Source organism: Dermacentor silvarum, chromosome 10 (assembly GCF_013339745.2).
Source record: "Dermacentor silvarum isolate Dsil-2018 chromosome 10, BIME_Dsil_1.4, whole genome shotgun sequence".
Lineage (NCBI taxonomy): Eukaryota > Metazoa > Arthropoda > Arachnida > Ixodida > Ixodidae > Dermacentor > Dermacentor silvarum.
Genome location: NC_051163.1, coordinates 105,821,435 through 105,893,523, shown reverse-complemented (window position 1 = coordinate 105,893,523; position 72,089 = coordinate 105,821,435). Strand labels below are relative to the sequence as shown.

General features: G+C 45.8%; 2 protein-coding genes across 2 annotated transcripts; one reads left to right on the top strand and one right to left on the bottom strand.

The window, feature by feature from the left end:
- Window positions 1–13,491: 13,491 nt before the first annotated feature.
- On the top strand, window positions 13,492–18,357 carry LOC125941088 (uncharacterized). Its single transcript, XM_049658020.1, has 3 exons — window positions 13,492–13,526; window positions 14,746–14,873; window positions 18,131–18,357. Exons 1-3 carry the CDS (start codon window positions 13,492–13,494, stop codon window positions 18,355–18,357), a joined length of 390 nt encoding a protein of 129 aa, XP_049513977.1.
- Window positions 18,358–49,048: 30,691 nt separating this feature from the next.
- LOC125941087 (uncharacterized) lies at window positions 49,049–64,903 on the bottom strand. The gene is made up of 5 exons (XM_049658019.1): window positions 64,682–64,903; window positions 63,910–63,967; window positions 62,815–63,116; window positions 52,276–52,609; window positions 49,049–49,198 (listed from the first exon to the last, which is right to left on the bottom strand). The coding sequence occupies exons 1-5, from the start codon at window positions 64,901–64,903 to the stop codon at window positions 49,095–49,097; spliced, it is 1,020 nt and encodes a 339-aa protein (XP_049513976.1). The 3' UTR covers window positions 49,049–49,094.
- Window positions 64,904–72,089: the final 7,186 nt, after the last annotated feature.

Below are 72,089 nucleotides of genomic sequence, written 5' to 3'. Positions count from 1 at the left end.
TGGAACAGCATAGGGCACAGCAGACATCGAGTCAAAAGTGTGGAATGCAATTTATGGAGTTACGGTTTATAGAGCGTACAGTTACGGTGCTCCCTATGCCATTCTGGAAAAAAAAATCTGTAATTCCATTTGCACTGGTGCTCCAAAGCGCAAGAAGTAACAAAGCTGTCCAAAGGGTCTATGTTTTTGTTCACTTCCTCTGGCACAGCTTGTTGCTGAGACACGAAGTCTCGCAACTTTCCAATGCATCCTACAGCCTCCGCTAGAGTTGCAGCATTTTAATCTGCCTCTGCCATTACAACATCCTCGTCGCACTGCTCTTCTTCGAAACAAACACTGGAAACAATTCCCCGATCTGATAGTTCAGTGCAGGTAACGAGCTCACTGTCATACTGCACATAGGATTTTGAGCTTGTCTGACAGAGACAACCGCTTCCGTTTCATCGAACTCATTACGAAAGTGGGCGCACGGCGCACGATACAAGACAAAGATGGCCGAACACAACCGATGAGAAATAAAGAACAGATACACCACGTGGCTCCTTTTCGTCTCCGGCGCGGCAGCTTTGCCTCGGCGGCGCTGTAAGCACAAGCGATATTGCGCCGTCGCCTCTGGTGGGGCGATTTGGGCGCGGCGGGCATTGGCTACGCCAGCGCTTCAGAGCGAAAAACTTCGTTGATCTCATTTCAAAAATGAGCCTGGGTCCACTGATAAAGCTCGTTCAACTGAAATATTCGCTATTCAGAAATTCGTGTAACTGAAACATTTTTGCATAGAGGGCATAGGAAAACCGCCGGTGATTTTATAAAAGTTCGTTATTCTGAAATATTCGTTAAACCGACGTTAGTACAACTGAGAGCTTACTGTATTGTCTATGTGCCGTCGAAAGGCGTGAGATGTTTCGCAAACACATTTCGAAAATCAGCTGAGGTTCGAGACCTGCGTACAGGATGAAGTACGGAAATGAAGACAAGAGCGAAAGACAGCAGGAATGCAGCACAAGCACCTGTAGCAATTAGCATCTTTTGGGGGCGGGAGTGTTACACGACTAGGACCTCATATTGTGATAGTTAGATTTACTTTTTTCTCGTTCCTCTTTCTAAATGATCAAGGAAAGCATTGAGAGATAACTTTTGAGCAAGTACTCTGACGTAAGGTACTCAAGGGAGCGAAAAATTCCGTCCATATAGCTGCTACTTGTGTTTAGTCGGCTCTTATACTGTAATTCGGGCGCAACTTTTTTTTGCAGAAACCCAGAGAACCAAGCAGAAGCCTACTTCCAAAGGCAACAATGCCTTATGAAACTTTGTCTCATACTGCCAACAAACAGATCATGGGAACGTTGTGGGCCATATTTATAAGGTAGATTAGATGACAATATATTCCATTAAAAGCACCAAACGAGTTGTTATTACGCTGTCAGTCATACATTTATGAAATGACCGGCTCTCGTTAGCATCCCCACGTGCTCTCAGACATTTCCAGTTTTTGACACCCCTACATGTCTTGAGGCAATGCTGGCCAGGTCAGTCCCTCTGTGTGTTTCAGGGAAGCACTTTGGCGTTTTTTGTAACGTGGCCCTAGAAATGCCTATGCATGTCATCGCCTCAGAGGCGTTCCAAGTGCCTGGTTAAGCTGGCTTTAAACGACCGATGAAATAGCTGAATTGGTCTGTGGAGGGAGCGTAACATGAATCAGTGACATAAAGTTATCATGATTTAGTTTATCGGATCCACGTTATGCTCCACGTGCGGAATGAGTCAGCAGTCTGTTGTGTAATAATATAGCCAAGAATTACAAAGGAGCGTTAGTCGAGCACTTTTAGCAAGTATTTATATCCCCTACGTGTAAGATCAAGTGACAGCCGTTCTGCGACAGTTGTCTGAGGTTCCTCCTGGGCGATTGTATCACACGCTGTGCGCATTCGCGAAGCCCGCACATGAAGGTGCGTGTGCCGAAAGCATATGCCAGCAGTGGTAACAAGGTCCACACAGACACTAGGCAACCTAATAAGCTGCTGTCAAATGAGCCATTACTCCATTCGTCCATGCTTCTCCCTGAAAATGAGGCTATCACGTGTTCAAATTTACTCTTCCACTTTTTCTTTTCATCCTATCTCGTTCCGTGACACCGCGGTTACCTGTCGACCTTCTTCTTAATTCTTTCTGGGGTTTTACGTGCCAAAACCAGTTATGATTATGAGGCACGCCGTAGTGGAGGGCTCCGGAATAATTTTGACTACCTGGAGTTCTTTAACGTGCACTACAACGCAAGCACACGGACGTTTTTGCATTTCGCCTCCATCGAAATGCGGCCGCTGCAGCCGGGATTCGATCTCGCGATCTCGTGCTCAGCAGCGCAACGGGTTACCTGTCGACCATAGAGTAAGACAGTTACTGCGACTTTCTTCTCTCATACTTTCTTCTTAGGGGCTGCGTATTGTAACACACAGATACCAAAGTGACTACGGAGGAAGTAAATGTTGATATTGAAGCCAAGGCAAAACAACTTAGCGCCTGTATCGTTTCGTTAGTATGCGCGTTGTGTAAACTTCGTACTTCCTTCATGGCTGAAGTGTGTTTTCGATGTAAGAGACAAATAATTTTGCGTGTGGGGTCTCAATAAATCGTTGCGCTCAGAGGTGACAATAGTTTGTTTTCGCGGCAGCATCGTATTCGGGGAGTACACGAAACCAAAGCAAACGCACAGGCAGAGCCCACTGGAAACCAGAAAAAGTATCTGTTATTTTTCGTATATAAGAATACAGCGCCATGAACGATGAGGTGGGAGTTCTTCGTATAGATAATAGGATTTGTGCAATCAAGGCTAGGAAAGCTGAAACTGAAGAATGACGAAACATTTGCTTTGTTATGAATTTGAATTCCTCCTAAAATTTTAGCTTGCAAATACTGCAGTTTATCTTGCATTGTTATTTTTATTACTTCATAAGTTAGGAACCGCGCTATACTTGTCTATACAGTTTGAAATGTTTGTTAGTGAATTTGTCATTAATAAACATTTTGAAAATTGTTGAAAGAGGGCTGTCACTGTAAGATACTGCGAAGCTTGGCTTTCTTCTGACATAAGCCTGCAGCGCCATGATATGGCCACCACAAAGTTTGATAACTCGGTCAAGAACGCACCACGTTCTCTCCTGCGCTGTTCAAGACGGTCGATGTGCTGGTTGCGTCTGAGAAGCAGTGTTTATGCTGGCACGCATGCATGACGCCAGGCCCACATCTACACAAACCACGTCTGAGCTAAGAAGGCGGAACTTTTTCGCTTGTACTGTGTGTGACTTCAAAAAGACCCTGACTTCAAAGACTTCAAAGATCACCTGAAAAGGAAAAATTGTCATCAATCCGAATGCAGAACGAAGCTATAGAGGAGCCTCATACGGGTTTCTCAGAAAATAGCGCTTCGCACTTGAGGAAACATTCGCCCTGGTCCGGGACATTTTTATCAACTACGAAGTGTTCTTTCTGAGAAGCCCGTATGGGTTTCCTTTCTACTTTCGTGCTACATTTGGGTGGAAGACAATTTTTACCTTTCATGATACTTCCGCCACCTTGCGGGATTACACAGAACTGAGTTGCCAAAAAGTCACCTGTGGCAGATAGCACAATTTTAATCTTTGAGCCAGATTGGTCGAACCGGCAGACATAATTTACAAGAGAGATCGTAATGCACCATCGATCAATTACCAAACATTCACTAGTTTGGTTTTTAACTGATTACCTTAGGTACATATTGCAATTTACAAATTTGACAAATTTACATTGTTCGCAAGGCAGATCGACTTCGAACGAATTCTCAGCATGACACTATTTTCGAAATATTAATTCCCGGGCATTTCGAAGAAAAATACATCGTCAGTCCACTTACACACATTTGTGCAAAGCTTCATTTTGTTACAATATGGCATTTTTGTAAACGCTATTTGCAACGTGCAATTCTACCAGAGTTAAATGGTGCATACCTCAAAAATACTGTCATCTGCCGAATTATTTTCAAGTGGATATGCCTTGCAGTCTCACTAGATAAAATTTGTACATTAGACTATGTGTCGGGAGGCAATTAGTTAAAAGCTTAAAGAGGAAATCCTTGTTAACTAGACGATTATGAATTTCGATTTATTGTGGAAATAATGTCTGGCTTTTCGAGTATACTAGCTCAAGGACCAAAATTGCGCTATTTGTCATAAGCGAGTTTTAGAAATTGCTAGTATAAATTGTTCGGTGCTTGTCCTCACAAATTGCTCTAAATCACAAAAATGAACTTTGAACTTTTACTGCAGCCATGTTTTATGTTTTGCGAACATGAGCGTGACAAATGAGCACGATTTTCCTATTAAACAAACCAAAACCTGTTTGCAGAAACCACGAGGGCCACCAAGACATCCAAGAAGCCTGGTGAGCAGAAATGTTCATAGGATTTCTGGCTTTAAAACGAAATAGAAATGCAGTATCGCACTTGGCAAGCCTCAAATTACGCTTGGAAGTCGCATTTCTATTGCTATGTTGAATGGAAGAGCGAGCGCCGTTGACGGCTAAAGACTGAGCCTAAGGGCGCTTAAAGAAGTCGTTGAGGGATGCAGGCCAGACAAAATGAACTCTCGCTTTGATGATTTAGATTACACTTAAAGCCAAGGAGTACCAAATTTGTGTATATTTGCCCAAATGACCAAGTACCAGCTTGAAAATATATTGGGATTTAGGATGTGCCACGAAATGTTCTATGGCGGTCAATGTGGCGCTTTTTCATGAATATTTTTGGGCAGAGATTAAAATAGCAGTATTGTATGTGACGTTATCATATAATTTGGGAGCGATAGTCTTGAAGGTTTACCTCTATATAATTAGAAAAATCTCAAGCTGGTAGTCTTGGAACCGACCATCCAAAGTTTATTTAAGTTTGTCCCAGAACTGTTGGAAAAGAGTGCTAAATATTGTACGCCAAGAACCTTCCTAAAGCCCGGCGCCCTAAATGTTGGCTTGCAAATTTTAATGCATCGTTGCTATACTATCTTAACGATGTTGTGTCATGTTTTCTGAAAAACTAGCGGTATTTGTAAATTGACCAGAAATGTTCAATTAGGCCAAAAGCGAGGCAGAGGCGACAGATATAATAAGGATAACAGGAGTATGGAATGAACAATCGTGTTCTGATTACGTGATTTGTTTCAGTGATTCCAAAGAAGACAAAGCGTAAGTATTAGTTTCTCGCCGAATTATCACTTACACATCCCAATATGCGTTCATAAGAGACAAGAAGAGGCTCAAAAGTCGAAGTTGAATCGTGAGCTGCGCATAACGGTTCACGTGAGCAGGAATCTTAACGCAATGTGAAAATAGCAGAGAAATAATGCGCAAACATGCGTTGCCTTTTATTTATTTATTTATTTATTTATTTATTTATTTATTTATTTATTTATTTATTTATTTATTTATTTATTTATTTATTTATTTATTTATAAGTACCTTACAGGCCTCGCAGAGGCATTGTGTAAGGGGGGGCGATACAAAGTAAGAACAAAGTAAGAACAAATTGGGTTCACATCAAAGCCAGTAAGAACAATGCAGAAAAATATGAACAACAACAGCAAAAAAAAATGTCCGAGTGCAAAACTAGTCATATGTATGTCACATGAATAGGCAAGTTTGAAACACATAAAAGAAATTCAACAGCGTGTTGGACAGATCAAAAGAAGCGTAGTCAAACAGACTACGCAGTTTACCGCTACTAGTTGGGATAACAAACAGAACTTAATGCAACTTAATGCATGAATCATGGGAGCAAATGGACCAGCTAAGCATTATCAGTGAAATGGTTGATGAGATGCTCGCGAAATTTATCGTGATTACGCTGAAGGGCTATCGATACTGTTTGGAAGATCATTCCACAGTCGAATGGCACGCGGAAGTGACGAGCAGTTAAAAGCATTAGTGGTGCCGTAGACACGGGCGTAGCTGAAGTCATTGCGTAATCTGTGCGATAAGTGAGAGGAACGTTGTAATTGTGCTAGCGGTGATCGAGTGGCAGTGAAATATTTATGAAAGAGAGACAAAAGCGCAATGTCACGACGTAATGCTAATGGATGGAGTGAAAGTTCGAGCTTTAGCTGGGTTACACTGGGCAAGTTGTTATAATTCCGCGTGATAAAACGACAAGCCCTGTTCTGAATAGCTTCTAACTTCTGTGTTAAATATTTTTGATGAGGTGACCAAATGGACGATGCGTACTCTAACCTGGGTCGGACAAATGTTTGGTAGGCCTGTTTACGTACGTGAGGAGTAGTGGATTGTAGGTTGCGACGAAGATACCCCGATGATCTATAAGCATTAGCAGAAATGGTAGTTATATATGGTCGACCCAGGAAAGATTTTGTGTGAGGTGAACGCCTAGATATTTATACCATGTGGTTCTAGCCAACGTGTTGTTATTGATGTTGTAAGGAAAGAGCGAACGAACTGATTTACGAGTAAATGAGATAATTTTACATTTTGAAATGTTAAGAGTCATTAGCCATGTTTTACACCAGTTGTTAAGTCGATCCCGGTCACTTTGGAGGGATTGGTGATCATCAGCGCTTTTTATGGAACGGTAAACAATGCAGTCGTCAGCAAATATACGTATACAGGATATGTTATTTGGCAGGTCATTAATGTAGATTAAGAATAGAGGACCAAGGACGCTACCTTGCGGCACCCTGGATGTAACATCGGAAGGAGGAGAGAAGTAATTATTGACAACGGTGAACTGCTGGCGGTTAGAAAGAAAGTTACGGACCCATGACAAGGTTAGCGAATCTAATCTAAGCCCAGAAAGTTTTGATATTAGTCGGAAATGTGCTACGCGATCGAATGCTTTAGAAAAGTCTAGGAAGATGCAATCTATTTGTAAGTTATCGTTCATGTTGTAATGAAGGTCAGTAGTGAATTCAAATAACTGTGACTCACAGGAGAAGCCTTTTCGAAATCCATGCTGATTTGGGAAGAAGAAATGATTTGATCGTAGGTGATCGTAGATATGCGATGCGATAATGTGTTCGAGCATCTTGCAGCAAATGCATATTAGTGAGATGGGGCGATAATTTTCGTGCGAATGTTTATTACCACTTTTGAAAACGGGTACTACCTTTCCTATTTTCCAATCAGTGGGCAGTTCGCTTGTTGATAATGACTGTTTGTAGACGTGAAGTAAGATGACGCTGGAAACTAAAGTGGTATTTTTTAGTATTTTTGAATTTATCTCGTCGACACCGGAGCACGAAGACACTTTAAGGTTATTGATCAGGTGCACAATGCCATTAAATGTACTTTCGACAGGTGCCATGTAGTGGTAATCAAAATCATTGACGTAAAGGATGCTAGAATTATCTTCTTTGGTAAAAACAGATGTAAAAAACGTGTTTATTGCAATGGGAATGTCAGCATCCGAATCGTCGAACTGATTACGAAAGCGAGCGCACGGCGCACGATCCAAGACAAAGACGGCCGAACAAAACCTATCATAAATAAAAGACAGATACCCCACGTGGCTCCTTTTCGTCTCCGGCACGGCCGCTTTGCCTCGGCGGCGCTATAAGCACAAGCGATATTGCGCCGCCGCCTCTGGAGGGGCGATTTGGGCTCGGCGGGCATTGGCTACGCCAGTGCTGCAAAGCGCAAAACTTTGTTGATCTGATTTCAAAAATCAGCCCGGGTCCACTGATCAAGTTCGTTCAACTGAAATATTCACTATTCAGAAATTCGTTCAACTGAAACATTTTTGCATAGAATGCATAGGAAAACCGCAGGGAAGCTTATAAAAGTTCGTTATTTTGAAATATTCGTTTAACCGACGTTCGTATAACTGAGAGTTTACTGTATTACCTCTGTGCCGTCAAAACGGCGTGTGTTGTTTCGCAAATACATTTGAAAATCAGCTGAGATTCGAGACCTGTGTACAGGATGAAGTACGTTAATGAAGACAAGAGCAAAAGACAGTAACAATGCAGCACAAGCACCTTTACCAATTGGCATCTTTTGGGGGCGGGAGTGTTACACGACTAGGACCTCATATTGTGATAGTTAGATTTATTTTTTTCTCGTTCCTCTTTCTAAATGATCAAGCAAAGCATTGAGAGATAACTTTTGAGCAAGTACTCTGACGTAAGGTACTCAAGGGAGCGAAAAATTCCGTCCATATAGCTGCTACTTGTGTTTAGTCGGCTCTTATACTGTAATTCGGGCGCAACTTTTTTTTTGCAGAAAACCAGAGAACCACGAAGAAGCCTAATTCAAAGGGCAACAATACCTAATGAAACTTTGTCTTATACTGCCGACAAACAGATCATGGGAACGTAGTGGGCCATATTTATAAGGTAGAGTAGATAACAATATATTCCATTAAAAGCCCCAACCGAGTTGTTATTGCACTGTAGGTCATAAATTTATGGAATGACCGGCTCGCGTTAGCTAATCCCCACGTGCTCTCAGACATTTCCAGTTTTTGACACCCCTACATGACTTTAGGATATGCTGGTCAGGTCAGTCCCTCTGTGTCTTTCAGGCAAGCACTTTATCGATTTTTGTAACGCGGCCCTAGAAATGCCCATGCATGCCATCGCCTCAGAGGCGTTCCAAGTGCCTGGTTAACCTGGCTTTAAACGATCGATGAAATAGCTTAATTGGTCTGTGGAGGGAGCGTAACATGAATCAGTGACATGGAGTTATCATGATTTAGTTTATCAGATGCACGTTATGCTCCACGTGCGGAATGAGTCAGCAGTCTGTTATGTAATAATATAGCTCAAGAATAACTGAGGAATGTTAGTCGAGCACTTTTAGCAAGCGTTCATATCCCCTACGTGCAAGATCAAGCGACTCAGCCGTTCAGCGGCAGTTCGTTGCTCCTGGGCGATTGTGTTACAGACTATGCGCATTAGCTAAGCCCGCACATGAAGGTGCGTGTGCCGAAAGCATATGCCAGCAGTGGTAACAAGGTCCACACAGACACTAGACAACCTAATAAGCCAATGAGCCATTACTTCATTCGTCCGTGCTATTCCTTACAAATGAGGCTATCACGTGCTGAAATCTACTCGTCCAATTTTTCTTTTCATCCCATCTCGTTTCGCGACACCGCGGTTACCTGTCGACCATAGAGTAAGACAGTTACTGCGACTTTCTTCTTTCATACTTTCTCCTTAGGGGCTGCGTATTGTCACACACAGATACCAAAGTGATTACGGAGGAAGTAAATGTTGATATAGAAGCCAAGGCAAAACAACTTAGTGCCTATATCGTTTTTTTAGTATGAGCGTTGTACAAACTTCGTACTTCCTTCACGGCTGAAGTGCGTTTGATGTAAGACCCAAATAATTTTGCCTGTGGGGTCTCAATAATTCGTTGCACTCACAGGTGACACTAGTTTGTTTTCGCGGCAGCATCGTATTCGGGGAGTACACGAAACCAAAGCAAACGCACAGGCAGAGCTCACTGCCGAACCAGAAAAAGTATGTCATATTTTATGTGTAAAAAATACAGCATCGTGAACGTTGAGGTGGGAGTTCTTCGTATAGATAGTATAATTTGTGCAATCAAGGCTAGGAAAGCTGAAACTGAAGAATGGCGAAGTATTTGATTTGCTATGAAATTGAATTCTTCCTAAAATTTAAGCTTGTAAATAATGCAATGTATCTTGAATTCCTATTTTTATTACTTCATAAGTTAGGAACCACACTATACTTGTCTATACTGTTTGAAATGTTTGTTAGTGAATTTGTCATTATAAACATTTTGAAAATTGTTGAAAGTGGGCTGTCACTGTCGGATACTGCGAAGGACATAGGCCGGCAGCGTAATGATATGGCCACCACCAAGTTTGATAACTAGGTCAAGAACGCACCACGTTCTCTCTTGCGCTGTTCATGACCGTCGATGTGCTGGTTGCGTCTGAGAAGCAGTTTTTATGCTGGCACGTATGCATAACGCCAGGCCCAGCTCTACACACACCACGTCTGGGGTAAGAAGGCGGAACCTTTTCGCTTGTACTGTGTGTTTCTGCAAAGACTTCAAAAAAATCACCTGAAAAGCAAAAATTGTCATCAATCCGAATGCAGGCCGAAGCTACAAAGGAGCCCAATACGGGTTTCTCAAAAAAGAACGCTTCGCACTTGAGGAAAAATTCGCCCTGGTCCAGGACATTTTTCTCAACTACGTAGCGTTCTTTCTGAGAAGCAGGTATGGGTTTCCTTGGAAGCTTCGTGCTAAATTCGCTGGATGACAATTTTTCCCTTTCACGATACTTCTGCCACCTTGCGGGATTACACAGAACTGAGTTGCCAAAAAGTCACCTGTGGCAGATAGCACAATTTTAATCTTTGAGCCGGATTGGTCGAACTGGCAGACATAATATACACGAGATCGTAATGCGCAATGGATCAATTACAAAACATTCACTAGTTTGGTTTTTAACTGATTACCTTAGCTACATATTGCAGTGTACAAATTTGACAAACTTAGAACGTTCGCAAGGCAGATCGACTTCGAACGAATTCTCAGCATGACACCAGTTTCGAAATATTAATTCCCGGGCATTTCGAAGAAATACTTCGTCAGTTCAGTTACACACATTTGTGCAAAGCTCCATTTTGTTAAAATATGGCATTTTTGTAAACGCTATTTGCAACGTGCAATTGTACCAGAGTTACATGGTGCATACCTCAAAAACACTGTCATCTGCAGAATTATTTTCAAGTGGATATGCCTTGCAGTCTCACTAGCTAAAATTCGCACATTAGACTATGTGTCGGGAGGTAATTAGTTAAAAGCTTAAAGAGGAAATCCTTGTTAACTAGACGATTATGAATTTCGATTTATCGTGGAAATAATGTCTGGCTTTTCGAGTATACTAGCTCAAGGACCAAAATTGCGCTATTTGTCATAAGCGAGTTTTAGAAATTGCTTGTATAAATTGTTCGGTGCTTGTCCTTAGGAATTGCTCTAAATCACAAGAATGAACTTTGAACTTTTACTGCAGCCACGTTTTGTGTTTTGCGAACATGAGCGTGACAAATGAGCACGATTTTCCCTTAAACAAACCAAAACCTGTTTGCAGAAACCACGAGGGCCACCAAGACATCCAAGAAGCCTGGTGAGCAGAAATGTTCATAGGATTTCTGGCTTTAAAAAGAAATAGAAATGCAGTAGCGCACTTGGCAAGCCTCAAATTACGCTTGGCAGTCGCATTTCTGTTACTATGTCGAATGGAAGAGCGAGCGCCGCTGACGGCTAAAGACTGAGCCTAAGGGCGCTAAAAGAAGTCGTTGAGGGATGCAGGCCAGACAAAATGAACTCTCGCTGTGATGATTTAGATTACACTGAAAGCCAACGAGCACCAAATTTGTGTATATGTACCCAAATGACCAAGTACCAGCTTGAAAATATATTGAGATTTAGGATGTGCCACGAAATATTCTATGGCGGTCAATGTGGCGCTTTTTCATGAATAATTTTGGGCAGAGATTAAAATAGCAGTATTGTATGTGACGATATCATATAATTTGGGAGCGATAGTCTTGAAGGTTGTAGCTCTATATAATTAGAAAAATCTCAAGCAGGTAGTCTTGGAACCGACCATCCAAAGTTGAGTTACATTTGTCCCTGAACTGTTGAAAAAAAGTGCTAAATATTGTACACCAAGAACCTTCCTAAGGCCCGGCGCCCTAAATATTGGCTTGCAAAATTTAATGCATCGTTGCTATACTATCTTAACGATGTTGTGTCATGTTTTCTGAAAAATAGTGGTATTTGTAAATCGACCAGAAATGTTTAATTTAGGCCAAAAGCGAGGCAGAGGCGAGAGACATAATACGGATAACAGGAGTATGGAATGAACAATCGTGTTCTGATTACGTGATTTTGTTTTCAGTGATTCCAAAGAAGACAAAGCGTGAGTATTAGTTTCTCACCGAATTATCACTCACACATACCAACATGCGTTCATGGGATACAAAAAAGAGGCTCAAAAGTTGAAGTTGAATCGTGAGCTGCGCCTAACGGTTCACGTGAACAGGAAGCTTAACGCTGTATGAAAATAGCAGAGAAATAATGCGCAATCATGATTTGCCTTTTATTGCGTCATTAACTGAGTTTAACGCCTTGTGTGTCGCATTAGCAACATTGTCATGCGTAGCCATCATGAATAGTTAAAATAATTAATACACTTGCTGCTGACATAGCAGAACCGATAGGAGGCTGCAAAATTTCACCCACGTTTTGTGCAACGAGGAGAGAATGAAGGAGCTTTCACAAATACCTTGCGATAATTGTACTGTTAAATATGATTAGCCTATGCTGCAGCTACCACAATCGCCTTGAGAGCGACCCTGTATATCCTAAAGGTATGTCTGAGATTTGTAATAGTTCCCTGCACATAGAACGAAGGTAATGGAGCAAGACATTCTATACTCTCAGTTCTAATCAAGATGCAAGAAAATTCGCTATATTAGATATGAGCATGGGAGCATTGTCACTGTTATTGGAATTGATGCGTGCATTTGATACTGTTGACCTGGATGTACGTTTCGTAGCATAAGCTAGAAAATCTTGAAATTTCTGTTGCGTTTGCTACCTAGTCGAAATACTATTTCACCACTCGACAAAAATTGTGAAAATTGATAATTATTTCAGCGAAGGAGCAGTGACTTGACGTGGTGCGCCGCAGAGTTTGTCAACAAGACCACTCAGATTTAGCTTGTACATGAATGACCCTTGGGAAAGTGAAGCCGACTATAACTCGAAATGAAGATGAAAACGTGCCGGTGTTGCCACATACAAGACAAAGGAAAAATTATGTGTAATCTGATACACGTAAAATATTATAGTGATACATGAATCTTTACGAGTATCAGAGCTGCTTTTTTGAGTAACGTGAAACTAGGGGCCACTATAACTCTCCAGTTGCAAAGTGGCAATTGCTCTAATTTGTCATGGAATGCACTTTTGCATTGTAAAGCTTTGAAGTATTTAGCCGTGGTATTTAACCGGGTGGCGTCTCCGCATGTTAATGTGCAGCAGGCATGCAAAATGTTATGAACAGTAATTGTGCGGTTGTATATGACACAAGTGCTATGCGTCTGCCCATGTAAAGTGTCTAATTAACATACATTTAGTGATTTTTCGTTAGCGGGCCTTACTCGTGCTTCCCGATTTTCATTACTACTGCGAACTCTGGCAAATGAAAATGACACTTATCTCCGAATCTACTGTCTTTAAACAATTGGTATTGTTGCGGAAATACTTGGTACACCTGTGGCCGGCCACATCCATATTACTACATCGTTTTGCTGGATTTAGCTAACTGTTACTATGTGTAAACTGAGACTCTCTTATCTGAGACTCTCTTTTTTTCATTTTTGCCCGAGTCTTATTTATTGATACAAGCTGCGGTTGCATTCCTGGCTAAAAGAGCTGCGTGTCGTTCATTGTAGCGTGATGTTGACGATGGCCCACGCCACAGAGACGACGTGCTCGCACGTGTGAGTGAGCCGATGCTGAAGAAAGCGTACGGTCACACTACCTCACACGCATAGTGTGTAGTGCATCGGCATAAGTTCAGATAGAGGCACGGCTCGCTCAGAGGAATGACCTTTATAACGCAAGGCGTCGCAGTGATGAAAACTACTCAATAATTGGTGATCTGCCCGTGTAGACTTGTGAAGTGTACGGATTCCTGCGAAGGCCTTGCGAGTGCTGAAATTTCAAACTCTACTTTGATCTGAAGAAGTGGCTCATTCTTTGCATGTAAATAATTCATTTGAAAGGGAAGCCTCAAAATAAAAAAAACACTGCAGGAGAGTCCATTATTAAAATTTTAGTAAAAATATTTTATTTCATTATATGTGCAGCTGAGGTCCAGGTCAATGTATACAAAAAGAAACGAACAAACGTGCAGTTGTTCAAAAATAATAATCAAGAAGTACGATTGCATGGGTCATGTTAGTCACATGTTTCCACGAACGGACAAAAAAAGAAAGTTTTCTAATTTGTGCTTTGCGTCAAAAGCTAAGCAGACTGAAACGAAGCAAGAAACTATTTTGTAGTAATAATGTAAAAGCTACTAAGGACGATATTTTGATATACATAGAAAAACGAAGGTTAACAGGAAGTGTTATTACTGTCACTGGCCCAAAATGTTGGCACAATAAATTATTTATTCTAGGGCTCTTGTATCAATAGTAAGTATTAATGGTGTGCAGAAAGGTGCCGGCGGGTCCCTGCGGTAAAATTGTTTAGAAAGAAGAAACGTGTTAAGATCTCAATAATCTTGCACAACGGGAGATGACTAATAATTTTGGCAGCAGGAAAAGAAGCTTGTATGTTGAGAAAAATGATGTTTTTTTTTACCTTAGGCGTTCATGTTTGAAGCCTAAATATTGCGATTCGGGTGGTAGTGGTGCGTGTTCTCCCCTGGTTTGCTAACCTGCGGATGAATGAACCTATAATAGTGAAATAATGAGAGAACGCAGCAAAAATTAAACGCGTCCCATATAAATCAGCTACATAAAACATGCCTAAGCATGCCGGGAGCAGAACGAAAAAGAAACTATACGTGAGAACGAAAAACTTCTAATTGAGTTTCGGATGCGATGGTGTTTGCGTACAGCGCGCCTAAGTATAGGAACCATTTCAAAACCTTAGTTCTTGTTACAGAAATGTTTTATAATGAAACAAATGCATACTGAAAACATTTTTAAGCAACGACGAAGGCGACGGCCAAGCCGAAAAAGACGACGACGACCAGAACAACAACAAAGGCAACACAAAGGCAACAACAAAGAAGACGACATCGACATCAACGACCTCGACTACAACGACAACAACGCGTAAGTCTAGAGTGCATCTGGTTTTCATTGATATTCGTGAAATTTATGACAGCCACAGCCAGGGGAAGAGAACTAAATCAGCGCGATATTTAAGTGCGAAACACTTTATGGGGCCGGCCTGTCGGCGTGTAACGTGATCTCTAGTCGTCGTGGCCACGCGCAAAACAAGATCAAAACAAGTGTAGAATTGATCAAAACCGGTTCAAAATAAACTAATACCATTCGGAATAATGCAAAAGACAGGAATAATCAAGCGTTAAGCACATTAATTAGCATAAAGTCGTGAAAAGTTTGTAATGTGATCTCATGTCGTCGTGGTCGCGCGCAGCAAAAGCTGTGGCTCCATTTGCGTGTCGGTTTGGCTCCATGTGCGTGGCGGTATCCCACCAGATGTGCCTTAGCACATGTGTCAAAACGGACGATGGATTGCCAAGCACAAGATAAACACAGGATAAAACAAGATAAACACAAGGAAAACACAAGAGAAACACCGGCGAATCACTGCTTCGCACTTCCACTGCTTTCACGTGTAGTGGAACTGCATTACCGCCGAGTTTACCAAGGCCACTCTCCCGGACTGCTACCCATTTTTATTCATCAGGATCAATATCTGACGCCCAATCATATGAAGACAATCCGAAAAATAGGGACACACACACACGTACAAAAAATTATTCGACGTTACCTAAAGGTAACACGAAACTTTTAGAGCTGAAAGTTGGGCTAGTTGGTTCGGCGTTAAGGGCATTACAAGAATTTCCTGCGAAAATAAAACACAAAGGAAGAAAGCAAGTGAAACAGAAGGACGCTGGGCTATCAACTGACGGTTCGAAGTTCAGCAAGAAGAGCAGAAAAAATTCAGAGCCCTTCCACTACTGTGAAGATGGAAGCCAGCGAAGCTGTGACTATGGTGGGTCTGCTATAGTGAATATTGCTATAGTGAATTTATGTATTATCATTATCGGCTATATTGAGCATCTTCGGCATGTTCGTCAAAGAGCAAGGTCGCTGGCGTCTTGCTTTCGCCCGGAGCGACGGCCAAGGGTGCGCTTGCTGCGCCAAGTCCGCCCCATCGTCATAGACTAGCGTATGAGCCACAGCGTTCATAGCCGCGGCACACTGCACGGCATCGTCAGGATCCTGAGTTCAGGACCCTGGCATACGTGGTTAAACGAGTGTCCGTTTCATAGCGAGTCGAAAGGGCAATTGCTGATAACAGCGCTAGCTCGATCTCTACGCCACGCGACAAAGGGACACAACGATTGGTGGGACGTGCCACCGCCGAGTATCGCGACACTTGTGAAAAAGGAATCGGCGGTGGCGAGGGGTATAACAATGGACTATCCTTCATCCGTTTTGACACCTGTGTGCTAAGGCACATCTGGCGGGAACCGGCCACGCACATGGAGCCGAACAATGCTGTTGATGATAGTTTTTTTCTACACGCGGACACGATCCTGGGGGAACTAGCCCTTAACAACTTCGCTGTAAAAATATTAAGATAATGTCTTTGAAAAAGCAAGACCATACTGCTGCGCATGCGTGTCGTCGCAAAGCCTGACGTAGGAACTCCACCTCCTTCTCTGTCATGGCGACTGCGGGGACGCTGATACAATTACTTCCCTCTTCTCTAATTATGCAGAAGGCTTCACATAATAGCCTACTTCTTCCTTTACTTTTGTGACCGAGAACACGTGTGGCTTCGAAAAGGGGCCGCCAATGATCTGCCAAGTGTCCCGAATCCGCAATCGTGTCGCCAGTTGACCGACGCAGCGTTTTCCACAAGAAAGAGGAATCTTCTAAACCACTGCAACGAAAGGAGCGTGCTTTAGGCACAGGAAATCCACTTATTCCAAGAAGCACGCTACGTGCTCATGTCCCTTCCAAGCTCTTCGGACCCATCTCTACCTCTCTACACACACACACACACACACACACACACACACACACACGCACACACACGCACACGCACACACGCACACACACACACACACACACACACATATATATATATATATATATATATATATATATATATATATATATATATATATACAAGACCGCATCGTTGACAGGTATCGCATCTTCCTATAAGTTTACACACGAGCTCGTTTCGGCCCGCTAAAAAGCACTCGGCGCTTGCGCTAGACTGGTTCCTATACCGGCACACCGAATGGTTTCTCAGCAATGCAGCCGCCTCTCGACATTCAAGCTGGAGAAAGCCTGCCTTAGCCGTACGTTCAACTGCTCCCTGACCAATTGGAGGGGCTACTTGGCCGGGAATTTGTGTCCATCGTGCTTGCAGCTAGACCAGGAGAGCGCATCCAAGGGCTTCGAAGTCGAGCGCGGCGCTCAGTAAAAAAAACCATGCGAATGTGTCATTGCCCTTTGGCCGGGAAACGTGCGAATGAATTATGAGTGCACGTAGCCAGTCAACAATTGATGACAATGCAGTTATCAACACCTGAACTAAAAAATAAAACCACCACGACAAGTATTCTCAAACATTTTCTTCAACCCTTTTGAACATGAGCCGCTGTTCACTCCTCTTATGACGGATTGGAGAAAAACAAAAACGCAGACATGATTTATTAGATGCTTTACCGATTATAGTTAACAAGCGGCCAGGGTCTGTGTTTACATTGAAGGCGCATAGCGAACAACGTATGAATTTGTACACTTCAGAAAACCACTATGGTATTAACTACATTTTCATCAATTAATAAGTATATTTTGTGTCATTGGAAAGTGCTGTCGGAAAACAGAATTTTACTACCGTACGTCCCCCTGCAAGTCAATATCTAGATTGGGCGCGTCCTGAAATGGGTTACGGACATGTTACTTTTATCAAGCCTTGCTTGCTGTCATCACCGATTGTTGACTTTCCTGAGGAAGTTTAGGCGTGCTTCACTAATCCGTCATTGCTCGTCAATAAATGTAACACTGGCTGGAAATAAAACAACTGTGTATCGGAGCATCCCTTTTAGCTGCAAAAATCGAGGCTTTCATCGGTACATTGCGAGCATCGCCTCATGTCAGCAGAGCATTGACAAAAAAGAGCGGAAGTCTGTGTAGAGCGTGCATCCAATATCATATCATTACCGATGACTCCAATCAAAAGCACATTACCTGCAATGATTGCCGAAGGCAAAAAGTTTTTTATAAATCGTTGTAGGGCTCCTTAAAGCGTTCCTGTTGATAGTGCGTGCTGTGTCCTCTATCTTTGTGCTTGCTCTACGTATACCTTGCTCGCACAGAGCGGCCCATCCCACCCAACACGTTGGTGTGCACGTACGGGCCGGCGATCACGGCGAGTTCACCGTTCCCCAAGGACGGCGTTTGCGACTACACCATCCTGGAGCAGATGCCCGCCTCACGTGCTGAGGACTTTGGCGAGCCGTACCCGCCCGAAGTGAAGCACTTCATTGACACTGCGGCGCGGCACACGAAGACTGAGTTCGGCGTCGCCTTCGATTACGAGTGAGCCTGCTCTTGGTGGCTGGGCATATGCCAATTTTTTTCGTTAAAGGCCAATTACACAGCATCCACTGTGCGAATACCTCACGTTTTCTGGAGGGAGAGTATAAGCAGACCAAAAATGACGAACAAACACTGTGGAGAAATGGATGGTAGGTTAACGCGCAACTGGACAATTCTAAGCTAGGCAAGACGGAGTAGGGACAAGTAGCGGGATCTGGACGAGGGGTAATATGCTCATGACCCGCCAGCGCAACTAGACAAAGACGAAAAAAAAGACGATACATCCAAGTGATAAGGTTTGCATCTAGGCTCTGTAACTCGGGCATGGCTCAGCTCAGTCTGGATAGGTACGAATACTAAGGTGGACTGAAGGCACACATTTTTTTTTTCAAATGGTGCCCGATTTCTTCGATTTCAACGATTGGCGTCCTGAGCTCAGAACACCTGACCAGTCAGACAGCAGACACAAACGAAATTGTTACGCTCTTATTTAGTAGTGCAATAAAAGTAATACCGTAAGTGTGCATGCATGGTGGTCTTGTTCGAGGCAAGTGAGCATGGTAATAGGTTCAATGAAAACGACACTTCAGGGCGGAAAAAGAAGGCGTGAGGAGCAAGTTAATACCCTCTAAAACAGACAGTTTCCGTGCTGGAAATCAAAGTGCATAAATTGTAGGGGTGGAGCTACTTGCTGCGATAACTATAATGAAGACACAGATGGAAACGCAAAAGGTGTCAGTGCAAGCCCGCGTAAGCAACCGGAAATACAAATGCGGTATGTTGCAAGGTTGGAAAAAGGAAATTGAACGTTTTTGACTTACTTGCCGTCTATCCGCAGCTCAGACATTATAAACTGTAGAAGAGTTTAGATATGTTAGAACTGCACTATGATACCGCGATATACGGGAGAACGGAAAGGGAACAATAAATAAACTAGGCCATCTGAGCAGTGTCAACTAACCTCTAAAATACAAACGCCTCCCTTATCAATCGGTAGTTCTGGGAGAATTGGCCAGATGTCCTTAAACCACTTCAGGTGGTTCTATTAGGCGAGGACTAAAAGACAGCCTCCACGCTCTGAGCATTCATATATCCCGTTAGGCCTTCACTTCACCAGTAATCTACAGCGAAGAAACTTGGCTACGCACTAGTTTGCCATGATGTCAGAGATCAGACAGTTCTGTTTACCATGCAATTATGTCGAATGCATAGGAAGCACCATGTGCCCAGTCGTATTTATTTGGGTAGGTTTTTCTGTGCTCTTGGTTTAAATAACGTGTCATATTTCTCACTGCACTCAATTATTACCGCTGCCTAATTACTCGCCCTCTCCGGTCATAACTTGATGAGGGTAATATGGCCGAGCATGTACATGCATGGTGTTTTTGTGCCAGCTGAAGCCCATGAAAGAATTGGTTTTCACTCACATTTTTTCACATTATGAGTCTACAGAAAACGGAGCCGTACGGCTACGGCATCGAAAGACCCTTCCATGAAAGAGCGTTTGCACACGTTGTTTAAGAAGAGGATTTTCCATTACGGCTACATTAACACCAACACCTTCGACTTCAACAAAGACGCAATGGTTTATCTGCTGCATATACTAAAGGTATGTTTATGATCGTTTCGTAAAACAAAAGTGTTAAAGTGAAGTTTGCTTATGTGTAAGTTGTAAGCGCGTGAATTAAGTTCACAGTAGCAACTAGGGGTGTGCAAATATTCGAAACTTCCGAATAACGAATCGAATAGTAACAATTAATAAATGCGAATACTTTTCAAAGACTTTCCGAATATTTCAAAACGGCAACGGCGGCCAAATAACCATAAAGCTGGAGAAAGCGTACGGTAAATCCCCCCCCCCCCCCCCCCGCGGACATAGCATAGACATAACACATCACAAGTTGTGCAGTGTTGCAGGCTACGTAATTTAGGTAATCATACTGTACAGGCTTTACCGCAATCATTCGCGCTCTGAAGGGCACTGTGCCTGCGATGAAAGTAATGGTTTGGCTCTAATGTTCCGTTTGTGCTTTTAATCAACAATGCTTCATAATGTACTATGTAATGACAGAAACTTGCTAACTTTAAGAATAATGGGATGGGAACATCGTTCGATAATTATTGTCATAACGGCTGTTCATTATTCGAAGACTATTTGAAACGTATTCGACCCGATTCACTTCGTTTCTGGCGCAATTCGATTCGGTCTCGAAAATCGCTATTCGCACACCCCTAGTAGCAAACTATATCTCTATATACGCCTTTGTGTTTGGAGCCATTTGCTGTTGGTGTGACTGACCGCGTGATTATGTATGTGTGTTGAGCTTGAGCGATCGAGAATTATTATGTCTTGGCACTTAAATAAAGTCTACTTGGCCGTGCGGCCAGAGCTTGGCACTTTATTGAAACAGCGTTAAAAACAGACGGCTTCGAGAGCGGTGGACAGCAAAATGACAAGCCTAACTTCACAATGAAAAGGCAATACCATGGATTAGAATTGACAGTAAAATGATACTCTGCGGATACGCTTTTACAGTTTTACATTTGCTAAATTCCCGCAGTCCCAATAATCGTCCAAGGAGCAGCGATAAGGAACTTGTTTCACAAGTAATGGTGCTGCGCCTACGCTGCGTTATGATGGAGTAAATCCAGCGCGAAATGATTAAACTGATAAGCTGCCTAGAATTTTCGCGTCGATGAGCAGTAGCTTCTGCCATGCATTCATATCAGTATAGCAACTTAGATGCATAGAAGCATCTAAGTTTTTCAGGCAGTCGCAAGGAGTAAATTGACTACTACGCAGGCCTGCGTGTGTTCTCTTTTTATGTGTTCTAATATGTACCTGATTTGTATAGCGCAGTTTCCTCCGTGTACAGTTTGTATGGGGCCCCGGACCCAGTCAGGTGCAAGTTCTGCTAGTTGCTTTGTGGTTGACAAAGCCAGACCTGAACCGATGCTGCTGAGGTCGTTTTGTTTGAGTTGAGGGGCAATGGCTTTGTAAATTACGTGCTCCAAAATTTTACAGCAAGGGCTTGTGAGTGACACGGGCCTGTAATTGTTCAGGTCTGATGTGGAACCGCATTTATGTATTGTCACCAGATTTGCACAGCGCCAATTGCCAGTTACAGCCAGCATCTGCAAAGATGCTGGCTGCAAAGACACGATGAAAACTTTGGGAAAGTATTTTGATACCCAACAAGCTTATCTGTGCAAAAAAAAGTGTTTGTAATATGGGCTGGGCCAGTACACTTTTTGAGATCGAGTTTGCGCAGTCGGCATAAAATACCGTCTTCGCTAACCCGCCGGGGTAGCTCAGTCAGCTAAGGCGTTGCGCTGCTGAGCACTAGGTCGCGGGATCGAATCCCGGCCCCGGCGGCCGCATTTCGATGGAGGCGAAATGCAAAAACGCCTGTGTGCTTGCGTTGTAGTGCACGTTAAAGAACCCCAGGTGGTCAAAATTAATCCGGAGCCCTCCACTACGGCGTGCCTCATAATCAGAAATGGTTTTGGCACGTAAAACCCCAGAAAGAAGAAGAACCGTCTTCGCTAACAATGATTTCCTGCATTGGGTCTATGAAATCGCGTGCTTGAAATCAAGAGAAAGGTGCAGTCCTCGTGATTACACACTGAAAAACAAGCGTTGAATTCGTTCGCTATTGACGTAGGCTCACTGATGGTTCGATTTGATACTTTTGTTCGGGACCCTTTGGTTTTTCGTATAAGGAAACTAGAACAAATAATCGTGTTCTAACGTTTAAAGTGTAAAGTGATCTGTTCCTACTAATATAATGTCGCTGGGGCCCTAGTCACAAAACAAGACTGTTATGGTGTAAATATTCTTATTACAAGAAGAGCTATTACACACAGGAGAAATTTTTGGCTAATGATGTCACCTGGGTAGCACAAAGATATAGCATCTGCAACAACCTCATGCTTAACGTGAAAGAAAAGAAAACATTGTGGCAGAATCTAACGAACAATGTTGGTATTAATGCGATTGATTAGCATTCAAATAATGTAGTGACACACCATCGCCATCACCGAAACGCATCGTGTAGGCAGCATGTATCACAGCCAGGCTCCTCTCTCGTGCTTTACTTTGGGCACGCGGCGTCATCTAGGGGCACCGTCGCAAACTTCAAGCGGTGCCTCTGAGATGCGTGGCTCACCGGTGCGTGTCAATGCTGAGAAGCATTTCCTCGCTGGCCTCTCATTCGTGGCGCAGCGCGCTAAACTGTCGGATTCCTGTACGAAAACACGGTTTCGATTCCGCTTAGCACCAAACAAGTATTCAAGGTTCTTATATTGCTTTTCATAGAAAACTGCGCGAAGAAGGTTTGATATGGACAGCAGACACGCATATATCGAAAACTGAGTTAAGTTCCCATAGAATGCTAATCGAATGAAACAAATTCAGATAGAATTGCTCAGTTACAACTGCTGACTTATAAGCAGCACTATAAACGTAGTCTAAGAGCGCTCAATGATTTGCGTGAAAATGAACAATTTGCAGCGGCTCACGAGTTATTTGGACGACCGGAAGACCCCTCAGCGCCCGATCTACACTATAATGGCTTCGACATGGACACCGTACTATGACGAAATCTCGGCTTCAAACGTGGCAGAGGCGTTCAGGTAAGCGAGCTTACTTCTTGCATAAAAAAGGTATTTAGGGCTAGGTATGCAGAAAATTTAAGACTGAAATCAAGGCAATGCTGAAAAAAAGAGTTTTAGACAAAGTAACGTTTTCATGACATATGTATGGTTCAAGTTGTGCCAGGATCTCAATCGTACTCTGCATCGTGGTCCTCTGTCAGGTGCAGGTCGGCGCATTTAGGCTTTAGCGCCTAGTTTTTTTTGTATTTTGTAAAGAAAACTACAAATATCAAGAAGTGAAAGTGCAAGTTGTTCGAGACATTGCTGTGAAATTTGCAGAATTTCACAATATAATCATGGAATTTTTCACTCTAGAAATTAAAAAGCCAGCATTGCAATTGTTCAACCCGCATAACAAAGATGAGAAATACAGCATCTTGAAATACATCCTAATAAATGGCGCTGCAAATTTATTCCCACAAACTAGAGTACATTTTAAATTCAATTTGCACAATTCAGGTCGCATTTTCTCGCTCTTTCACAGTTTTGTGCTTTTGCGCCTAGTTTTGCGGCCTCTTACATGTATTCTCTCTAGATATTGCACCTTCATTCACAATTTTATTTGTGTGATGCTATTGCTGCTCTTAACATATTTATGGAGCTTGTGGTGTAAAACTGATCATAGAAGAACACAAAAAAAAGAATAAGAAGTACCAATTGTGGTACTCTAAGTTTCAACGAGTATAAAACCGCGGAAGGCGCAAATTCGATTCTGATGGCAGAGTGAATATACTAAACGTGGGGCATTTGCTTCCAGGTTTTCCTGCGCGCCCCAAGTAACCACTATGCTTTATTGAGTGATAGAAGCTTATCATGCTGACGGAACAAAAATATTTTTAGTTTTTCTACAGAAAATGTATAGACAATGTGCCACCTGGTCGGCAAAAAACATGCGCAGTCTGCATACCTTATGCAGAGGCCTCTGTCACCTTTCTGCTACCAGTTGGTGCACATTTTCCTGCAGATAGTGAAAAAGCTTGTGTAGTCATAGGATGCAGAAAGTGTGCAGAAATTCTGTAGAACGTACACTGTAATCAGGAATAATAAAGGCTTGTGATGAGAGTAAATTGCTTGTGTATAAGCAATTTCCCGCCGCCGAGTTGAGCTTACTCGCATACATGGGAGTAAAAATTGGGAGGACCATTGCACATCCATGCGTCCGCATTGTAATACTTACATATAGGACTGGACGAAAGTATCAAATGTAGTGATCGGAGCAAGATAATCAAAGTATATATTTACAACATACGCTTGAGAAACGTAGATAGCAATGCCATGTGAACGCTAGAGAAGGGCCAAATTCGAAATTTTGAAAGATATCCAAATTGCACAAGACACCCAACAAGGAGTAACCATATGGCTGTATATAGCCACAATTCAGTGTGCCTCACAACGGTCTAGACAAAAGCTATGCTGTATTATTATGACTCACCTGCTCGCGCAGACGAAACCTGTCTTTTGAAAATTAACGCAAGGCGTAAATAAATACAGCGCATACCCTGCAGGCACAATTTTTCGTGCAGAGTTTTTTCATCTCGCTGCAGTTACGGTGAGCGAGAACTTCCTTTTTCCTAAACAGGTGTTCCATTCGGAGACTCTGCCTAAGCTGCGCAATTTATTATATTTTTTCGTGACGGAGCGGGAAGGCCTGCAGCTTATACTTCAGTGCAAAATTTGAGCGATTCCTACGATTTTTGACAACATAAACTAAGTTAGCAAGTCTGAATTAAATTGTTCTCGTCATGCCAGCTTCTCTGCATTATATTCATTCAATGCATTTAATTTTCCCACAGTGGTCAAAATTTCTAACCGAAAGGGACCAATTAGGTTGTTCCATCGGATATGTGTTGAGAATTGTGAGCTTCAAGTGTATTTACCAAGTAAATTGATTGAAAGCTTCATCGGAGGCTTCGCAACTCTTCACACTGCTTTATTTTTTAGAGTGCAGCTCTTAGGCGACCATTTCGGCGGTGAGCGTCGGCGTAACCGAGCGAACGAGCGCAGCGGATGAAAGAGCGAACGCGGAGTGCAGCGGGGGATGAAAGCTGTTACAGTGACGTTTCACTTTATGAAAGCGGGTGACGAGCAAGCGTATGGGTGCCTAGAACCTGAGCATAAAGCTATCAGCCCTCGGTGCTCCTCGACGTCTAGACTGCGTGCATTGCAGATCGCTTTGAAGATAGGGCGCTCGCGCAGCCGCGCCATGAGGAGCAGATGCTTCAGTAAAAGTATAGAGCTGCTTTCAAATTTCGCATTAAGGAGTATCGTAATCGTCGGTGAATTTTACTTAGGACCGTCCTGATGCCGGACCTGTTCATCTCGAAAGTGCACCTGTACGACATAGACAGCGAATTTCAGGACTGCAGGATTTTGCCAGCGAATCTACTGAGACAACCAGAGCATCTCAAGGGCAACAACACTTACTTCTTCCACCTGGTAAGAAAGCTTCAATACCACATTTCTCTGTCGTATGTCCAGAATAAAAGCTGAATCTGAATGACAGAATCCACGTAGTAATAACAAGTTAACAGTGTCTCGTAGTGCCTACAATACTCTTGTAGTAAAAATAGGACCCGTGTAGTCGGGAAGACGGTCACGAACTATTGAGAGAGGACGACGAGGTCAGGCAGCCCGGAGAGCGCGAGCTACTCTTGAAGGCAAGCAATCAAGCAAGCAAGCAAGCCAGACAGCGACCGACGCTCTTGGGTCAAGGCTGTTGTTACGTAGCCCCTGCTTGTAAATAAACCCCCTTACAGTTTGGTGGAAAGGTGCTGGGTAGTCTCCCAACCTGGAACTACGACGCCGTACCCTGCCTCCAGCGCCAGTGATGGTGGAAGGAACCACCACCCAAGGCCTCGCTCAGACTCAACCTACTGTCTGTCCCGGCGTGCTGCCTCAGCGTCACCCACCGATATTCAGCGGGATTGATGACCAAGACGTCGAGGACTGGTTGGAAACTTATCAGAGGGTGAACGCAGTCAACAAATGGGACGATGCGACTAGGCTGACAAATGTCATATTTTACTTGGCCGGCGTCGCCAGTCTCTGGTGCCGCAATAACGAAGCGGAGATTCATAATTGGGCTTCGTTCAAGACAACTTTATCAGAAAACTTCGGCCGCCCCGCGGTACGCAAGCTCCGCGCAGAACAGCGACTTCGTGAACGTGCTCAACAACCCGTTGAGAACTTCACCAGTTATATTGAAGACGTCGTCGACTTGTGTAAGCCTATCAATCCATCAATGCACGAGTCGGATAAGATCAAGCAAATCCTGAAAGTAATAGCCGATGACGCATTTCAAATGTTATTGGCCAAAGACCCACAAACCGTCGCAGAAGTTGTGAGCTTGTGCCAGAGTTTCTACGAATTGCGCAAGCAACGTGCCCAAACTCGACGCCCTCTGGAACAGAACGACTCGACAGCGGCCTTGACTCTGGGTGACCAGAATGCACTGTTGATTCAGATCAAGCCGTTTGTGAGTGAGGAGGTCGCCAGACAACTCTATTTTATCGAGCACGCCCGAGCCAGCACAGGCACAACATCTGGCCCCAGTCATACGCCAAGATATCCAGGAAGAGGTCACTGACGATTTGCCTTTCGCTCGACCGCCGCCTTCGGAGTCTGCGCCCTTGACGTACGCACAAGTCGTCGCTGCCGGGTCGCATCGTAAGCGAACCTATTCTTCCGCGCCGGCAGCCGTTCGACCACCACCTGTTCCGTTGAACCGACCAGTCCCCACGTTTTCAAATCTATGGCGCACTGCGAACAATCACCCTATATGCTATTCTTGCGGTTATGCAGGACATGTGGCACGTTTCTGTCGCCGTCGCCCTCCTGTTCAAATAGACGCCCTGCGACCGTCTGCGTACGATCCTAGACGCTTTGATGGCACAGCGCGGCTACAACAACCTTCTTCGCCCGAGTGCCTGCCCGAGCGCCTGCCGTCCGCTACCCACCGATCTCGATCCCCTCGACATCGCTCTCTGTCACCTATGCGCCGTCGGCCCTGCCCTTCTGACGCGGAAAACTAGATGCCGCAGTTCCCGAGGCACGAACTGCGTCGTCATCGATCAGTTCAAGTCCTCGCATTTCTCCGGCCAATCTCATCGACGTTTTTGCGGATGGCTTTCATACCCTTGCGCTTGTGGACACTGGTGCTGCAGTTTCAGTGATAGACATGAAACTTTGCCATTTACTTAGGAAGGTTACCACGACATCAAAGGGAGTATCCCTCCGTACCGCCAGCGCAGACCATATTCAGCCGTCAGCCGCCTGCACAGCCCGCGTCGTCATTCAAGATGTTGTGTATCCCATTGAGTTTCTTGTGTTACCGGCCTGTTTGCATGATGTCATCCTCGGTTGGGATTTTATCTCTCGCCATCATGCCGTTATTGACTGTGCTCGTGCCGAGGTGGTGTTCTCTGCGTTGTGTTCCCCGTCGTCTGCCCCTACATTGGAGAAGTTGTTTGTCGCCGATGACACGAACATCCCACCCAGTAGTGCAGCCCTTGTCCTCGTGTCCTGTGCCGCCTTTGGTGAATACACAGTTTCATTTACCCCCTCGGAGACGGTTCAACGCCGCAGGACTCTCACATCGCCATTTGCCGTTCTCGACATGCCCAACGGTACTACATCGTTGTTTGCTATGAATCCGTTGCCGGTTCCCTCAACCTTACTCCATGGAGAGTGTATAGGCACAATTTAGGCATTCGACGTATCCTCCATCTTCTGCCTTGACGACGCAGACAACTTTCAACTTAGTGCCCTGACACATTCTGCTGGTACGCCTCATCGCCCACCTTTAAGCATGATTGGCTGCGCCATCGACGACGAACTTAGAGGCAAACCGCGAGAAACTTCTTGCACTCCTCCACAAGTTTCGAGGCTCGTTTGTATACCAGAAGACGTCATTAGGCCGCACGCATACTGTTCTCCATTCAATTGACACCGGCTCACAAGCGCCTCTGCGACAGCGCCCTTACCGCGTATCCCCTGCTGAGCGTCATGTGATCGCCGAACAAGTCGACGACATGCTTCAGCGCGGCATCATTCAGCCTTCCTGTTGCACTCGTCAAGAAAAAGGACGGCTCGATATGCTTCAGCGTCGATTCCCGCCGATTAAACAAAGTTACGCTCGAAGATGTGTATCCTCCGCCACGAATCGATGATGCCATGGACTGCTTGCAAGGAGCCGAATTCTTTTCATCACTAGGCTTAAGATCCGGCTATTGGCAGGTCCCTGTGGCGCCATCCGATCGCGCGAAAACTGCCTTCGTAACTCCCGATGGACTCTACAAATTCAATGTCATGCCCTTCAGTCTATGTAATGCCCCAGCCACATTCGAAACTCACGCAAGATAGTGTCTTACGAGACAGTGTCTTGCGTGGGTTAAAGTGGAAGACATGCCTGTGCTGCCTGAATGACGCCGTTGTTTTCTCCCCGATTTCGATGGCCACCTCCATCGTCTTTGCGAAGTATTGAGCTGCTCGACGCGCGCAGGACTTCAGCTTAACATCAAGAAGTGCCAATTCGGAGTTCGCAAACTCACTATCCCGGGCCACGTAGTCTCGAAGGACGGCGTCCTTCCCGATCCGCAGAAACTTCGTGCTGTTGCTGAATTCCCGAAGCCTACCACCGTGAAAGCGCTTCGCAGCTTCCTTGGTCGGTGTTCATACTTTCGCCGCTTTGTGAAGAACTTCGCTTCTATAATTGCACCACTAACAAAGCTGCTCACCGGCGATAGCTCTCTGTCTGGTTGGTCGACGACATGTGATGAGACTTTCGCAACATTACGTCATCTCTTGACTTAACCGCCCATTTTACGTCACTTCGACCCTACCACTCCAACCGAAAGTACACATGGATGCTAGTGGGATCGGACTTGGCGCCGTACTTGCCTAAAGAAAGCCAGGCTTCTCTGAGTACGTAGTTGCATAATGCTAGTCGTGCCCTCACGAAGGCAGAGTGCAAGTACTCGGTTACCGAAAAGGAATGTTTGGCAATTGTTTAGGGCGTTTCAGAAATTTCGCCCTTACTTGTACGGCCATTCGTTTGATGTCATCACCGATCACCATTCGCTCTGCCGGTTCGCTTCATTGCAGGATCCGTCGGGTCGACTTGGACGCGGGGCACTACCTTTACAAGAATTTGATATTTACGTTCTTTACCGCTCCGGCCGCAAGCACGCCGACGCCGACGCCGACGCACTTTCCCGCTTGCCCATGTCTTCTGACGTTGCGCCTGTTTCCCTTTCCGCAACTTCCTGCGCCAGCATCAATATCACTGACATACCTTCCGAACAGCGCAAGGATCCCTGAATCACCTCGCTGATCGACGTCCGAGCTGCGCCTTCGACGACACCTGCCCCACGGCTCTCTCGTGCCCTTTGCCAGGTAGCTCATTATGCGCTCTGGGACGCAATGTTGTACCGCTGCAACTATCAGCCCGATGGTCGAAAATGGCTTCTTGTTATACCTGGCCCTTTACGCTCCGATCTGTGCACGCAATTTCTCGCCGACCCACAAAACGCGCACGCTGGCGTTTTGAAACCATATGATAGACTTCGCCAGCGATTCTACTGGCAGGGAATGCACACATACATCCGCAAGTACATTCATTCCTGCATTGAGTGCGAACGCCGGAAAACAACTTGTCACGCGCCTGGGCCATTACAACATTTGCCGTGTGCAGCTCACCCGTTTGATAGACTCGGCATAGACCTGTGTGGGCCCCTTCCATCCACCCCTGCGAGCAATCGGTGGATTATTGCAGCCGTCGACCATCCCACTCGTTATGCCGAAACCGCTGCTCTTCCTACAGCTTCAGCGCGTGATGTTGCCTTGTTCTTCTTGCGCAGCTTCGTTCTTTTCCACGGCGCGCCACGTGAGCTGCTGAGAGACCGAGGGCGTGTGTTTCTTTCGCAAGTCTTCCAAGAGCTTCTGAGTGCGTGCAATACTATCCATCGCACCACTACAAGCTATCATCCACAGACTAATGGCTTGACGGAGCGCTTTAACCGAACACTTGGTGATATGCTCTCCATGTACATAGCCTCCGACCATTCTAATTTGGACTTGGTGCTTCCTTTTGTGATATATGCCTACAACACAGCCACACAAGCCACCACTTGATTTTTCCCTTTCTTTCTCCTGTGCGGACGTGAGCCCTCTTCCACACTGGATACCATACTTCCGTACCGCCCGGATGCGTCCGAATACCGCCCAGCCTCAGAACTCGCTTAATGTGCCGAAGAGTGCCACCAACTAGCTCGCTCATTTACATCAGTGACACTGGGTTATCAAAAAGAACGCTGTGACCCGGCTAAACCTGCCCCTACCTTCCGTGTTGGCTCGTTCGTGTGGCTTTTAATTCCGTTCCAGACCACCGGCCTCTCCCGTAAGTTTGCAGCGAAATATCATGGTCCCTACATGATCGTACAATGCCAGTCGTCGGTGAACTACCTCGTCGAGCCTGTGACACCACCCACCGACAGACGCTGCCGCGGTCGTGAAACAGTCCACGTGAGCCGCTTAATGCCCTACTACGACCCTCTTGTGCTTGCAGCGCCTTGAGTCGCTAGGATGGCTCCTCTTCACCGCCGGAGCCTATGTAGTGGGGAAGAGGGTCACGAGCTATTGAGAGAGGACGACGAGGTCCGGCAGCCCGGAGAGCGCGAGACAGCGACCGACGCTCTTGGGCCAAGGCTGATGTTACGTAGCCCCTGATTGTAAATAAAATACCTTACAGTCGGAATGACGAATGCAACGCTGACACTCGATTCACTTCATACATTACTGCATATTTGTTCAACATGAACATCATGAAGTGTTTGTAGCTTCTGCAATGACTTACACAACATGCAGCACACTAAACCATAGCCCTCAAGATAAGGTTTCGTTATTGAGAAGAACGCAGTGCTCTCTTTCATTTTTTCAGGGGGGGGGGGGGGGCGAAGGGCGCGATTTGAGACTATCTATTGAAGAGATCCAAGGGGCGTCTGCTCTCTCAATTGAATAACTATACTTTATGTGAGCACCTTTCAGCACATTTTCAACATGTTTCAAAACATGTGAAAAAATCCAATGTTGCAATCCAATGCTTTAATCTCAAAAGTGCCATCTCCCCTGTTTTCAGCGTTGTCCGGTGCAGCTGTGGCTATGTCGAGCTGCTGGACCCATGTCGAAAATCGAAGCCTTTGAAGCGCATAGAAATGAAAAAGAAAGAAGCGTTTTAGGGGATGATAAAGAGGCGCGCCATTGTGGGGCACTGCGGATTATCTTTCACCAGATGGGATTCCTTAACGTGCACTCAATGCACTGTGCCCGATCGTTCTCCCATCCCATTGGGATGCGTCCGCCGAAGCCGGGATTGAACCTGTGAGCCGGAGCTCAGCAGTGCACCGCCATTTATCCACTGGGCTATACCGCGGCATGTCGTAGAAATGAACTTTGAAGCACGAGAACTGGGATGAGTCTACTGTAAATGCTCTTTCGATACCAAACACCATCGACTTTCGCGAAGGAATACGAGAGCGTAGATTAAGGCACCTAATCACGTGACGCCTGCATCAACTCTATTCCGCTGTGACGCATGCAGTTCACTGCACTCAAGCACGCCAGCGATCTGGACAAGCTGCGGAACCAGGGTGTGAAGACGGCGGCGCTGTCCGTTTCTGTGGGCCTGTACGGCCGCTGGTACTACGTCTACACAGACGCAAAGAATAGGGTGAAGAGCTACGCCCCTGGTGACGGCTGTTACCAGCGGAAGAACGACCAGCAGAAGGCTAGCATCGCCGAGGTACGTGTGTGCGCCCATAATTGCACCGAAATGCGACTCTTCGGCGCTTTGCAGCACGCAATAAGCGCGCGTCGTAAATGTATGGATGTCGATGAAAAGAATATACCCGTTGACTATAGTGTCTATATTGACTGTATTGTTAATGGATGGGTTGATAGATATCTATCTGTCTATCTATCTATCTATCTACGCACCCATGCTTGAATGAATTGATGAATAGATTTTGATATAAGCGGCGTACTTTAAGAGGTAACAATTTGAACGTGCCAGAATTTAGCAGTGATTTCACTCGGAAATATGAATTTTTTCACACGAAGGCGGCAAAAAATTGATTAGCCACGCATTCGCTCCAATGTGAATACAGCGGACGGAATGTGAATAATATGTGTTTCTTTTTACTTCGAACAGGTTCCTAAAAAAAGAAACTACGAAAGTAATTCGAATCTCGCCGCTACAGAATAATTTTCTGCACAGTTAGACACCATTTGCAAAACGAAAAGCATTGACTAAAAGAACACGCGCCATTCCACTGTTGTGAAGGCAGATTACCAGTGAAGCAGTTTAGCACATGACATAGAGGTCACACAGATCAAAGGTATGAACAAATTTTATTTCTCTTGAGCGGCGACGGCTGTCATACCGAAGAAAGACACACGCACACACAACTTTATTTGTGCGATAGCAGTAGCAGTTATATGGACACTCTAGGCGAATTTCTGCAGTGGGCGTCGCCGTGAGGTTCCCTATAAAATCCACAGGCGATAAAATCGTCGCCGCGTCCCGTACGCTGTATGTGCGAGTGAAAGCGCGCGGCGGTGAGTAGGCAATCGTAGCTAGTGCACACAAGGGCGGGAAGCGGGAAGGAAGCATGCATTCTTCCAGTCACCCACAACGCTCCGGAGGGAGGGTAGGGAGGTGGAGGGGCTGCGCTTCACTGCCGCTGCGCGGTCCCGCTGGTATGGAAGGCTCTGAGGGAAGTGGGGGGCGCGTTCTGCGCCGCGATCAGCCGCCCGCGCAGCCGTATCTTGAAAGTCATCAGCGGCGGGAGCAGAGTCCACCCTCCCCGTGTTTTCGGGGCTAAGATCGCGTTGATGCGAGCGCCAGCACGAAGCTGAATTCGCTCGCTGCTGCTGCTGTGCCGCCTCACTCCAGCGTTTCGACAGCTAGTTTCCGCGCGGTCATCGAGTGAGGTGCGTTCGGTTTGCTCGTGCGCGCGTGACACCATGCTTGATAATTTAGTTAGTGTGCCTATGTGAACAAGTTTATACGAAAGATAAAACTGCTATCCTTACTTTGTATAGTTATCCACTAATTTGCTATCGCAATGGATGCCCCGCCTTTCGGGCGAAACTTCGACTTCTTTTTGATCGGCGGTCTTGATCGGCGGAATACATTCTCGTGGAAGACTACCGCCGCTCCGGCGAGCCGGAGAAAACTAGACACGCGCGACGGGACCGCTACGCCGGGAGAGCGGAAGGAAACTAGGCATGCAAAATAACCGCTTGGTACGAAGACAAAGACAGGGCAGTGCGAGCGTACGCATGGCTTACGCGGGTCGACCAGCGGCAAACCTTCAACAAACCCTTATTATTTATACCTGAGAGTCTACTGATATTGAAAATGGGGCCTATTGATAACTAATTTACTGAAAATACATATCTAAGTGATGAGACGTATAAGCTTTTGCATAGAATGAAGGGAATTCGCATCAAATTCGGGAGCTAAGTTTTTGCACACGCAGATCTGTTGATGGACACGAAAAATGCATGTTTAACCCAAGCCATAGACAGCTTCGCTGTAATGAACTAATTACATTCTTAACTTCTTAGTTACAAACTTCAAGGCGCATTTTTGTCCTGGAAAGTTGAAGGGAATAGTCATTACCGTCTAGTTCCGTGTTCTTACATCGAAAGTCGCTATTTAGGCCAAAATAAGTGGCATCAAATAATTCCTTCAATTTAGTCGATTACGCACGCCGTCCCGAAAAGCCAGGCTGATGATCATGATGATTTCATGCCATCTTTTTGAAATGGGGTGGTAACAAATAGTCACCTAGCTTGCTTGATTTATTCAGGTTTGCTATTTTTACTTTTATCTAGCACTTTTGTATACTTCTCCTTAATCTTTTTTTCCTTCAAAACCTGCCCTTGTACCGATACCTCTAATTGTAGCAGATCGGCCCGCATCAATCCCTTCCCTGCTTTTCGCTCCCGTAGTCGGCTACCTTCAAGAGACCTTCAGCGAAGATCCAAAGCAGTTATCCGGGCATTTAAGACGACAATGGGCGCAAGAACGAAACGAGAATCTGTAAGAACATCCGGGTATCGTTGTGAGTGGAAAACGAGACCATCCGGGCAACCAGTCAAAACTTAGGAAAATGTGGTCTCTGGCCTCCAACTCCTTGTACAGGACCGCACTGCATAGGCTAGTTACTGCCCAAACAGAACGAGACCATCCGGGCAACCAGTCAAAACTTAGGAAAATGTGGTCTCTGGCCTCCAACCCCTTGTACAGGACCGCATTCCATAGGCTAGTTACTGCCCAAACAAGTTACAAAAAAATGTTGCTTCCGATTTCTTCATATTGTTTATTCACAATATCACTCGAGCTGTAACTTTTAGTAGGCTGAAGTTTTATTTGTCATTTCCAATAGCGACGTTGAAAAGGCAGATACAGTGGACCATACACTTCAGTGTCATCTTTTGGCGCTGAGACAGGGTTGCCTGTGCTCTTTTCAACACCAGCGGTCCGTGAGTTCTGCGGCGCGGGTTGTGCGCCGCCTCCTTCGAGAGATGGCGCCAGGCTATACGTGACCAGGCCGGCAGCGTCCGGCGCGCTGCGGATGGTTGTTTGGCCGGGATGAGACATGCAATGAGGTTCAGTTCATTTCGGCTGAGTAAGCTTTTAGGCCTGTTTCGCGGTACCAGTCTGCTTTGCCGGTAGCCATTTAATGCTCACATCTACTCGCGATTACAGAAGAGCCAGCATTTTTTTCCACCAATACTATAAACGTCTCTTGCTTACCTCGACTGCTGACCAGTTTGATGCGTCCGTCCATTTTAAATCCAAGCGCTTCTGGGAGGTGTACGTTCCTACGGTTCTCGCTGGGTGAATCCCTTCGCATACCATTGAGATGTGCTCAGTGATCTCCGGATTTGTGCTCACAGTGACATAGCACGACGCCCTGTAACGGCGTATAATGAAGTTTGGCCATACAGCGCGGCAAAGCAGTCCGCCTGAACACGGCTGCTGAAACGACTGTGCATGCAATCGGGAGTTGTGCACAGGACCAGTTGGAATAAGAACGTGGGATGTGTGGTGGCAGCTTCCTTTTAAACAACGTTCCTACGTCACGAAGGAGCCAACGGAGAGCCGCGTTACGCGGTACCGCGCGCCTAATCAGGTTAATTGAATGAATAATTTGACGTCAGCAATGCCAATTTACATAGCGGTTTGGAAATATGTAAGCACTAGACTAGACTAATATGATTCCTTTCAACTTTCCATTACAAACACGTGTCGTAAACTTGTAACCAAGAAGTTATTTAGTACAATTCATTTACTAGTAAACATATTGATCTTGCTTTGCTTGCAAATTATGTCCACCTAGGCGTTTACCTAAAGTGTAGTGGCGTGATGTGAACTACTTTCGTCGGCTTTAAAAAGAGCATTCGCCGTGAAAAATTATAAATAAAGAAGCAGACTATATACGTCAAACATCTTTTAAATAATAAATGAATACACGGTGATAGGCAATGAAAACACTAATAATGTAACAAAGAAATAGCACAAAAAACGCTGTCTGCGATATTGAACCACGGTGACACACACCACATCAATAAAAAAAGTATAGAACATAAAGTTGGATACATTTCCACTGTAAAATGTAAAGACAGTGAATTGAATTCGATACGAACACCTCTTCGGAAATGCAAGTTCCACTGAGAAATTGCCGGCGAAAGGAAAAAAAAAACATCATAATTAATTACTACCGTATTTATTCCATATAGTTGACATTTTTAGTGGACAGAATTCTACCGAAAATGACCTTTCGAGCTATATTCGTGACGAAAAAATGTCGACCTTATAGTCGTGAATAAAGCGAGCAAAAGTGCAGCGGTAACAAAGCCCCTGCGTCGCGCCCACCGTAAAGCCAGCCTGGAGATTATCCAGACTGGCTTTGAAAAATGCGGCATGTCGTTGCTGCAACTCGATGCATGTCGATGCTGCAACTCGATGCATGTCGATGGTGCAACTCGATGCATGTCGATGCTGCAACTCGATGCATGTCGATGCTGCAACTCGATGCATGTCGATAGTGCAACTCGATGACACCACGAATACGACGTCTTTCGGGGGCGTCGAGGACGCCTGGGGAGCATTCTACGATGATGTGACTTTTTTGGCACTTCCGATGAGGATGCAGGCTTGGGGCATCGACTAGTGGGACTTAGGAGCTGAGCTTACGCTGAATAAAGATCTGTCATGTTCAATTCTTGTCGTTTTGCTAGTAAGATAAAGTTTACTTACATTTTTATTTCTCGGTGGATTCAATATATAGAGGTTGACCTTTATTTGTATTGAACCTATTTTCGGGTACATACTGCAGTTTCAAGTAATATTTCCCGAGATTTCAAGCCACAGTCACGTCGTTTAGAGATGTATTGTGTGGTGTTAACATATATGTCGCTTTGTTAATGCCAGTGCTTTCCTAGTAATGTTGTGAAGAAACTTCCTACGAGGGATCACATGTGCTTCGGTGGCTCAGCAAACACAGCTGGAAATTTACCTGTATCGATGCGACACAAGATGCCGTTACTCACCGACGATAAATCTCGCAGCACATATTTCGTATGCCTTTCAGAGACTTGATCATGCATGATTAGAATCCAAATGCGCGCAGTCGCATACGAAAGTTCACGGGCCTTACATATGTTGTAAACAGAATCTTTTTTGGGGGGCTTTGGGGGCGTGTCTTATCACTGGATCAACAACGTGAGTTTTATTTCTTATTGAATGTTCTGATGATATGCTAGGCACATGAAATATGGAGTGTGGAAAACTTGTGGAATGTACACTGAGCTATTTTGCATCTGTCAGGCACAATAGTACGATGTCTCTTTTTTTTGCTTCTTTTTTTTCAATAAAATATTGACAAGGTCTAGGCCTACTTATGTGTTGCTTGTGCAACAAATGCAATCGCTTTTTTAATATTCATTTCGTACTATAGTTGTCAAGAAAATAGATATCGCTAATGGTATGAATGCGCTTAATTTAGGCTGTGTAGTCATAGAGCTATTTACTTCTTTTTCCTTCGTGACGAAAGATCGGTTGGCAAGAGTGAGCATCTGAGAACAAATATCTAGCCATGGCTTAGATGAAAAAAGGTACACTGCGTTCTCAGGAACGGCATCGTAACCGGAGTGCCGTGCCCGAATTCCCTCGTTTCTTTAATACCGGTGGTTAGCACTTAACAGCGCGTACAGATACTGAACAACTCGCTTAGGCTGGCGTAGCAGTCTTTGTTCCCATGACGAGCACGTTCACATGTGTTCAATGCTGTCAACCAAATCGAATAAAGCCATGGGCTTAATCTGCCGAGAAAGCATATGCGCCTTGATGCGCATTAGGAATTTAGACCATGTTGGATTGTTCATTGTGCATTCACAATAAGCACACGCACGTTTTGAAGCCAAAGTTTCATTACACTACCTCGGGCAGCCATCGGCAACTCAACAGTTTTCACCTTGAGAGCTAGAGGTCAAACCACAAGAGAGCATTAGGCGCGTTTATAGTCCGTCGGCCCTCGGGCGAGCGTCATCAGACGCCGGGCGCGTCGGAGCACATTGGCCGCACGTCCGATTACGTTGGCTTCGCCAGTATACGTCGAACCATCAGTCGAACTATATATAGCGGCTGCTGTTCTCGCCAACGTGACATAACGTGTGCACGCGTTCACGCTACGTCGGACTATATTAAGGCCTTTACGGAGACCTGAAAGGAGACATTGCCGTCCTTGCCCGAGTATAGAGTTGGGCCCGGCTGCGAGTTGCAACCAAGTCTCACTACTTTACTGATCACCGCAGTGTCTTCATAGGCATAAAAATTATGAATAAACACTGTATTCATTGAAAACATGTCTATACATCATTGCTAAACCACACCTCGGCCACAGCTCGACAATGGGCCTAGCCAGGGCAGTGAAGCTTTCGCTATCAACCAGGGTAAACCAAAGCTAAGCCACACCAATTGTTTTCACACCGTGGAAGTCTTTGGCGGTTCTATTTTTCTGCGTGCTGCAAAGGATCCCTTGATGAACATCGCATTGAAACTGTAGGGTCCCCAACGTTTGTGCAAAGAAAAAAAATTGAGGACGCTTAAACTTTGCCTTTGATTGTGGAACCCGATAGCATTCAAAAATTCCTGACTGCTTCTCAAGCTTCCCGGCAACCGCAGCTTATGCAACCGCAATGTATACCGGAAAACGCATGCGGTGAACGCTATGCCCGAAGGCGAAATTTCTGGTATAACCGGGACCTCGTGCGTGGGCCGATGTTCTGTTTGTGTTTAGCACTCTTAATATTTGAGTCTGAGAAGATAAAAAAGGCATGCGATGTCAGCGTTTTCTTTCATGACTTTTGTTTGTGGGCTGTCATTCTCGAATTTCCGAGGAATAACTTCGTCAGGAATGTGAGACACGGTATGAGCAACTGTGGTGAAAATATACTTAGAGGTGTGAAATTGAACAGTGATCAAGCAGAAGATCATGGAAGATGGATTATGGCCAACACATTTTATAAGTCACTATTGCAGTACCTCTATGAAACGGGCCTGCATGCTTATATTTAGCGTCATTTTGATGTTATGCAGTGTGGCAACCCAAGCGCAAAAAAAAGAACTGTAGTGCCGTATAGAGTATATAGGGCAATTTTCGCTCACGGGACGCCAACGCCGGCTACGCGCTGACGCCGACACCGGATTTTCTGCGGTACGGGGCCCTTAACTCTATCGCGTTATTATGATGCTGCAATAAGTGCTTGAATCGTTGCAGTATTTCTTAAATTCTTTAAAATATTTCAGATAAATGTTCTGTAACAATTGTGCAGCCAGCAAGTTGGTGTTGTACAATATGTAACGGCCGCAAGGCCAACAGCAATAATGTAATTAATAAAAATAATGTTTCCGTAGCGCTAGGTACAGTCTTTGTCAAAAGTAGACGTGCTAGCTTGCCTACCACCGCTATGCTGCCTACTGGCTAATTGAAAGAGTTTTGTGGCCTAGCAAAAGTTGCAACTCACTGAGAAATTAAAAGAACTCTTGTGTGAGGAGTGCCATAAAAACTTGAGCACACATCCGAAAGACATTTACGGCGAACGCGATCATCCCGTATATTTAGTAATGAGTAATGCCCTTCTGGGCCTTTAGGGTATCCAAATAAATAAAATAAATAAAAAATATTTCTGGCAAAGGCTGCACAGCAAACCGTATATGCGCAGTTTCAGTACAAAATGTTTGAAACGGCTTCAAAGAGTGCTTGTAACGCTAGTGTTTTAAAGTGGTTGCTTCTGCCTTGTGACTGAAGTTGCCTCATAGCATGATCTCGTTTCCTCAGCAATGTGCAGTTCAATAATCAGTGATGCGGCACTAACGAAGAAATGTGCATTTGTATGAAATTTTCGAGAAAACAATTGACAGTCGCTTATTTAGATTGTGGAGTAATAATAACGTTAATATGAATGAAGCCTTCAGTTTTTCAGTTGGTGCACTGTAGTGTATAGAATAATGTCTATGAATGTAGGTTTAGGTAAATTGCTCTTTAAATACCATACAGCACACATTCCCAGAATTACTTCGTCCACTGACACACTACCTTTCTTTAGTGTGCCGTGCTTAAATTAGTGCATAGGGGGGGAACTCAAGAATGGGCTCAAGGATGCACGATCAAGCTAGTCACGCCACACTTTTGTAACCAACCAAAAATTGACCGCAGGTGTGCAATGACCCGAAGTACGAGGATGTCTACGACAGCCAACTGATGAACTGCAGGTACGTCGTTGACAAGAAGGCGTTCAAGACCTTCGCCTACGACACACCGAAGACACTACAGTACAAGGTACTTAGTATATTCGGCGCAAATGAGTCGAGCATTTGAATTCGCTAGCTTTTACCAAGGTCGCTTTAAAAACCGAAGTCGCTAGAGTCTGTTGTAAATGGCCCATTGTTGAACTCATATACACACCATAAGCCAAATATACGGCAGCATAAATGACCTCTCGCTGAGACATCACTTACCCTTGGTCTGCATAAACGAAAGCAGTCATGCGCATACCAAAGTAATTCGCAGCCACTTCATGACTAATACGTCTTCTTTGAGCTCGCATGAATTCTCTAAAATTATAAAAGACAGATGGTATGTGCTCTACACATTGCAGTTGAACCCCGATTTTATGAAGCCCAATTTCACGAATTTCCCGCTTTAAAAATAATCATATTCCGCAAATGTTTTTTATTAATTTATATTGTATTGACCAATTCCATCTTACGATGGAATATTGGCCATCCCTCCCGATGTTATAAAGCCTGCTCGAAAAAAAAGAAAGAAAATCGGCAGAAAAACAACTAAAATGCGACAGAGCAAAAAAGATACTCTTTGGGTTTGAGCATGGGAATTCACTAATTTAAGGCTTGCGCTGGCTGACTGTCACGCTTTCCCGCCAGACGTGGACTTTGCCTTCTATGTGCAATGTTGCCAGCACAGACATGAACGCACCAGAAAAAATTGCATAACGAGGACCTTGTGACACTTGTTGCCAAAGCAGACCAAGTGTGAGATGATGACGACATGGACGCAAACGTAGATCACATGCCGACAGCTAGCGAAGGTCATGGAAGCCGTCGACCTCCTGAGACAATTTGCTGCGTCTGAACAAACAGGGGATTTAAGTTTTTAAGTTATGCGGTTTTACGTGCCAAAACCACGATCTGATTATGATGCACGCCGTAATGGGGGACTACAGAAATTTGGACCACCTGGGGTTCTTTAACGTGCACCTAAATCTAAGTACACGGGTGTTTTCGCATTTCGCCCCCATCGAAATGCGGCTGCTGTGGCCGTGATTCGATCCCCCGACCTCGTGCTCAGCAGCCCAACACCATAGCCACTGAGCAACCACGGCGGATCAAACAGGGAATCAGACTCCTCATCATTTTCACCACCTACGAGAGCTGCGTGACGCTTTCGCTGGAAAACCGTTGGCAAGCAAAGATAATCAGATTTTTCTTTCGCCAGAGAGAAATCGTCGTTTCACCACGGAGTTCTCAGATTTTAATATTTAACGAAATTTTCGATTTTACGAACGTTTGACCATTCTACATCGACATCGTAAAATCTGGGTTCCACAATATGTGACGTGTCCAGCTATTACTATTATCGGCAGGAATATCATTCGTTAGCGCTATATCTCTAATCTTGTTCCACTGTCGTTTCGTGCCTTTGAATCTTCATTGTTGCCTTAAGATAACACTTTATTTCCATCTACATGGGGCTATGCTAGGAAAAAACTCAGACGCTGCAAGGTCCTTGGACGCTGCTTGAATGGCTGTTCAATATATTGACATGACAGTGGGTCCTGAGCCTATAAAACCATACAGTGCGCTATCTCGCTATTTTTCTCCGGCACAAAAAAAATATTTCATGAGTTGGTACATATACATGAAAAACAGCGGGTTCCTTACTGTAAAAGCAAAATAAAAAAGTTAACCAAAAAAGAAATAAAATTTGATGGAAGTCAAAATTACTCTATCTCTCTAGACGTGAGCTTAGTTATATTAACGGCGAATGTGTTGCCTGTGTTAGGAAGTCTTGGTAAATTTTATTTACCATCAAAATAAGCTAGTCATTTCCCTTTTATTGATACGTTAGTTTAAGAAAAATACACTATCAACGGTCTATAAAGTTGTTCCCTTACTTGCCAAGTAAACTATTGGCAATATATGTCCAAACTTATATGTCCATATATCCCGGCCGCGGCGGCCGCATTTCGATGGAGGCGAAATGCAAAAATGCCCGTGTGCTTGCATTGTACTGCACGTTAAAGAACCCCAGGTGGTCAAAATTAATCCGGAGCCCTCCACTGCGGCGTACCTCATAATCAGAACTGGTTTTGGCACGTAAAACCCCAGAAAGAAGAAGGAGAATATGTCCATCTCTTATCAGAACTGTGAGCGAAAACAAAATGGTTCGTAATGTAATCATACACAATAATGTGTACATCTAAAGTTGTCGCGATGGAGAACTTCACTATGTGAAATCTAATTTAGAGGGCTCCAAGAGAGTGCAATGTCATAGGTGATATGACATTGCCATAGCGTATTCGTTGTTGCTTAATCACTACGCTTTGGCTTCTTTGGTTTAACTCCGTTATTATCATGCCCGAATTATCTTTTAATTAATACGTACTACCTGTCTATATTTTGTAAGCTTGCATTGCTGTGACAAATTTAATTTATACATTGCATCACGCTGGCTGCACTGTTGCTCTGTTCAAAGACATTTGCGCACGCCGCTAACGTCGTGGACCCATTTTCACAAATAAAGGCCTTGCGATAGAATGTTCGTACAAGCAAGCAGCAGCCAATCCTGGAGCTGCACGTACATAATATTCGCAAACGTGGCCGGCCAGTAGCAAAGGATACTTATGAACTAAATTGCTTCTCAATTTCTCCCTGGTTTCTTCTTGCCTTCATTGAAATTCTGGCTCATTTCAATTTCTTTACGTTAATTTTCAGTCAGACTCTGATTATCAGACAATTCATTCATAAGCACCTGTCAATATACCTATATACTTTGCAATTATTGTGTCATGTCAAAAGTGTTTTCTGCTTCATTCTGTTTTATTTTTAAAGCTCTGCCTTAGCAGGAAGAACGTAACAACGCTGAAGTACGGGCTCACGGCGGCGGGACTCGAGTTTGCGGATGCCGACAACCACTGCGGAATGGGAAAGTTTCCGATGCTGACCACAGTGAAGAAGACACTCAAGTTCTTCGCGGAAAAGTACACGTCTCCGGGCGCCTACGAGGACTGTCTGTCAGCATAGAACCCTGCTATTATTGGTTCCGGAATACAAGATGTGTTGCGAGTGTGTGACGCTTTTGATATTGAAAGAAAAAGAAAGTAATTTAACTTCTTTGTCGCTGCTATTGCTGGATTCTTAGCAAATGCGAATTTCTGGGTGGGAAGATAATTATGGGACTGCTTACACATGCTCGAGGTCAAGCAGAGTGATAAAGACAAAATATTTATGATGCATTGCACCAACACTTGTTACCAACCAAGTGTTATGCCAATTAGTTCACTAATTTGTGTTCTTATGCCAACTTTGCCAATACCGAATACACACAGTCTGCACAGCATGTACAGCGTACATGATTAAATGCAGCAGGCTAGGGACTATTTTTCACCACCCCGTTTCAAAGAAATGCCAATAAATCATCATCATCAATCATCTATTTTGGGAGTACTTTAGAACGCGCGGGAACCACCATCTAAAGATACCAACAAATTGAGCTGCTTGGAACGAGCGGCTCCCTCTCGAGTGGAGTTGACTGTTACCGACACCCGATGGAACAATTAAAAGGTGCTTATCAGCTGTGTTCATCAGCTGTGTCCAATTTCTCTACGGGTGTTTGATAAGCATCTTGCAATTGGCGTGATCAGTTGCACACTTGATCCTCCTTCGCATTTCGGTATTCCTAGACATTGTCGCTATACTTTAATCGCAGATCTACTTTTCACAGAAGATAGCGGTGACAACTTTCGAAGAGCCATACGTTGACACAACCAAAGTGCTTAAAAGCACTGCGCTGCTTTTAAAATAATACTGCGGTTAATCGTCTTGCCTGCTTGAACATCTGTTCTCGTTTACAATTGGCACCGTAATAAACCGTTGCCACCGTTTCTTACAAATGCATTGCGCCAACAAGGCGCCTCTCAACTCCATCTTGAACCCTATCTTCAGTGTCTACAAAACATGGACTAAACATTTTAGGTCATAAATATCGTTGCGCCGACAAGCAACGAATGTGCGTGTTACCTTGGAAGCGAAGTTGCATTGCATAGTCCTCAACAGGCCCACCTCAGGCATGTGTCACTACAGTAACACACGAATTGTTTCTATCTCCGCCCTTTGTTAAGGCTATGCAAGTTAACTTCGCTGGCACATTGAGGAACCGAGTAGCATTTAGAAAACGTGCAATTGCGGGCGATGCGTGTTTTGTTGACCAGCGGGTGCCTACACACTTACCAGATCTTTCCAATATATCAGCACAGTGGCATTCTTTATTTACGATTTCACTTTTGACAGCGCACACATTAAAGGACGCAGGCTATTTATACCATGGCTATATTTTCCCACTAAGTATAAAAATGAGTTTCCTAACAAGCCGTGACTTTCGTAGACTAGCCAAGTTTTCGATCTGGTCCCCATTTTTGTTCGTGTTTTTCGGAGAATTAAGATATCGTTTTGTTCGTAAGCCAACCACACTGCCAAGCGAGGTTTTTTTACATCACACACGGGTGAACTACCAATCCACCGTACGCAAAACACCGGCAGTTGAAATACGCAGGATGTAAAAAAAGTGTAGGTTAAAATATCCAATGCACCCAATGAGTTATTTTTGTAAACCGTTATAGCGTGAAGGAACTAGAGGCGACAGATAGCTCAGTCGCTCGTAACGAAGCAATGAAATGAATGCGCGTGTCCCTCTTCGGTAGCAAAGTTCCCATTGTGGAGTGACTGAATTAAGAGCACGGTTAAACATGCCCAGCACGCCTCAGCTTTCCTACAGTGCTGAACTCGCACGCTGAAATCGCAGCAGTCTTGTTGCAGTTGGCACCACCTTCTTCTCAAGAACTTTGCGATATACGCTATGTCGTGTTCGTCCACGTCAGTATTGGCTGATATGGCATCCAAAATACAAGCAACCTGCACCACCACTTTCAATGTCTGACTACTTTCAAAAGCCGCAAAGATAGCTCAATGCGGACGCCGCGCGACAGCTCAATGATCAGCGCGCAAGGATCTCACCAGCATATTCGAGAATCCGTGGTTTCTGTGCAAGACGATTTCCTTTTCCTCGCAGCACACTGACGATGAAACTTATTATGATGAGGTGGCAAGACGACGAGGGCGCCGTAATCATGACAAGACGACAGAACGATCACGACACCGTAACGGAAAGGACGCACGAATTAAGCGCGTCAAACGACGTGTTGTCCAGTCGCAGTGTTATATACGTGGGGTTTATATTCACAACGCTGACTGGGGTAGACGTGTGCGACAAATGCTTACAAAAAGATTTGTTTTAGCTGGCGCTGAAATTTCGAGCTTTTACAAAGTGGCAGCATAATCGTCTGCTAAACGACTCGGAAGAGTCTAACTGCAGTGCACGAAAGCAGTTAGCTCACAACTACGTAGCTCTGTATAGTGTTCATCCGCCCATCCGTGTCTGCGTCAGCTCTTTTCGTTACGCCGCCGTGCTCTTGTCGCCAAGTTGTCGTCGTGGTAGTGTTATTCTCCTCATCCTCTTATTCACTGTGGTCCCTAAGCGACAAAAAAGGTATTAAAAGAAGCTTGTTGAGCAGCCGGATTTTGAACAGCGCAGCACAAGACAAAGAAGGAAGGAAAGAAAACATTTACTTGGTCCTGCAAGTTGCGAGTTGCTTCACAAAGTGGACTGCTCCCACGTTGGGGCCGGCAGGCAGAGCCTTTTGGCCGCGTAGTGGGCTTGCTGGACGATCCATAGTTGCAAGTCCCGTCGCAAGTCTTCTTTCTTTCTTTTTCTTTGTTTATTCATTCATTTACTTTTCCTACTTCAAGTGCCCTGATAACGTGGCACTACATGACGGGTTGGTCGTTATATTTAATTATGTTTTCAATGGCTGAATCTAAAGAACGCCGGCGGGAAGGCCAAGGTTATCCACCATTGTTTATACCAAAAGTTTCTTTATCGTGAGGAATTCTAAAACAACTTCACCATATTGACACGTGCACTTGTTTATGTTTCTCGGGTGACATCTTTTCACCGGCTAAGAAATGTTACCGACCGGCTCCTACAATTTGGGCATTCATAATACCCTGGAAGAAATTGCAGAAGCACAATTAAGAAAGGGCACGGATTCTCAGACCCTCCGGCACCAGGGTGGGCAGACGTACGACTCCTAACAGAGGTGGGCGTCCCCCCGGCCAAGGTAGAAGACGCCTACCAGGTCCTTCCGAAAGAGCAGAAAGACATCATCATATCCCCCGCACCGCGCAATATGCATCCCCAGCGCATCGTGAAAAGGAAGGAAGGCCAGGGCGGTGGCGCTCCTACGCCGTGCGACAGAACTCCCTGGCGGCAGCTGCTTCGTTGACATGGCCCACTATGGCAACAGCAACAATTTCACAGTAGTGTCGATCAACCACAGTGGTTCGACCGTTATCATCGCTTCGGTACGAAGCACGTCGTCGCGTGCAGCCGAGCAAGTGGCCATAGCCTTGGCCCCCGTTGACGACAAACATGCCAATATCTTTAGCGACTCCAGGGCAGCCATCCGCGCCTTCAGCGTTGGCGCCGTGTGTAAGGAAGCCGGTCGCATCCTCGACGGCAGAAGCATCACCACCCCCACTCTCACGTGGTTCCCCGCTGACATGGGATCCATCATGGGAGGCCCCACAAACCTCAACGAGCTGGCCCACTACAAGGCGCGAGGTCTCGCTTTCCGCGACCATGGTGAACTCGCCCGCCGGCACGCAGTGGTGGAGAATAGAGATCAGCCGACCACATACAACGAAATTACGCAGCACTTTTATCTCAGCAGGAGAGACTTTCCCCTTCCTCACAAGAAGTTAAATAGAGCGCAGGCATTGACCCTCAGATTATTGCAAACAGGCTCGTATCCCAGCCCACGTTTATTACACAAGATTTATCCCGACACTTATGCCAGTAGTTCTTGCAGGCACTGCAATGACTTCGCTAGCCTAGACCATATGCTCTGGTGTTGCCCTGGGTGCGAGCCATGGAACAAATCAATGAGGACACGTGGCTCTCCGCTATCAAGAGCCTCGATGCTGGAGCGCAACTATGGGCTGTCCAGAGGGCCCACGATGCGGCGGTCGGGCATGGCCTGACTGTGCCAACGTGGGAGCAGCCCGCAGCGCGCCGGGTCACGTACCTCAGGACTTTCATTAAATTTTTGCATCCATCCATCCATCCATCGCTCAGCGCAGGACGCCTCATTCGCGCAAAGCCAGGTGCACATCTTTTTCCTCTCTTTCTTAATTATTTATTATAATATTACGATATAGCAACTATATGGACACTCCAAGCGCATTTCTTCCGTCGCGGTGGTCGTGTACGTCGCTGTGAGGTTCCGTATAAAGCCCAAACGCGGTAACATCGTCGCCGTGCGCCGTACTCTGTATGTGACAGTGAAAGCTTAATTGCGAGGGTCAGCCGACGATTGCGGCTCAATGGGCGTAATCTCTCGTACGCGAGGGAGAAAGCAACACCCCTTAGAGAAAGGCGCGGCAAAAACGCTTCTTCTGTCGCGCGTGAGGCACGGGGGGTGTTACTCCGGTGGCCGCCGGGTAGGCGCCGTATCTTGAAATCTGCGTCGTGGAAAAAGTTCGCGCCCGCGCAGGGCCTCATCTTTAAAGCGATCTGCCATGTGGCCAAAGTTCAACTAGTGCCGGTAGCTTCGTATGCGCTGTGCTTTCGACGTTTAGTCCGCGTTGAAGAGAGAGACGGCACGAAGGTCAATTCGCTCGGTGCTTCTGCCGCGCCTCCTCACTCCAGCGTTTTGACAGCGAGTTTCCGCGGTCATCGAGCGAGGTGTGTTCATGATTACCTGTGCACGGGTTGCACCGTGCTTGTTAATTTACTTAGTAAGTGAACGTTTACAACTTTACACGGCCGACAATACTACTATCCTTAAAAGAACTTTCTGTGCGCCAAGTTGGTGCATTCTTGCCAGATGTTTTGAAGGCGCAAACACGAGATACGGCGCAAAAGAAGGTCAAACACAAAAGGAAGCACCTGTCCTGTGTTTGGCCTTCCTTTTGTGGCGTGTCCTAGTGTTTGCGCCTTAAAAAATACTATCCTTAGTTCGTCTAGTTATCTACTAATTTGCTATCGCAATCGATGCTTTGCCTTTAGGACAAAACTGCGAAATTTTTAAATTTATTCATTTATTTGCCCATTCCAAGTGCCCTGATAACATGGTATTACATGACGGGTTGGTTGTTACGTTTAATTATTAAATTATGTTTTAGATGTTTTAGATGGCTGTGTCTAAAGAACGCAGGCAGGAAGGACAGCGTTATGCACCACTGTTTATACCAAAAGTTCCTTTATCGTAAGGACTTCTAAAACCACTTCACCATATTGACACGTGTACTTGCTTATCTTTCTACGGTGACCGCTTTTCACCGGCTAACAAATATTAAATATTATCGCTCAGCGCAGGACGCGCCTGTATGTATCGTAAGTTTCTCGAATGTTATCGACGGTTCTACCCGTTGTCTGTTGTCAACGAAGCTTGTGTAATCTGATTGTCTGCGTGACGCAAATTGTGTAGTACTTTCTGGAAGACACGCAGGCACCAGCTGGAACCTTTGATAACTCATATATAAAAGCCGACGAGATTGACCGGCACATTACATTTCCGACGATCGCCGACTGTGTTCGCCGCTATCGCTGTGCCTTGAGTGTATAGCCTGTTTTTCTCTTTGGCACAGCCCAATAAAATGTTAGTTTCACCATTCACAGCTTTTGCTGCTGTGTTCTTGACCGTGACTGGCTACGTGACAATATTTTAACGCCGCACCATCCATCCATCCTCGACTATTTGGACAGCACAGCAAGGCACGCACAGAACACGTCAGCCGCTGTTCAGTGTATACGTCCTGAAACTTAAAAAGCGCACTAGGGGAAAGCGGCGCAGTTTGCAAACTATCGACATCAAGTAATGCATTTACCAATAACAGTGCCTTCTTATTTGATAGGCGCACCTAGACAAAAATTACAAGTGCGCGCGCAACCTAATTGTTGTATCGCATCCAGGTGTTTAGCGTTAATTAGAAGTTAATTCATATCATTTAATCGAATGTAGGTGATAAAAAATACATTTTTGTTTTCAGACGATCCGTCAAAAAAATATATGTCCATTTGAGCTCAAGTATATATGACCACTCGTGGGATTAAGAGCACTAGTTCTGTCGACCGCATCATTTCCAGTACGGTTCCATCAGAACTCCCTCCACGTGAAGTTGGTCCAGAGGCTGTGAGTCGTATCACATTGAAAAGCACGCCTGAAAGCCGCTGCTGCCGGTAAAGCCACGTTGCAGAACGCTATCTGCAAAGAAGAATTAGCGATAGCAGAAAATTAGTTACGGCTAAATATACCTCAAAAGAAAGACAAAAATATATTTTGCTAACCTTGGTAGGAGTAGCGGTGTGCAACTGTGGCCCCCCCACATTTATGGGCAGTAATGGTGTAAACGGGGGAATATATAACTAGTCAACGCGATCTCGCAAAGACTTATGATTACAGAGTTACGAACACTAAATAAAGACGTGGCTCGCCATGCGATATCTACTACTTTGGAAATATTACAAGCTCGGGTGGCGCACCATGTTCACATGGGCTTGCGGCAGACATGGCTAAAGCATGAAAAAATAAATCACAGCATATCCACGGGGTGAATGATGATGAGTGGGCGAAGCTCCGGAGGGAATCATCGGATCTCCCGCTTAAGGGGACGCTAGCACAAACGCGTTAGAAACGTGCAGTACTCTCTAGTAAGGGGGAGCGGCCACAGCGTCTTACGCAGCCATTTACACATGCCGGAACGTGCACCGCGTTTGCCGACGCCATCACATGACTGCTGAGAGAGTATACCCCCCGTATTCATAAACGCTCCTCGACTTGAACTTGACTTGCCACCGCCTTGGGCAGCGCGTTCGAAGTGCGTTGAAGGTAAGGCGGAGAGGCCACAGCGTCTTACACCAGCTTCTTACACGGGCCGTAACGCGCTAGCACAAACGCGTTAGAAACGCGCTAGAAACGCGGCCTTTCGTTAATGTTGGGTATTTATTGCCATCGTGGTGCGTGTGTCTATGTGCGCTTCGTGGCGTAGTGGGCTAACGCCGCGCGCTCGGAAGCGAGGGGTCCCTGGTTCGATTCCGCGCTACGGACACAACTTCGGAATTTTTTTTCTCATTTTACTCACACTGGTTACACACTACTACTACGACGACGGGGACGGAACGGGTGCCGCTATAAGGAGCTTCGCTCCTAAAAGTTAGGGAGTTGAACTCTTTCTATTCTTACAATCGGCAGAAAAGTCACAGTCTAGAATGTGAAAAGCTGCAAGGGTTGTCTATTTACTGGCGTTTTATGCGCAGCAGAGGAAGTATTACATATGTCCATATCCGAAATAAAGGCAGAATACGTGCAAGCAAAGTCACACACACGATGACCTTATTGAGTCAACAAGTGTGGCTTAATGTAAAAGTAACGAAACAAGGGTATAGTCAAAGAACGCTACTTCAAAAAAATATTTGGTATCCACCGAAATGTAGCCCCAAGATTTATTTAAAATATAACCATGCCGGTTATTCAAAAATATTTCCAGTTTTTTATATTTATGATTGGACCTGGATATTTTTTTCACACTAACTGCGACACCAAAAGCGTCCTTGTTTGATTCCTTTGAAACTCCTCGTGGTTTCCAAGTGGGTGCGGTTCCTTCCTCAAGAAAAGTCAACCTGCATATTTCCGCTTAATTTGTTAGGTTATAGATGGCAACATTGTTTTGATTAACGAGATTATCGAGTGGATCCTGGGCATGCTTGAATTATTTACTGAGGACAAACACATATAAACAAGGTGCTGGATTTTCAAGGTAATCTCGTGGTTTCTACAAGAGGTTCATTTCAGTATTTCACGGCCTGGATTATGCAATTAACGTGAAAGCATCGGCTAGTTGGTTTTTCATATTCAGGCGGGAACAGCGCCTAGGACTCAGACAAAGTGATTGCATACTTTAAAACGCATTTAAATTGTTATTTATCGCAAAATAAATCGCTTGTCAGTAACAGTTCAACGTGTTTTTACGATGTGCCCTCACTTTTTCCGTGTCTTTGGCGCTGTTCCCGCCTGGATTGTGCAGTTAGCATTTCTTAACGTTTACTCGGCAGCTACTAAAACTATGCATTATCGACATCGGCGATGCCATGTTTTCTCGGTTTCATAATCGTTTCGGGCACCCTGTTCTTGTTGCTGTATAATGTGTTCGCACTTTAGAACATAGGCCCCGTGCACAGCCTGTGGAGGTGCTACTGTCGGACACCTAGCGGCCGCTTGCGCTTTCGGTACACCCACGTGGTTTCCGGCCTCTCGCTGTAGAAGGAGATCATACGCGCAGAGTGATTTTCCGTTCTTCGAGAATCAAGTAAGGAGTTCCCGAGCTACAATGAGTTGGACACAGACGCCCTTTGCGAGAAGCGGCTCGCGCACGAACCTAAAGCTTTTTAGAAAGATACGAATCTAATGCAATAAAGGAGTTCTTCAAAGCTGCCCTTATTGAAGAGATTGCTTTATCAAATATGGCTCATTACGTACTTCCACACGTTAAGGGTTCACAGAACGTATCGACTTAAATGCCGAGAAAATTCACATGCACACTGCAATGTTGTTGGTAGAGAACATCGTATACTGAGAGTTGCGACGCAAACGAACATTTTTTTTTTGCAGACGTTGATTGTTTATTGCTCACAGACATGCCTTGTGGATTGAAATGTAGGTGAATGAATCCTTCCAAGGAAGGAAACCCGGAGATTTAGAGATATAGAATTTTTTTTTCGTTGTTTCTGACATTTTTCTGAAAGCGACGTGCATACCGTCGGCATGGTCAACTTTTGAAAACGTGCTCAGGAAACCATTTATACTACCTAACAAGCTGGTAAAATTGTTGACCACATGTATCGAAGAAGCCAAACAGGACACCAAATGAATTAGACTACGTGGTGCCAAAATACAGCTAGCACATGTGGGAGAGAGAAATTCGAAATGACGCAGATACCTCGTACAAGATACCGCGAGAAGTCGAAAGTTAAGTTTACAATTTAAGACGGTAGCCATTAGGCAGACAATGGCCGTGCAATAACGACAGCACTATAATTTCCTTCCTATTCTCTTTGCCTAAGTAACTGGAACATACTTTAGGCTCTTCCTTCGGTCGAGCTTCTTTGCCACTGTTCCTGCATATCATTCCGAGTTTTGTTGCACATAAGTTTTACTAATGAAGTGGAAGACCTTGAGCTCGTTCCACATAGGTGTCCAGATAGGTATCTCCGCAAAAGTGTTCCACGCACTTAGTGGAACTTATGTGGAAGGTAATTAGGAATACAAAATCGGTGCGGACGTGCCTGCATAATCCGTGCCCGGCCAGATAGTCCGCAGGACGGGAAGCAGCTCGTGAGGAAGAAGAGCTTGGCGCGAGGGACACCGCCGAACGTGGTGTCGCTGCTGTGTCCCTTGGTCGCTTCAATCCATGCCGTTCCTGACCGGCGCGCTTCCAGGACGGAAGCCGCGTGGCTGGCGGCAGTTGCGGCCAGGCTCAGTGAGGTCAGCTTCCGGATCTCACTCACGCGCAGTGTTCCCAACGCGCTCGTCCTAGTAGCCAACAGCAAACGGTACCGCTTCAGCTCGGCCTCGGCGGCGATAAGCTCGGGGCCCAGATCCGCCGGCGCAAGTGGCTGCGGTACAACGAAGGTGCAAGCATGCGCGTTACTTCTCGCGATTGAGATAAATGTAGCTACGGAATCGTAGTGATGACAACGATGCCAAAAAATAAACTCAGCAGGCTTGTGCGACCCTTAAAGAATTACAACCTAGTTTCTAGCGGATCTGTTCTTTTTTTTGTAGCAGTTGCTACAAGGATTTCACTTGACTGTCATCAAATCATATACCTTCAGATGTTGTCCACATGTGACTCGTTCGTTTGGAACATTGGCCACATAGAACGTTTTCCAGCACTTGGTCAGAAATTTTTAGAAAGCCAGTATTTCATCCATGTACATATTACTTCGACAGAACAACCCAATAGCTATACGGTACTTCATCTCCTTCTTTTTCTGCTAAATTTGATATCAGTTGCGATAACAGTTGTGCCTGGGCAACGGGATAAATTCTCTGTCGTTCGTAGAACACACCTACAACAGCCTCATCACTTGCATACGTAATGTGGTGCTAATGCTGTAATTAGTCTTCACACTTTGAACTTTGCCCACACATGACCCTGAACCTGCTTCTAATTTTACAGAATTATAAACAAGATGCCTTGAATACGTCACCGAGGACACTGTGGAACTCTAGTACGAACCTCGCATAAAGTCTAAAAAAAACGAGGGTCGAGTAATTACTTGCAACTTGATAACTAGGCCAGGAAGGCTTAAGTTTCTTCACACAAGAAACTTAACATGACCCCCTGTTCCACAAAATATAAATTTAACGTAACGTATGTCGGGATATTTGCAGATATAGCTGAAAACGGCTGTGTGACACATTTCAGCACTTGATTAGGAGTTTTTTTAAAGGCTGCGGTTTATCCCCACGCATCGCACAGAGATTTGACGTACCGCTCCCCCAATTTATTTTCGCTATGTTTGATTTGGTTGCTTTCAAAGTTTTGCCAGGAAAACGACCTAAATTCTACGCTTCTCGTAAGACACATACACTACGCTCTGGGTTGCTTGAATAAGTAATTTATTGCAGAGTAATTATTGCAAATTAACCACACCCATTCTGAACTTTCCTAGCACATCACTTATACCTCGTCCTTACTGTCACCAAACATAAATAGGGTGCCTAGTCTAGTTCACCGAGGACACCAGGATAATTTTCATATAACGTATAAAAAAACGAAAAAAAAAACGCGAAGTAACAAATTATTTGTAACGCTCCTAATTGAGCCAACAACATTCAAAACTGTGCGATACACTGCACTTAAAATGTCCCCCATTTCTATTGAACTTAAAGTTTGTATAACGAAGAGTTCTCTCGGGACATTGGGACATGTAGCTGATAACGACCGCGTGAGACTTTCTAGCGTTTGATTAAGGAATTTTTCGAAAAAAATGTATTTGACCCAACGGTCAAATACCTTCACACCTTCACCTTCACACTCCAATTTCCTATAGTGGTCAGCTTCATTTTCCTAAGTTTGATTTTGGTGGCATTTTATTTATGCCAGGATCGCAGGCTAAGTTTGCGCCGCTCGTAAAATGCACTTGTAAGGCTCCATAGCACTTGCATGCGTAATTTATTGTGAAGCCCGCAACTGGACAACGCCCTTTGAACTTTGCCGACTCATTACACATAGCTCACCTCGGCGGATTAACAGCTACGGTGTTGCGCTGCTAAGCACGAGGTCGCGGGATGAAATCCCGGCCGCGGTGGCCCCATTTTGTTGAAGGCGAAATGCAAGAACGCGCACGTAGTGTGCACTGGGGGCATGTTAAAGATCCCCTGCTGGTCAAAATTAAACCGGAGTCTCCCACTACGGCGTACCTCATAATCAACACGTGGTTATGGCACGCGAAACCCCCTAATTCAATTCATTACACATAGGAGTTCCCTAACGCCAAATGTGAAGGTGCCTTGTTTACTTCACCGAAGACACTGGAGAAAGCTACTATAAAACCCCGAATGTCGCATGAAAACTAAACAAAAGATGATGGTTTAGTAATTATTTGCAACTCTTCTATTTACACCAAAAACGAGAAAGCTTCGCATACAATTTAACTCAACATTTCCTCTATTTTAACCGAATTTGATGTTGGTGTTTATTATACAGTTGTTTTAGAACTCTCGAAACTATTACCGATAGTGGGAGTACATGACAAACTGGAACACTTGAATGAGGAACTTTCCACAAAGGCTGTATATTTTACCTCCAACGATTAAATATACACCGTTCGTCACTCACAAGATGCTTCCTATACCACAACGTAATATAAACAGGGTGCCTCGCGTGGTTCCCCGAGGAAACCGAGGAAAACAACTACGTGCCTTGTATTACGCTGGAAATTTCGAAGGCGGCGAGCATTCGGTAATTCTTACGAGTGAATGAGAGAGAGACAAAACGAAGGCAGGGTTGTTAACCTGTGAAGAGTCCGGTTGGGTAGACTACGCTGGGAGAAGGAAAAAGAGGAACAGAAAGAAGGGAGACCTAGCGAGAGAAAGCAATGCGGTGAATATGAATTATTATGAGGGTTAATAATAAACCTACACACTTAACATTTTGAGTAGGCGTAAACACTAGAGTGTCCCGCCTTTCCTGTCAATATGAAATCTCTGCGTGTTTGATAATAGTACCAGGAAAGCCGCGTAACATTTAACAGTTTCGTATAACTCCTCTAAACGGGCCAAAAAAAAGAGTTCAGTTTTCATTTATTCCTCTAATTGAGAAACACGCTTCAAAATTTGCCTACCTATCGCCATTTATATTCCCCACATTTCCTTTAACGATAAAATTTGTACGTGACATTTTTTTCCCACAACGCCATGAAAACTGGCATTAACGTTTTCGAGTGCTTCTAGTCGCATTAACAGCTTCGCTGCAAGAGGAAAGGCGTGGTCACCAGCCCGCCGTGAAACGGGGGAGCTCACCCAACAGGAGAAAGCATGTTATGTGAGCTAGAGCACTGCTCGGGCTCGGGCTTACCCGAAAGCCCAGGGCCGGCCTGGCCCGGCCCACGGGCCGGGCCGGGTAGAACAGTTTTTTCACGGGCTCGGGCCGGGCTCGGGCATGGCGCGTGCTTTTTGACCCGGGCCCGGGCCAGGCTCGGGTTTTTAGACGCGGGCCCGGGCCCGGGCCGGGCTCGGGCTTTCTGGTGGTGTGCATGTAAGGTGCAGCGAGTTATTCTCGGGCGTCTCAACTCTGAAAAGCATTGCTTTTCGGGTTCGGGCCGGTTTCGATTCGGGCTCGGGCCGGGCTCGGGCCTAAGGTAAAGGGGTGGTGGGCCGGACCGGGCGGGCTGGCCGGGTAACGTAGATTATTTCCGGGCCCGGGCCGGGCCCGGGTCTCGCCATAAAAGTTTTGATCGGGCTCGGGCGCGCCGCCCAACGTAAAAACGGGCCCAGGCCGGGCTGAAAAAATCGGCACGTGCAGTGCTCTAATGTGAGCTTCACGGCTGCAAATTACAGCCGCTACAGTCATTCTATTCCTGCCTTAGGAACTACAGGACCTGAACCTGCGACCAACAACGAGGCGGAAAGAACAAAGTCCGTGAACATGAACCGCAGCAACCCACGCTGATTTCTTTGGAGGGCCGACGAAAGCGTTGGGTACCGAGTGGTCCCATCGTCAGACGCCAAGCCCATCGGCCAGCGCAGCCGCACGGAAAACAGCTAAACTATTATCTGGCTGTCATAACTCACTGCTTTTGACTGAACAGGTTAAGAAACGATGAAACTACCTGCGCCACCGTATTAAAACAGATGTCTACAAGCAAAACAACACAACGTGTGAGCCGGGGGGGGGGGGGGGGGGGTGGGGTGGGGGGGGGGGGGGGTGTATTGTAACAAGTGAACTTTACGAGCGCGCCTTCCTGCACACCTCAAGAGCTGCATAGCATTGCAAGTGAATAGCGGCGTCATCACCCCATCTTTATGGCGGGCGCTGCAAAAAGGTATTTATTGACAATGATAAAGTAATATAGAATTGTCTTTCTTTCTCGCCACGCGTATATCAATTTGATTAGGCATTTTATTTTCGCCGAATGAATCAAACTACGTCTAGTTTTAATTACAAGAGGTTTTCTTTTCGTTCCCTCCTCAAACAACTCGCTTCAATCGCTGCTCCCAAAACTATCCTTGCTGATGTCGGTGACAATTTGTCCTGAACCGCTCTTCTCCCGAAGCTTCGCGACCTATTTGCATCGGCCTTGCACACTCCGCGTGTCTGGAGACCGTCTAAAGCATAGAGTTTCATACAATAATCACTAGAGCTAACTGTGGCGCTAGTGCCTGCGGGAGCTACAGGCGCGGTGGTTCAGTCCAGCATGGCAATGTTGGGCAGTACACATACATTTGCCTAAACTTTCTCCTTCTGGCTTCAAACGGCTTCCTGACTTTGTAAACACTTAATTTATAAGAAAGTACTGCTTAGTACATACTTAAACAAACGCTATTAAAATTGTTTCACAGCAGGATTCGAACACAGGACTTCTAGCACAGAAGCCCGCTATCGAAACCATTGCGCCACGGACACATGTATCGACCAAGGAGGTTTTTTAAAAACCTTCTTGGTACGAACTAGCGGTATAGAAAGCATTTATTAATTTCTCGCGGGCAAGGCAGCTCGCTGAGACCCTTAGCGAGTTTCGCTTTGGCCACCTCGACAGGCTGAACGACTGCCATCAGTAGCGATTGTGCGTGTTCCCAGAGTCTTCTGCACTTAAGAAAAGTATAGATTGCTCTGAAATATAGTACAATGAAGGCAGATAGAGCGTAGAACAAAGCGTTAAACAAAGCGCAAAACAAAGCCACAAGAACGTCTCAGTCCGCAAGCATGAAGATCAGACAAATCAATGTACTACCCATCATTCCCATGGCGGCTGAAGGATTGCAGCCCCAGATTTCCCTGTAGTAATTATTGTATGAAACTCTATGATCAAATTATGGCCTCCAAGATTGCGCCGCGCCGGCTGGTAAAACGAGCCGGTGGAGGCGAGTCTCATCTAGCATGCCATAGTCTAAACCACCACGTACGAGTCGCGCGCGTGTGCCGTTGGTAGCCGGACAGCTCGAAGGCAGTGATGGCGCCGACAGAGGGACGTGACTCGAACTTCCCTATAATTGCTACAGCCGTGAAGAATTCACAAGGGATGATTGTTTATGTTACATCGTATGAAAATGGAAGCAAACATCATCAAGCACATTTTTATAGAATCTCACAGTACACGAGCAAAGGAAGACGTGGCCATATGTTCAGACTTATTGAGGTGCGAAGTGAGAGCTTTTTTGTCAATACGAATCTTGAAATTATGTAGCTGAACTATGTTGACTGGTTGCATTATCTTCGCACACTTTTGAACATAAAAACAGCAAGAAGATACGCACATACCTCCACATCCTCCGACACTACTTCAGGGACCTAACGATGATCGACCAAAGGTGCCTGCAGAAGCCCCAAACCCTTCTACTAGTAAAGTCCCTAGGAATGTCACGAATGTGAGGTGTCTGTGTGGCTTCATAAATGTGAGCATCAGAAGTCTGGAAAGATTTGTAGCTGCTGCGTCAATGAACGCGGCGACACTGCGTGAAGTCTTCATGAAGGTGCTTATACTGATGACATTATTGCGCATTACTACTGACGCAGGAGTCTTAGCAAGACAAGACTGCAGCCAAGGCTTAACAACGAAATACCTGCAAGACGTACTAAAGCATCTTGCCATCAGAGTTGGCTGCAAGGAACGAAGCAACCACCGTCAACTGGCTCCTACCGCTAGAGGCGTCCACCCCCGCGGAACGAATAATCCGATTCATAATGCAAAAGGTAAGCCGTGCAGACACGGACACAAGAGAAGTGGACAACACGAACGCCGACTATAAACTGAAGGAAGCACTGAGGCGAAAGAAAAGTTTCAAGGTTGCAGCTGCACGCCCGAGTTAGATGAATGCGCGATATTGCACAGGCATAAGAATGCAGACACGTGTCTTATGGCCGAGGCTTGGCATATCAATAATGGTGGTAGTGCGTGCGTGAGTCAGCCTTCGATTACCTTACATAAGGAAGATCAAGTGCCTTAACAGTTATCTTTCAGGTAGACCGGCACGTGTACACGATTGACAAGTGGTGCTGCCATTCCAGAGAATGCGCAGATGAGTTCTGTGTCTTCTTTCTTTTTGCCTCAGTGCTTCCTTCAGTTGATAGTCGGGGTTCGTGTTGTCCACTTTTCTGGTGTCCGTGTCTGCACGCCTTACCTTTTTGCATTATGAATCCCTACCAACTAGCTCAGCTTTCTGTCGTTCTAAATAGCCAGATGTAATCCACATCGTCAAGCCCTATGATCAGCAGCAGTGCTCATGTGAGGAGCTTGTTTGGTGAGCAAAATTGCGTTATGTTGGAAGGCGACGTGGCAATAAATGCCAATATACTGCGTTTCATACATAGGTGACAGTACCATGGAGGCTAGAACGACTTCTCTTACCGCTTCCAATCACGATCAAAAAAAGTTAGTGGCGTTTCATTTCGTGAACGCTGGAAAAGAGAGAAACAAAGAAAAGAGAAAAACGAAAGAAATTGAAGGAAAAAAAACACGACCTGTATTACACCTTCATTGTAGTCTTTATTAGGAACTTGTACTATCATTGTAGACAGTGATGTAAATTATCAATACAGCGTCAAATGTGAGAGCCTCAGCCGGGGTGCGGAAACCGTAATATGTTAAAAAAGAAAAGAAAGTCATTATCGGAATGAAGATTCTCAAGCCCTGGTCTCCAAAGAAAAATCTCCCGGAATATTGGCTCTACCTACAATTATATACAAGTAGTCAAGACAAACATGAAGCTCAATTCAGCAAGCAAGGCCATTTGTGAGTCAAGATGAAGACGCATTCATGTTATTATATATAGTGTGTAAATATATTCAAGCCCATATTGTGAGTCAAGGTGAAGACGCAGTCATGTTATTACTGCGGCCTTTATTACACTCATCTTCCTCATCTGTATGTTACCATCATCATCCTCACAATTTTACCTATCCTCCTCTTCGCCTGTATATGTGATCTTCATCATCGCCTATGAGCAAGGATGGCATTCAGCCGGACCCTGACAAGACTGCTGCAGTCCCTCGCTTTCCTCGTCCTGACAGACCCAAAGACTTGCGCAGTTTCCTTGGCGTCGCCTCTTATTTCCGTCGCTTTATCCAGAACTTTGCCTCCATCGCAGCTCTATTACACGAGCTACTAGCTTCCGGTGTACCCTTTCTGTGGTCCCAGGAATGCCAATTGGCGTTTGCACGCTTGAAGGACGCCCTCACGTCTGCACCTGTGGTTTGCCATTTTGATTAGGCCGCGCCGACTCTCCTATACACAGACGCTAGCGGCCGTGGTTAGGTGCTGTTCTTCTGTAACGCGACAACTCTTCGCGAGAGAGAGTCATTGCATACGCCATCCGTGTACTCGGCGCTTCCGGAAAGGACTATACGATCACTGAGCAAGAGTGCCTCGCTGTTGTTTGGTCGATACAGAAGTTTCGCCCTTATCTCCACGGCCGTCATTTCACCATCGTTACGGACCACCACGCCTTATGCTGGCTTTCCACGCTCAAAAACTTGTCTGGACGCCTGGGTCGCTGGATTTTACGCCTCCAAGAGTATGATTTGGAAATCATATTAAGTCCGGAAAGAAACACCAAGACGCCGACGCTCTTTCTCGCTGCCCGCTTCCTACGGCCCCGCTCGACGCTTCTGCAATCGCTTCGCACATAACCAGTTCGACCGACACTGCTACGGTTTCCTCCCTGGTCAGAATGTACCAACTGCCTTTCGACGATGATCAGCCACTCGCCTCTCGTCAGCTGGCTTACCCGTACTGGCAACGCTTCATATATCACCTCTCTGGGGCTTCTCGTCCACCTAACGCGCGCCTCCGTCGCCAGCTCATGCATTTCAGCTGGACGATGGCGTGTTGTATCGCCGTATTTACCATCCTGACGGGCAACGCTGGGTGCCAGTTCTAGCACGCTCTCTCCGACTTCGTGTCCTCGACGCCTTTCACGATGATTTGACAGCTGGCCACCTTGGGTTCCATAAAACCTATGACCGCATTCGACGTAGTTTCTATTGGCCTTGCCTTTCTGCTAGCGTCGCCAGATACGTCGGTTCCTGCTCTCCCTGCCAGCGTCGCAAACTCCCAACATCTGCTCCTGTCGGCCAATTACAGCCGATTCCATGTCCCGCAGCCCCGTTCGAGGTTGTTGGGATCCACCTTTACGGGCCCCTTTCGGTCACTACTGCTGGCAATCGATGGATAGTGACTGCCGTCGACTATCTGACGCGCTACGCTGAGACAGCTTCTGTGGTTACTGGCTCTGCTTCGGAAGTTGCTCACTTCGTTCTTGAAGCCATTATTCTCAGTGACCATGGAAAGGCCATTATTCTCAGTGACCTCAGTGACCATGGAAAGGCGTTCCTTCCAAAACTGCTTAACGAAGTTCGAGCCTCCGGCACTGCCCACAAGACGGCTTCTAGCTATCACCCCCAGACTAACGGCCTGACCGAGCGGTTTCATGGCACCCTTGTCGACATGATCGCTGCTTATATTCAACCAGACCACAAAAACTGGGATGCTCTTTTAGCATTCGTCCCTTTCGCCTATAACACGGCCGTGCAGCGCATAACTGGGTACTAGCCTTTTTTCCTCCTTTATGGACGCTCCCCTACTTTCTTTCTAGACGTTTCATTTTTCAACTCGAAGGCTAATTCATCTCTATCATCGTGCGAAGAGAACGCTTCCCGACTGTCGCCAGCGTGCTCGCCTGAACACAGAGGCCAGACAACAAGATCGGAAAAATATTTACGACGAATGCCATCGCGTTGTATCTTTTCAACCTAGTGACGAGGTCCTGCTCCTGACTCCTGTTCGCACCACTGGTTTATGTGAAAAATTCCAGCCACGGTTCATCGGGCCGTACATAGTCCTTGGACAGACTTCGCCTGTCAACTATCGCGTCACTCCTCTTGACGCCCTCACAGACCGCCGTTGCCGCAATACCGAGGTTGTCCACGTCTCCCGCATGAAGCCCTTCACGCGGCGTGCCTCGACACCTTGACGGCCGGCCGGAATTGCTGCTTTCACGTCGGGGGGAAATTAGTGTGGGCGTTTATTACGCACATCTTCCTCATCTGATGTTATCATCATAATCCTCACAAGTTTACCTACCCTCCTCTTCGCCTGTATATCGATCTTCATCATCGCCTATGTGCTGCGCTGGTTCGCTGACGAGATCCCGGGCCTAATAAACGTCGTCCCAACCGAGACGTCACAATACATATAGTGTGTAAATGTGTAATAAAATAAATGCCGCTATTTCCTGTGCCCCTCCCTTGGCCGTGGTTTCCCTGGTGGTAGAACTCGCCCCCCCCCCTTTCTTTTTTCCCTTCAAGATTTATACTTTGATATAACATGTCCTATTCTTTTTATTTAAATTCGGCAGCCTGCGACACTTTGCAGCAGGCTGGGCTTCAATCTTTAATTTCCTTTGCGTAATTTTTACTTGCCCAACACCATTTTCTGGTTACGCGCAAGCGTATAGATGCCGGGAACATGCACAACAAGCACCGCGCTGTCGAAGCACAAACGGAAAGGGCGCGAACGCGGCGATTCTTTTCACCTCCAGGCGCCTCTTCCACTTCCATCGCTCGTTCCCCTCGACGCGACATACATAATCTCGCCGATATGACAAGCGGGGCCTCTATGCTTGCGCGTAACATAGTGCGTGATACAGAAAAGAAAAGAAAGATATGGCCCAACATATGACGAATTATTGCATGGAAGGCATCGAAGCTCAGTGGGTAGTTACCATACCGAACGTGCGGACTTACACCTTTCTGTGACCAGCCAGTTGCCTCAGCGCAACGCTAACGCCCGCGACCAAAACATAGTACGTCGAATGCAGAAAGCACATACGCGCACAAATAATACTTCACGTAACTATAATTACGTCCAGAACTTGTAGATGTTATATACGAAGTAGTTATGCCATAAAACGTGTCGCAGTTAAAAAAAAAACTGCACTGTGGAAAACGCGGAATGATACTTTACGACCGCACTACTTGCGCAACTTCTGTAGCGTTGCCTGTTGAGTATGAAGGCGAGTATATATATACTATAATATGCTGCAGAAGAGCAACCATCAGGTGAAGTCATTTGGCGCCAGCTCTGCTGAGACTGACCTCGAAACGGTCATTGAAGAAGAACAGTATGTAGAGCAGCGCGAAGATCTGCTTCGCAATAGTCGTTCCCAAAACCGCGGCCAGCATGGCGGGCGGATGCCGTTCCTCAGTGAGCGGTGGCCGCAGAAGGAAGTCCTTGACCACCAGCTCGCGTGCAACCAGCAGTCGGTAGGTACGCAGCGGTGCCACACCGGCCACGTGGTACACATTGCTTTTGGGCTGGCGCAGCGACCGAGTGAAAAAGCGCACCGTGTTGTCGTAGCACGGGTGAGTACGCGGAAGTAGCTGCCCTCTGCCTCCACCTGCCGGAAACAAAGGGAAATGATGTCAGCTGTTGATACATGCGGTGATTAACAACAAATAAATATTTGAGATCTTTGCATATTCGTTCCTGCAACTGGCTCGGATGGGTTATTGTACGTCGTATATGAATAGTGTAATTGTTTTATTGCGATAATAATGATATGGACTCCAAGCGGATTTCTGCCGTCGTCGTCGCCGTCGTCGTCGCCGTCGCCGTGAGGTTCCGTAGAAAGTTCAAGGGCGCTAACATCGTCGCCGCGCGGCGGAGAGAAAACGTGACAGTCGCGCGAAAGGCCGTGGGGGAAGAAGAGGGAGGGAGAGGGGCGACGTCCTGCTGCGGCACCAACGGCGCAAGGGGAACTGGCGACTCAGTCTCGCACGCGAAAGGAGGAAAGCGGAAAGGCACGGTGGTGGCGGTGAAAAACATTTATTAACCATTAAATGGTTGCAGAGAGGTCATTGAGTTGGGCCCTATTGGCCTCCTCCCTCACAGTACTAGGTGGAGCCCCTATTCCGGGGCCCCATTGGCAAGCAACGCCGCCCGCGTGCTTTGAACCAAGGCCTTTTGGGTCTTGAGGTCTTGACAGCCGAGTAGGGCCGCCTCCCATCTCAGAAGGCACGCGAGAGGGAGGGGTGCGTCTTCTACTCTGCCCGCAACTGCACACTTGTACTTTGGACGGCTGCGGCCGGTCGCCCGCACCGTATCTTGAAAGCGATCTGCAGACGGCTCATAGCTTTGTATGCGCCGTGCGTTCGCCACCAGTTTCCGTTGAAGTGATACACCCTACGAACCTTCGCTCGCTGCCTGCTGCTGCGCTTGTTCACGCCATAGTTTTGACAGCCTACTTGTCTGGCGAACAAAACACGGCAGCGTCATTGCTGCTGATGTTTAGGGAATTTATCTGAATATAAATCGATCCAGTTACTTTCCTTCCAGCTAGAACGAATGTAGCTGCTTTCATATACGAATAACGCGAGCTGCTTGTTTCGCGACGATCCGAAGCGCGGCAGCAGACGGTAGCAGTCGACGAAAGAGCACCACCCACAGCGCTCACTGCGCCGGCACGACGCTCGTTGCAGCCGCCGGCCGGCCGTGGCGCCAAGCAGACGCCACGCGCTCCGGTGTTCTCTCTAACAGTGGACCCCTCTGTACATTGCCATGTTGCTGCGGCGTACGATATGTTCACCCTATCTCAGTGATTTCGAAACGCACCTCAAGCTTGCTTTCGGCCGTCTGTGACGACACGGAGGTATAGATCAATTTAATTTCGACTTTCTCGAAAGCGGATGACAAGGACATGAGTAAACCACTTATTTACAGTTACACATGCACCGTACCTCATACCAAGTATGTATATTTTGCGTAATCACTTACGAGTGTATTTCGAAGAAAAGTTCAAGGTAATGTGCAATGTATTGTAGACTGAGTCTGAGGTGGTTATTATTGGCTAGTGAGAGTTCGCGAGCATAATTTTTTGGGACTTCTCTTGGTTGAAAAAACTGCTCACGCGACACCCCATGTGCCTTGGCCCCACACTTAAGAAAAATCATGCCGCGGACTCACCGGCAGAAACGAGTAGATGGCGTCCAGCACGGCCCAGGTGGCGCTCATGTTGAGCGCGTTGACGGACATGAAGCGCGTGGCAGGCAACACGCGAGCCGCTGTGCTGGGTCCGTACGCAGCCACCAGGCGCGCACCGACTCGCGCACAGAGTGCAGTGCCGTATATGCTGGCGTCACGTCGGGCACCGTGTCTGTCTGGATCTTTCCACACCACGAGGGGCATGACAAAGTCGACGGACTTGACGCAGGCTCGAACTACGTATGGCACCCGCGCTCCGGCCTCTTCCTGAATTAAAAATAAATTCATGAGCTACTCCACTCTGTGAAGGCGGGTGACCATCGAAGCTGTTTAGCGCGCGACACAGAGGTGACACGGAACTTTGAACAAAGGCACGAACATATTTATTGTTCTGATCGGGGTCATCGTGACGATATTTATGAAAACGCATTCGTGTGTAACGTCTGTTATTAAATCTGCCCGTCACGTAAGACGGGCATACTGCCCTTAAGCATTGGCTCATACCCCGTAAACGCGGCCTCCCCATTACCACACAAAAGAGAAGTGAAATTCTACGCTTGAGTGGTGAGACACGGCCGCAGAAAAAAAAATGTCGCAGTTGCACCGAAAGGCGAAGCACCAATTGCGATAGCAACTTAGTGGAGAGCTATACGGAGTAAGGAAAGGAGTTTTATCAGCTGTAAACTCGGACATGCAGCAGCACCCGCGATGCGTAGAACTGTTGTCGACGCCGTCGCCGTTTTACCCGCGTTCGCACGAACGCGCGCGGCGTTGGTGACTGCTGCCAGGGCCTCTGCCCAGGCAGCACATCACATGGGGCCAACTAGGGCCGATGATGGTTTTCAGCCGGCACTGGCTGGGCCGCGAAGGCCCGCCGTTGCCTCCGTAATACCAGTGCTGGCAAAGCCACTGTAACAGACATCCAGCGCTGGCCTGCTTTGCCGGTGAATGCCCGTTAATGGCTAGGCCGGGCGTCACAACTGGCTATCCCGGGCCTGCCTTGCCGTAAGAGTGCCGCCATTGGCTGTACATCTCTAAACATTGGTTAACAATGTCCGTTCAAAGCTATAGGCATAGCCACATTGTTTAGCAGTTCTGATAGACCCGTAAATATCGGCCTGTCAAACAGAACGGCATTTCAATATTAATTTTCACGCAGCATTCGCTGGCCATTCCGATTATATATGTTTACAGCACGCAATATTTATTTGAATTTTTCACCGCTCACGCCAACTGCAACGAGATAACTCTGGTAATGTTTCTTGTTTCTTACTAAATTATTGTGTAAGTTCTGCATATTTTTTTTCGTTTTATTACAAAGGCTGTTAACTTTCGCGTAATGTATGTATTGAGTTGAATCATTCGATCGGACATTGTTAACAAGTGGCACAAGGGCACTCCAATTAAGCGTCAATGCGCGCTTGCCGTGTGCATCCTCGATAGGCGCAATAACAATCAAGGGGGATATACGTAAAAAGCATGTGCGCTTACATGTGCGTCGTTTAAGTAGTGTTGCGGGTAGTGAATTTCAAAATACTGCATAACTTTATGGTGCAATCATCTGTACCACTTGCCAGTAATGCCGTCGCTAGCTCAACTTCTGTAGCGGCTGTAAATTTTATTGCCAGTACATACAAGGCATTTTGGATGACTGCTCCCTATATTATTTTTCTGCATAGAGAGCACATCGAACTGTGCAGTAGTGTTCTCCTGTGGCCAGGCTTCATTATTATCTTAGGTGCTTTTCCCGGAATACTCTGTCGTCCGTGTTTTTTTTTTTTTTTGATGCCAGATGATTTTTTCTGACCAATGGGCACAGTAGGCGTCAATTCCTCCCCGCAGAAAGAACGGAGGAAAAAAGAAATGGAGCCATGTTGAAGAGAGGTTTCTGCTGGGCTATTGGTGCATATTCTCTAAAACAAAAAAAAAACCAGCCAATAGAAGAGACAAGAATGTGAGACAAGCCCAACGCTAACTTACAATGAAATGCTTATTTTGCACGACGCCAAATATATCTACACTGAAGAGAAAGGGGAAGGCGGAGAACAGAGACAACGCCACAATAGATTACGGGGGTGGGAGGGGAGAAGTGAAGAGAAAGGTTTGGTCAGACGACCAAGACGTCTATACAAGGCGCTCTCCATTGGAAGGAACAGAAAATAAAGAAAAATAAAAAAAGACAGAATGTTTGTGGCCGCCGCGCCATTCCGAACCTTGACGGATGGCTGAAAGAGTTGAAGTTACCGACCTAGGACTGAGAACGAAGAACGAGGCTAAGATTAAGGAGAATACAGGTATATAGAATGCAAAAAAAAGAAGAACGCTACTGGATAAAAATGTAAGCTACTGAATAAAATTAATTTCTGATGAAAAAGTGGAAACAAGCATAAAGAAAAAAAACTACTAAAATATATATACATTTTTCAAGTAGGTGAACTCTTTTTGTGAGAGCAACACAGATTTGAATAAATTGTTCGCTGATGTTTGCATCTTATATCAGCTAATCAATAAACCTATCGTTGTTTTGACTTTGCAAAGAGGGATACATAAGCTTCCTTATTCCTCATTAAATTCAGGCTCCCACTTGCACCCTGAACGACACACTTCTGGTAACTTCTTCCTCTTGTAGATAAATATGTCGGTATGCACATCACACACAACATTTTTGGAATATGTAGGTTGAGTTTTCAATTTACCAATGCCAACCGCATGTTTGGTTTCTTGCTCCAAAATTTTCTTCATGGGAAGCTTTTATTTTATAAATCTATGGTGGGGTCAATCTTCGAGTACACCATGCAGTTCTGTCTCGCAACTCTCGAAAGTGTCCAAAACCTTGCCGTCCTTGTTTTGTTACATACAATTACTCACGTGTAGCCAGTGCGTCTTCTACAAATCATCGCTTGGTTTACCTTGTCGCCGTATGCGATCTCGCTTGTGTTGTTTTATTACGATATATTTTATTACTCTCGCTGCTTAAAGGACATAATTTTCTACCTCCCACCTACGTTCTTCTCGCAGCGGCCACGTTTGAAGCTTTCTTGTTCATGAAAAAAAAAAAACTGCCCGCTTGTTTTAGGTAAAGCCTTCGGGCTTTTGACACTATACTAACGTAATTAAGTAAATTAATATGGCGAACTTGAACGAGATCCTTGTACTCGCTTTTTGGGCTGCACTTATATGTTATGCGCCGCGTAATGTATTGTCGCGAACTTTCTTAGATACGGCTGCCGCTCCTATGTGTCTATTCATTTTTTTTTCCGGAGGGGGCGGTTGTATTATTTAACTAGAAACAGAAATCCATGGGGGATGTTAGCAAGTGATGCTGGGCGCCGGACTACCCCTTTGCGCACACGTTGTCTTGCTCTACGTTCTCCTGGGATAATGAACGCAAAAAAGAAATAACGATGAAAACATTCATTGATCACTTTGAGTTGTTCTACAGGTCCATTTGTCATGTTTTACATTTCAGCTATATATATAATAAAATCAACACAAGTGCTACTGCTCTTCCAGCCGCAGCAGCTTTTGGAAAAAGAAAAAAATAAATAAATAAAAGAATAAAGGAAACCTGCGCGAGTCGTTCTTCACTACTATCAGGCGAAGTGACGTCAAAACACCAAGAATGTGTTTCACTCTCACCACGTTTTCCCTGCGTTCCCTCGCTTTGCAGTGTCGAAGGTATGCACGGTCTATAATGCGCACAGCCAAGCCTGCGTTGCTAATCAGAACCGGATGGGCGCACAAAGAAGCGTGAATAATGCCCTGTCAAATTTGATGCTCCCTGCGCGGACCTCGCCCGCTTCCGAAAAAACGTGGTGACTCTCGGTCTCTCGGAGGACGAGGGACCCGTACACATTCTGCTTCTGCCTGTGAGTTGTCGTAGCCCACATTTCTTGAACCATGTTTTGCTTGCGAAGCATGCATCAACTTGTCCAGCAACGTGTTCAGTACCAGCGGCTTGACCTTCGCCACTACAAGCTTGGTTCCACACTGCTATTGGGTGAAACATGATCAACTAGCCAACGTTGGAAAACTGCATTTACTGCGAAATAAACTCAATTATCGCAAGGTAAGTACAATTGTCTTATTTTTATTCTCAAGTATAGTGTTTCAACTAAGTGCATTGCCTAATGCGTGTATTTTCTTTTTTTACAGAGATAATGTACGGCCACTTTTTCCTATGTACGTAGACGGTGCTGCACCGCTTCAGCGTCAGCTGAAACGCACTGTCTGTTTGAAACACGCAGCACGGCACATTTCGGCTAGTACACTCAAGAAGACTAAAGTTGGATTGTCGTAATTCCTTACTCAGGAAGTACACTCTGTGAGCTGACTGGTGTTCAGAACTTCCTGCAAAAGTATAATCTGTTGTATTGCAGCTTGCTTAGGTGTTTATCATGAAACAATGCACCCTTTCTTTGCTACCTCTGTTCTAAAAGCTTACGCATTGCCAAAGGCTAAATACAGCTACCAACAAGCACTTACGAGAAGTCTTGTGATGAAGGCATAATTCATCATAATTGGCTAGTTAGAACAAAAATCGCATATTTTGATGTAGCGGCGTTTCGTACCTAATTTTTGCGTATTTCTGCTTCTTTTTTTTCAGCTTCAACAACTTGTTTGGATGGAGAAATCATATCTGTGGGAGGTTGCCTTCAATATAATGAACGCCATCATGGGCCATGCAGTTCAACTGCCGTACAGCCTGCATGGGAACAAAAGCAAGAGACTGTTTAACATGCGGCTATGCAGAGTGGGAACAGGTGATACGCATTTAATTTCTCAGTTTGTACCTTTTGCATATATTATGCACTGCTCAAAGTGTTGGGATAATAAAGGTATATGTATTGTATGCAGATGGTGCCTGAGAGACGCAGACATCGACATCAATCAAGCGCAAGGCTTCATAAGAATGTGGCTGCCAGGCGCCGTCGACTATGCTAATAGCAGAAGGCGGCATTACGCCGAAGCGGCTCAACCCCCGTAGCGTCATAAACAAAGCTTTCGTATAGGTGGCCCACAGGATTGGGGATACGAGCGACAATCTGTATCAACCTATTTTAAGACCAATAAAGAAATTGTGTATATTATTTGGTGATTTTATAGTAGATCATCGCATGTTGCATCGAGCTACCGTGCAATATTTGCGTAATTTAAAATCGTAGGAAATAACGGCATCGCCCACATACATCACAATATGCCAATATGGCCATGCCAGTGGATAATGCGGGAAAATAAATTGACTAAAGCAGCAGAGCCGGCTATTGACCAATACCGGCGCTGCCAGTGGGCAAGGTGGGACACTAGAATGGCAATGAACGGCAGAGCTGGCTATCTGCCTGTATTGACGCTGCCACACAATGGCCGAAATAGGCCCTTTAGTGGCATGGCCGCGCTGGGCCAATCTTGACGCGGGTAGCGCTGCCGGTTTCGGGCCTATATTTGTGCCGGTGTTTGCCGTGATATTGCCGTGCTGGGGCCAGCCTGGTTGTGCTGCCTGGGTGGGGGCGGCTCGGAGGTTTTGGCCGAGATCAGAACGGGAAACTCGTCGAGCAGCGTGGGAAGTCTTTACCACCTTCTCGCCTCGCAACGTTTTTATATAAATACGCGTTTGGTGCCGCAGCTAAACGTCTCCTCCCCTCCCTCCCGTCCCCCCACGGCCTTTCGCACGACGGGAGAAGTCGAGTTTGCTATATATATATATATATATATATATATATACATATGGTGATTGTAAAGGAGGAAAGAAACGCTTAATTATGCAGCCCTTCGGGAAGCACGGCGCAGAACGCGCGTTTGTTGTCCGCCCTCCATTCGCTCCCCGTGAAAGCGCGCGTCCCACGCGCGCCCTTTCACTCGCACATACAGCGTCCGGAACGCGGCAACGATTTCATCGCCGTTGACGTCATACGGAACCTCACGGCGACGACGACGCTGACGGCATAAATCCGCTTTGAGTGTCCATATATCGCAATCAAAAAGGGGCGGCCTGCTGCGTCGCGTCGCCGTCAATGGGCGAGCCCGTCTCGGCTGAGTTGACAGTTGCGGCCACTGTTTTCAATGAGGATGCCACTGCGCCGGTACGCAAGGCAGACGCGGGTTCGTGCTACAATGTGGTTGCCTCAGGATTTATGCGCGTTGGTGTGCTTTTTCATGCGCATTCTCGTGTGCTTTTTTGTGTGATCGTGTGTGTGAGCAGCTTGCCTCATGCTTCCTGTGCTTGAGTACGGTTCTTTGGCGTGCGCGTGTGTGGCAGACTGTTTTTTTTTTCTAGCGGTGTGATGCCGCGAAGCTGTTGTGTGACGCTGTGCAACTCGAACGCGAGAACGAAACGCTACTGCGAAGTACCACGAATTCCCCTGTGATCTACAGCGTCGGGAAGCGTGGCTGAAGAATATTTCTAGCCAACGGCCGTCAGGGACAGGAAGCAAGTGGGAGCCAAGCAGCAGGTCGCTGCTATGTTCGTTACATTTTACCGAGAATGACGTACTATAAGAAGAACACGAAGATTAGGCTTTTGCTTCCGACTACGGTCCCGACTGTGTTTCCCGGTTATCCGCAGTACATGCAAAAAAGAACGCGCAGCCCAGGAAATGCAGGCGAATGAATCCAGCTGATGACGCAATAGTTGGGGCAGGTGATTGTGAAAGCTCAGGAGAAAGTCCCACGATCAAAGGTTGCTCGCACCCTGTGAAAGACGAGATCGAAGCGCTCCTTCCACAGTCGGCCTCAGAATCGTGCACAGAACATAGCTTTCCTGTAGGTCAGGCCGGCCAAACCACATCAGATATTGCGCATGTCTTGGAAGAATCAAAGAAAGCAGTGAACAGATTGAAAAAAGTTGCTGCGGCCTGGTATAGGGAATTGGGCTGGGAATGCAAATGCAACTGTCGAGCGACTTTTGACGCTGTAGCATAAACCTCTGCCAAGAAATGTTTTCCACCTGTGAATAAGCTCTTCGTTGTTTGCAATAAAGTTGCAGTAAACGTGTTAAGGTGCTCGTCGAATCATTGCACACTTCTGTCGCCTGCCCATACAGTTATAAATTTTCCACACGCTCACGTGCATTCATGTGTCGTTTCCAATTGGTGACTTAATAACGTACATTCAGGCACGTATCGCCAAAACATTTTTCTTGGGGGAAGGAGGGTGCAGGAGAGGGTTAATAAGGTGAGTTTCATGCCAAGCGCGAGGGTGAGTGGACCGGTTGGGAGAGACATTCGCATTAGACGCACGGGCAAGATCTAAGATGAGCAGCGCGTAAAAAAAAAAAGCGGAGGCACAAGGAAGAAACGTACGCAGAACAAGCGCTTGTCATTTCTGTGTATCTTAGTTTGCCACCGTTTCTTTACGCGCTACTGATTTCAAGTCATGCATATTTATTAACCTG

Excerpts from the sequence above, each read along its gene's own strand:
- LOC125941088 (XM_049658020.1), top strand. The coding sequence starts at position 13,492 with ATGGCCCACGCCACAGAGACGACGTGCTCGCACGT. Across the intron at positions 13,527-14,745 it reads GAGACGACGTGCTCGCACGT|CAACGACGAAGGCGACGGCC; the intron begins GTGAGTGAGCCG and ends AACATTTTTAAG. Across the intron at positions 14,874-18,130 it reads GACTACAACGACAACAACGC|AGCGGCCCATCCCACCCAAC; the intron begins GTAAGTCTAGAG and ends TTGCTCGCACAG.
- LOC125941087 (XM_049658019.1), bottom strand. The coding sequence starts at position 64,903 with ATGCCCCTCGTGGTGTGGAAAGATCCAGACAGACACGGTGCCCGACGT. Across the intron at positions 63,968-64,681 it reads CCATCTACTCGTTTCTGCCG|ACAAGTAGGCTGTCAAAACT; the intron begins GTGAGTCCGCGG and ends TTTGTTCGCCAG. Across the intron at positions 52,610-62,814 it reads TCTTCAATGACCGTTTCGAG|CCACTTGCGCCGGCGGATCT; the intron begins GTCAGTCTCAGC and ends GTTGTACCGCAG.